The 57,031-nt window shown below is 36.8% G+C and overlaps 4 protein-coding genes and 1 pseudogene across 6 annotated transcripts; 1 reads left to right on the top strand and 4 right to left on the bottom strand.

Annotated features, from left to right (window-relative positions):
- The window catches only part of LOC149404413 (zinc finger BED domain-containing protein RICESLEEPER 2-like), a 2,204-nt pseudogene extending 233 nt beyond the window's left edge, over positions 1 to 1,971 (bottom strand).
- A 3,015-nt stretch (positions 1,972 to 4,986) lies between these two features.
- LOC149404412 (secreted RxLR effector protein 161-like) lies at positions 4,987 to 5,577 on the bottom strand. Its single transcript, XM_089607517.1, has one exon. It carries the CDS (start codon positions 5,575 to 5,577, stop codon positions 4,987 to 4,989), a length of 591 nt encoding a protein of 196 aa, XP_089463643.1.
- An 11,656-nt stretch (positions 5,578 to 17,233) lies between these two features.
- LOC149404411 (uncharacterized) lies at positions 17,234 to 18,064 on the bottom strand. 2 transcript variants are annotated; one of them, XM_089608060.1, is made up of 2 exons: positions 17,705 to 18,043; positions 17,234 to 17,607 (listed from the first exon to the last, which is right to left on the bottom strand). In XM_089608060.1, exons 1-2 carry the CDS (start codon positions 17,953 to 17,955, stop codon positions 17,469 to 17,471), a joined length of 390 nt encoding a protein of 129 aa, XP_089464186.1. In that variant the 5' UTR covers positions 17,956 to 18,043; the 3' UTR covers positions 17,234 to 17,468. The 2 variants fall into 2 exon arrangements, with proteins under 2 accessions (XP_089464186.1, XP_089464187.1); XM_089608061.1 differs by having other exon boundaries at positions 17,469 to 17,607; positions 17,742 to 18,064.
- Positions 18,065 to 25,605: 7,541 nt separating this feature from the next.
- LOC149404410 (putative E3 ubiquitin-protein ligase RHC2A) lies at positions 25,606 to 27,093 on the bottom strand. Of its 2 annotated transcripts, none has more exons than XM_089601331.1 (2): positions 26,978 to 27,093; positions 25,606 to 26,912 (listed from the first exon to the last, which is right to left on the bottom strand). In XM_089601331.1, exon 2 carries the CDS (start codon positions 26,812 to 26,814, stop codon positions 25,867 to 25,869), a length of 948 nt encoding a protein of 315 aa, XP_089457457.1. In that variant the 5' UTR covers positions 26,815 to 26,912; positions 26,978 to 27,093; the 3' UTR covers positions 25,606 to 25,866. The 2 variants fall into 2 exon arrangements, with proteins under 2 accessions (XP_089457457.1, XP_089457459.1); XM_089601333.1 differs by having other exon boundaries at positions 25,606 to 26,866.
- An 18,158-nt stretch (positions 27,094 to 45,251) lies between these two features.
- FES1C (Fes1C) lies at positions 45,252 to 47,944 on the top strand. Its single transcript, XM_089607116.1, has 6 exons — positions 45,252 to 45,520; positions 46,109 to 46,251; positions 46,334 to 46,384; positions 46,637 to 46,858; positions 46,968 to 47,070; positions 47,175 to 47,944. The coding sequence occupies exons 1-6, from the start codon at positions 45,432 to 45,434 to the stop codon at positions 47,731 to 47,733; spliced, it is 1,167 nt and encodes a 388-aa protein (XP_089463242.1). The 5' UTR covers positions 45,252 to 45,431; the 3' UTR covers positions 47,734 to 47,944.
- Positions 47,945 to 57,031: the final 9,087 nt, after the last annotated feature.

Raw genomic sequence — 57,031 nt, 5'->3', positions numbered from 1 at the left:
CTATAACTTACCAACTACATTCCATAAACTTATAATTATAAATAAAAAAAATTCACACGGTTAGAAAAAATACCTCTTTATCGCTAGTGTCTCCATCATCACAATAATACATGTAAACATCGTCGGACGCTTTCTCTTCTACGATAAAAAATAATAAAAGACAATGAGTAAGCTAACAGTGAGTTTGACAGTGAAATATTTAAAAATTGAAATGCGATTCAAAAAATAAAATTTACCTTGAATTTCATTTTTCAACCAATTTTGAGCACACATCAATGCTTCTAGAGTTGTCGGCAAAAGTCTACTTCGATGTGGATTGATAACTCTTCCACTTGTAGAGAATGCAGATTCGGAAGCAACGGTAGACATAGGAATAGCAAATATATCCCTAGCTATTTGAGGCAGTATCGGAAATTTTATTCTGTACGTTTTCCACCAATTCAGCACATTGAAGTCATCTTTCATAGGCGTGAGAGACTCTTCCAAATAAAAATCCAAATCGCTCTTGACATCCTCGACTACATCTTCACTTTGTAAAAATGTTTCAAACCTTGATTTTTTGGCTGGTGGACGAGGAGGAAGACTTTCATATATAGAACCGCTATTATTGTTTACACTCTCTTTATTCTTTGCCTTCAACTCATACTCATTCACCAATGATCTCAGATTAGCAAGAACGTTTGATATTTCAATTGTACTACGCTCATCTCCATATATCAAAGGAAAATAACATTTAAAGGACTTCATCTTGTATGGAGGATCTAACATAGTTGCTATAGAGAGTATGTCATGTATTTCATCCCAATACTTATCAAACTTGCCAATCATGATATATGACATAGCTTGTATCTCTACTATATCAGAGGAAAACCAATCATAAAGAGACAATTTTACCTCAGCAATCTCAGTAAAGAAAAGATTGGCAGTGGGATATTTGATACCTGAAAAAAAAAATCAATAAGTAAAAGAGAAAATTTTACACCGTTCTTAGTAAGTAAAATATTAGCGATGGGATATTTGATACCTGAAAAAATCTCAGTCACGTTGTAGAAGTTCTCGAGTCTACCACATTATTCAGAGGCAATTTTCCAGTCCAAGTCTGAAGGCAAACAAACATATTGAAGATCCCGTTGCTTCAAACGAGAGAAGACATCTTTATAATGCAAAGCAACTTTAAGCATCAAATACGTAGAGTTCCATCTTGTTTTACAATCCAAAACTAAACTCTTAGTATATGTGACTTTCAATTGATTTTCAGTTTCCTCAAACTTTTCACACCTTCTAGGAGATGAAGTCCAAAAGAGAACACTATCACGAACCTTTTGAATTCCTTCAGTGAATTTCTCGAGTCCATCTCTTACGATAAGATTCAAAATATGAGCTGCACATCTCATATGAAACAATTCTCCACCCAAAAGAAGTGTATTTTTTTTTATCAAGTTTGGCTTTTACCTTACTAATCACACTGTCATTTGTGCTACAATTATCCAGAGTGAACGTGGATAAGTTGCGATCAATATTCCAATCCATCAATGTCTCCAAAAGTTTATCACAAAGAACTTCAACAGTATTCGGAGCTGGCATGTAGATGAACCTATATTATCATATAAGAAATCATTAGAATGAGTAACAAATAATATTGAAATTTTTAAATAATATTGAGTAGTTAAATTGATACTTAATATGTAGTTTCGTAAAACTCAATCGTTGTCCACAAAATGTGATGTGACAACCATATAATGCTTGTGTTGATTGTTAGAAGTCCACATATCAGATGTTATAGCAATTCTTCCCTTATTTTTTTTTCAATAAATTCATTATTTTGCTCTTCTCAAACTTGTAAATCTTCAAAATGTCACTTTTTACCGTGTTTCTCGAGACCATCTTAAACAATGGTTGAAGCCCACTGCAAAACTTTCGAAATGCAACATGTTCAACAATCGAGAGTGGATAGTCATGCATGATGACCATAGTTGTGAGATATCTTCTTGAAAGTTCTAGGTCAAAAGCATGTAGAGCAAGTGCAGATTTTCCCTCAGCTGTCTTGACTTTGTTTAATGACATTTGTGATATTGATGTAGTAGTCCGGCGAGGACACTTTTGCCAATGCTTCATTAGATGAGATGTCCCATCTTTTGAGCCCCCGTTCAGTTTCTTCTTACAGTAAATGAACATTGCCTTCCATACGTCATTTTCTTTGGTTCTTTCAAAATGTTTTCAAACAACCGATCGACTTCAATGTTCGTTTTGTTTCCACCACCACTTTATTCTCGGGTGATACCTCCACGAGATTTGGACTTGATATCCCAACATCACCCATCATATTATTTGAATTAAATGACTGGTTGTCATCCGGAGGTGATTGATCTGGCTTCGATGAAACTCTTTCTCCAATAATCTCATCCTCCATGAATAAAACAACAGAAAAATAACAACCAATAGCAATAAAGAATACTATATTCACAACGTGGCTTATATATAAAAAGTAAAAAAAAAGACAAGCATATATGTGTATACTATATTCATCAGCGTGGCTAATATATAAAAAGTCAAATAAAGAATACTCCTCCATGGCTTATGTATGTGTATATTATTATCAAAAGTAAAAAAAAGACTCACGACAATGATTTTTGTGTAAAAGACAAGCGTATGAGATATTGTTAGAAGATTGGTTGGTCTGTTATTTATCTCTTAATTGTATATAAGGAAATCTTCTTTTCACTTAGTCAATGAAAGGGAATATTAGACCACTCCAAACACATCTCTCTCTGATCGTCCTCTAAAGTCTTTCCTCTGTATCCTCTGGTTTGTTATAGTGCAAGTGATGTACGATATTATGATAATTAGAAACAACAATATACGATATTCGAAATATCGTACGTCGAGACTATATTATTATCAAAACTCAGTAAAAGACTCACGAAAATGGCATATATATATCATCAAAGCTTAGTAAAACTCGCATATATATATATATATATATATATATATATATATAAATTCAATAAAACTCGAGAAGATGACGATGGTGAACAGCAGCAACATCGGATCAAATAGCGGTGACAAACAACGTTGGTGGCGATGGTGAACAGTAGCAGCGTCGTATCAAACAGCGGAGATAAACAACGTCAGTGAGTGAACGAGCGATCGCGGTAGTGACGGCTGAGAGATTCTCTGTACTGTGGATGATATGGAAAAAAAATAATGACGGCTAAAAAACTAGGGCATCATTAATGCTACTTTATTAAAATATATCATCGAATTATCTAATTAGGTAAACATATAAAAATTTATTATCTTTTTAAATATTTAAAAGTTAACGGGTTGGGTCCCGGGTAACCGGGTATTGGATGACTATTCTGTTACCCGTATCCGGACCCGTTAAAACCTTAATGGTTATTACCCGTTTACCCAAAAAGAACGGGTATTATCCGACCCGTTATTATTTTTACAAAAGTGGAAATTAGGCTTCTCATTACATAATAGGAAACCAACTATCAAACTGTCATGTTTGTAATAATCTTACATTTGCCTTCCAAGAGAGTTCAGAAGCAAAATAAAAAAATATATGACCTCCAAAAATTAAGAGAAAAAAAGTAAAAGAACTCTTCAAAAATTCATGTACTATATATTGTGAAACTCTTCAAAGTTGTAAACGTCTGAGCTTGAATAAGGCATGAGATGTGCTTTCCTTATAGTATCTCTTGCACCTCGAAAATGTCTTAAGATCACAAACCAGAATACTGCAGGATACGACAACATTGAATTCGGACTGCATCAAGATGCAGTGAAATCGGAACGTAAACAAGAATGATTTCTGAAAAAATGTGTAGATAGAGAGAGAGATGAAGGTTCGAAAACAAAATAACGAATTCCAAAAAGCCAGCGTAATTTATATAGGAAATTGTACCTATTCGCGAAAGGTAATGGCGAACGGTCGTACCTTTTCATTTGAACGAAAGTTATAGTCGCAAACGATACGACCGTTCGTTTCCAAAATGACTCAAATGTTCATTCAAACGGATAAAAACTAACCACCATGCCAGAGGATGCAACCGTTGGTAAGGCAACTGTCACGGGAAAAATCGTCGCGAGAGAGCCCAAGAACCGCGCCATTTCGTCGGATTCGCCATGAGCCTACGTGGCGTCGTGCTGAAGTGCTTAAGTATGCCTACAAAGTAACACTAACGCCTCTACGCCTGAGCCCAACGTCAATGCTACCGCCGACGTCGTGCTCACGCTTGCAACGCGTGCAAGAGAGTGACAAGTGGCACTCTTTATGCTCCATAACATTTAATAAGAATTATTAATTAGAATAAATATAAGTAGCTCAAATACTTAGTGTTTGTTCCATGTAAGACTCTTTCCCACATACACATTCTCTCACAACACACTATTTAGTCATTTAGTGTACAATCAAAGTAAAAACAAATAATTGTTAAATAACAATTGTTTTTCCAACAATCCCCTACTTGTTCAAAAGAACAAAATAGAATTTAGAAGAAAACAAAGAGTGTTAGTACATATAAGTATCTTTCGATTTGAACTTATCATTAGTAAGATCAACACAAAATTTTATCAGAATTTTGGGTAGCTAGGCTTTGAACCTATTATTCCTTGTGAAAAAATCGATGTTACCCTACACAGACCCTTTAGGGTTCTTTGCCTACACCACTCGCTTAGCACCGTAATGGTCATGTACTCATCATCTCTCGTGAATTTTTATGAGAGAAAACTCCAACTCTCAGTTCGGGATGACACCATCCCAAAATCATCATAGGTGAAGTTCTTAAAGTATCTCAATTATTTATAGATACTTTTCCTCGAGACTTAACTTCATTAAGAGTTAAGAAAACTCAACATCTAATTGTAACAGCCAACATTTTTATAAATGTTGCAAATATCTGAATCAATTACTTGTTCTTACCCATTGAACCAAATGTTAGTCATTTCCTAACGTTCGGTTGGGCTGTCATCATCGGATCACTACTCAATGAGTTTAAGACCCATTGCTCTCGAGATCGATATCACCAAATCTCTTGCAAGAGGTTTAGTGAAAGGATCTGTTATGTTATATCTTGAATGCACATGTGTGAGATAAATGATCTCATCTTTGATCAATTTCCTTACATAGTCATGTCTTAGACTAATGTTTCTAGACTTCCCATTATACACTTCACTATATGTTGCTAAAGTGGATTGACTATCACAATGTTTTGACACAGCAGATACATTGTCTTTAGCCAATGGAACTTCTAGAAGAAGATCCCTCAACCACTTAGCCTCTTGACCCGAGGAAGCCAGAGCCACGAACATTGATTTCATGATTGAATTAGTGATACACGTTTGTTTCTTGGATTTCCAAGAAATTGCACCTCCGGCAAGTGTAAACACCCATCTTGTCGTATATTTGTTATCTCCGACACTCGTTATCAAATTCGCGTCAATATATCCTTCTAATACGGTAGAGAACTGTCTATATTGGACGCCAAGAGTCTTGGTCTTCAAAAGAAATCCAATAATTCTCCCTATAACCTTCCAATGTTTTGCACTTGGATCGCTAGTAAATATACTCATTTTACTAACAACAAATGTTATGTTTGGTCGAGTACATTGCATCAAGTACATAAGAAAACCAACAGCACTAGCATATTCCAATTGAGCCACGTCTCATCCATCATTCTTTTCAAGCCTTGGGACAAAAAGGGTGTTCGCTTTCTTGAACTTTTAATGTTTGAATTTGTCAAGCAATTTCTCAACATAGTGAGATTGACTAAGTTCATAGCCCCCACTGCTTCTATGTACCTTGATACCAAAAATAGTATCAACTTATCCAAGATCTTACATTTTGAAAGTGGAACATAGAAACCTCTTCGTTTCTAATATTCATTTCATCTCGTTGCTAATGATCAACATATCATCAACATAGAGACATAGGAAAACCACAATGTTACCACGCACCTTTGTGTACAAACACTTGTCACAGACGTTAGGCAAAAATCCATTCAAAATATGACCTAGTCAAACTTTTGATGTTATTGTTTGGGTGCTTGTTTTAATTCGTATAAGAATTTGACAAGCTTGCAAACCTTTTGTTCATTACCCGGAAGCACAAAACCTTTCGGTTGTAATGCAGATCTCCTCATCGAGATCTCCACTTGAGAATGACGTTTTGACATCAATTTTATGAACATTTAGGTTGCAAAGAAGCTAGGGACAACACTCTGACTATGTGTCAAAATAATCAATTCCTTCTCGTTGTCGAAATCCTTTGGTTACCAACCTAGCCTTGTAAGTGTTAAGAGTACCATTAGTATGATACTTCTTTCGGAACACCCACTTACACCCAGATCGACAATCTCGCAGGTGTAATTTGACGTAATAGAATCCATTTTATCTTGGATAGCATCATTCCAAAATGCGAAGTCACGAGAAGCTACAGCTTCCATATAAGTCTTAGGATCGTCTTCAACGAGAACTATAGGAAGCTTTCGAGCCAAATTCTCTCTATTTCCCTCTACTAGGTAAAATGAAATAAGTTGAGGATCTATTTCATCTGGTCCTAGATCTTTAGTCTTACAAACTCTCTTGCTTATCCAAAGTTTGGGTTGTTCTACAACAACACTTGAAGAACTCTTCTCTCGAGATTCTCCGCTCATGGAATTTTGAGATTCCTTTTCTTTCGAGTTAAGGTTCACAACGAATTCCACATCTCGGGATTCTACTATGACATTAGACTTTAAATTTAGAAGTCTATATGCCTTGTTATTCGTAGCATAGCCAACAAAAGAACTTCGTATCCCTCGAGGATCCAACTTCGTGCTTTTAGGATCCATGTTTTTTTAGTAGGCCAGGCATCCCTACACTTTCAAATAGGCATATAACCCAAACCCGTCAACCCGAGAAAATCGATCGTCCAATCCGCTCCGCTGACCCGGCGAAGCCAATCCGCGATGACCTGACCAGTTTCGGGGTGCACCAAACCGAACTGTTGATTCTCGTCGGACGGTTTCGGTTCTCATCACTAAAACAGTGGGTCGCACCGACCCAACCCGCAAACAAGAAGCCCTAAAATATTTTGTTTCTCTTTCCGTTTCATCCATGTTGCTTTGCGTACAAAATATATCTCGTCTCATGACTTTGATCGTCAAAATCCATCAACATTGTGTTTCTCTTTGTTTTGGTAAGTTAATCATCTATATATTTTTTCCCCAGAGATTTGATGTTGAAAGTTGTCTTTCATGTTTGTAGATACGTCTTCTATAATCTCGGCCGGCCAAAATCCATCAACATATCTCTCTCATTGACTCTCTATAATTTGTGTGCGACTGTGAGTATGTGTGTGTGTGTGTGTATATATCCTTGAAGTGCTAATGTCTTCTAGCTCATGTAATGCTGATTTTTTATATGCAACTTTTTTCATTCTGATGAACTCATTCGTGTTCGCGTAGTTGTACTGGTATATGTGGATTATGTTTAAAACTCTAGTTAAGAGTCTGAGTAAAAAAAAAAACACTCTAGTTAAGAGAATAGCTCGCTCCTCGTTGATTTGCTTTATCTGTAGCTATGGTCCATCATCTTTTTTTTCTGTCTATGCCGTAGGACCAAATTAAGCATATTCCACAAGACTTGGATTTCCGATGATTCTATGTCGCGATTCTTGTAGAAAAATAATCGCTTTATCTTGAATGTTTGCTCAAAATTGTCTAGAGTGACAGACTTGCAAGAACAACATTTCTTTATTCGTATATAAATTTTTCCAATGGTTCTTCTGAAAATACTTTTGTTTTTCTTTAACACGTAAGCTGATTCTAAAACTAAATTTGTTACATAAAATGTGAATATTGCATTTTGTAAGAATTTCAATCTGCCACATGTGGTGCTTATTTTACAAATAGCAACCTTTTAAATTCTGACTAATTACTTGAAACCCTTTACTTAAGAATCATGGTCATCCCAAAGTGTCTTTTTTGCAATGAAAGATAAAGAAAAATTGCTCAAGGCTTACTAGACCTGGTATGATAACGTTAAGCTGGATGAAAGGCTTTTGGAGCCAAGCAGCGATGATCTTTCAAAATGTGTAGAAATTACACATGATAGTGTGTTTTTAAAACTTATCACATGAATAGATTGAGCATATTCCACAAGACTTGGATTTTCGACGACATGGATAGATTGAAAGTTTGATATCAGTTGAATTTACATACGTACAAGATAGTTTACACCAAGACCACTAATCATTGTTTATTGTTATTTTAAATTTCTTAATACAGGCCTTTGATTACAATGGATACTTTTTTGGAGCCAATTCCAATAAGAGATCACGAGGAAGATGATGAAACTACAAACAACACTCAAAGTAGTCAAACTACTTTGGGGAAGAGAAAGCCTAAAAGAAGATCCGAGGTATGGAACCATTTTGTCAAAACTTCAAATGGTTTGAGGGCTATTTGTAATTATTGTCAAAAAGACTTTGCTTGTCATGGAAAAAAGCATGGTACGAGCACTTTGAATTCTCATATGGGAAGGTGTAAAAAGTTCCCGGGAAGGCAAGAGAAGAAGATCCAAAGCAAACAGTTTTGATACACAAAAACGAGAGTGGTGACGTGGTTAGTAATTTGACGATCGCTAACTTCACTAAGGAAAAATGTAGAAGGGCTTGCATTGAGTACATAGTTGGTGCCGAGTTATCTTTCAAGCACATTGAGGATTGTTTTTTCAAACAATTTTGCTTCACCATTCAGCCTAGACTTTTTCTTGTTTCTCGAGTTAAGGTGGCTAGAGATGTGTATCAAACATATTGGAAGAAAAAAAAAGTATGAGGACAATCTTGTAAAAGTATAGAGTGTCTCTAACTACAGATACATTGAGGTCTATCCATAATCTAAACTATATGTGTGTCACCGCTCACTTTATAGAAGTTGCATAAGAGTATCATCAATTTTTTTCCTTGTTCCCAACCACAAAGGAGATACTATTGGAGAAATTTCATTTTGTAGACCTAAAAACTATCAAAATATCAAGATTAGACCCATTAGTTTAATAATATCTGAAATTGGACTTTTGGACACTTTTCGGACAAAAATGCCCTTGAAATTCAAATAACCCATATTTCTCTCTCATTTTCAAATCCTCTTCATCATAATTCTTGTTACCTTCGAATTGGTTGCGCTAGGATTAGAACTTTCGATGATCGAGCTCTTCATCACAATTCATGAATTAGCTTCGATTTTGAGGGTTTCGCATCGTTTTTGGAAAAAAATTCCATAGTTAGAATTTGAAAAAAAAAATCCGATGAAATCCGATGAATCTCATCAGAGATCATCGGATTCCGATGATTTCCGATGAATTCCGATGATCTCCGATGAGATTCATCGAATTTTTCCATAGTAAGAGTTTTTAAAAAAAACTTGGAAAAATCCGATGAATCTCATCGGAATTCATCGGAAATCCATGAATTCCGATGATCTCCGATGAGATTCATCGGATTTTTCCAAGTTCCTTCAACCCAAAACTTGTGTTCAAATTCTGATGAAATCCTCCAAAATCTGATGCTTTTTTTACATATATGGACTTGCAAGGGTATTTTTGTCCGAAAAGTGTCAAAAAGTCCAATTTCGGATATTATTAAACTAATGGGTCTAATCTTGATATTTTGATAGTTTTTAGGTCTAAAAATGAAATTTCTCTACTATTGGAAGGGAGCTCGAGACATGTATCCGCGAATGGGGAATTACAAAATTAGTTTCAGTCACAGTTGATAATGCTTCCTCAAATGATGCAGCGTTGACTTACCTGCAAAGAAGACTACAAGACATCCCCGGTTGTGTTCTTCTGGATGGTAAGTCTTTGCATATTCGTTGTTGTGCTAATATAGTGAATTTGATTGTGACTGAAGGTTTGAAGGAAATCGATGATTCTGTTGAGATGATCAGAAATGCAATGAAGTTTGTTCGGTCTTCTACAACAAGAGCAAATAAGTTTGATGAATGCGTCATTGAAGAAAAAATCGACTCTAAGGTTGGTTGTGCTTAGATGTTCCCACCCGATGGAACTCGACATATCTAATGCTAGAGACAACAATAAAATACCAAAAGGTATTTGATATGATGGTTGTTGACGGAAATTACGAGAACTATTTTAGAGAGAATGAAGATGGGAAACAACGGAAAGGGCCTCCAACTTATATCGATTGGGAGAAAGCAAAAGAGTACGTTACTTTCTTGAAGACATTCTACGAGGTAACATTGAAGTTCAGCGGGACACACTACACGACGGCAAATCTGTTCTTCTGTGAAATCTATGAAGTTCGGCAGTTGTTAACAACACTAAAGTCAGCACAACCAAGTATTTTAAGAAACATGGATTTCAACATGAAGGCTAAGTTTGACAAGTATTTGGGTGATGCAGACAAAATCAATTACATGTTGACTATTGCCGCCGTTCTTGACCCTCGGTACAAGATGAGACTTGTGAATGTTTGTATCGAAATGGCAACCGGTGAAACGATGGAGGCTGATATGGTGTGCTTTTGAATTAAAGAGAAGTTGGAAGAATTGTTGAAGTTTTAAAATGAGAACCATACATCTACCAAAGAAAAACAAGTGTCTCAATCGCAGCCAATTCCTCAAAGCAACAATTGTACTTCGGCCATCTTGAGTAGACTTATGGAAACTTGTGATTACAATCATGGTGCTAGGATATAAGTTGATGCATACTTGATGGAATCGCGCGAGCCGCTTGTTTTGTCTGCTAAGTTTGATATACTTTCTTGGTGGAAGTTGAATAGCTCAAAGTATCCAACTTTATCATCCATTGCTCGAGACATCTTAGCAGCTCAAGTTTCAACCGTTGCTTCGGAATCAGCATTCTCTACAGGTGGTAGAGTTCTTGATAAATTCCGAAGTTCTTTGCACCCAAGAATGGTAGAAGCTTTGATTTGTTTGAGGGATTGGTTGATTGGCGATGATGTGTCACTAATTGTAGAACTACTGAAAGAAGAAGTAGAAAATCTACAATCTTCAGAATCGATCGTGAAAACAGGTAATTTATAACCTCATCTTATAATTTATAACTACTTATGATTTATTGTCAATAACATTTTATTCCAATATTCGTGTGTACTTTTGTAATTGCAGAGATATTAGCAGGGACTCTTAATTTTGAATCAGGAGGGTCGTGCTCTTTTTCTGGCTCTGGGTGTTATTTTTAAAGAAAATATATTGTCATTTATCAAGGTAAAAAGAAAAAAATATATATGATTCATGATCTTGCTATGAGAATTCGAATTAATTCATTATTAGTTATTTGTTTTGTAGGTCTTTGTCGCCATGAACTTTAGCAAAGGGCAAATGCAACAGACTTGTGTTCCTTTTTATTTTTATTTTTTTGCATCAAGACTTGAGTTTTTCACGATCAAGAGAATAAAAAACTATTTATTTATTTTAGATTATGGCGATTTTCTAGTTTCTCTGATTTTTTTTTCTTTTGGAATTTTTTTTTATAAATTTGCTTTAAATATTTATATTGATTTTTGTTGAATGTCTTACACTTATTTACCTTACTAAATTACGATGAACCCGAACCGCCCCAAAAAAATAATCCAAACCAACCCGATCTGTTTTGGTTCGGGTTGGTTTGGTTCACATACCATAAGCGGTTTGGTTTGGGTTTTCAAAATGATAAACCGAATGCATTGGGTTGGGTCCGTCAAAAGTATAAAACCGAATAACCCAACCCGATGTACATGCCTACTTTCAAATACCCAATATTCAGCTTTCTCCCTTTTCATACCTCGTACAGAGATACTTGGATTTTCTCTAAAGGATTTGGGTTTAAAATAGGACATGCAGAAAGTATTTGTTTGAGGGATTGGTTGATTGGCGATGATGTGTCACTAATTGTAGAACTACTGAAAGAAGAAGTAGAAAATCTACAATCTTCAGAATCGATCGTGAAAACAGGTAATTTATAACCTCATCTTATAATTTATAACTACTTATGATTTATTGTCAATAACATTTTATTCCAATATTCGTGTGTACTTTTGTAATTGCAGAGATATTAGCAGGGACTCTTAATTTTGAATCAGGAGGGTCGTGCTCTTTTTCTGGCTCTGGGTGTTATTTTTAAAGAAAATATATTGTCATTTATCAAGGTAAAAAGAAAAAAATATATATGATTCATGATCTTGCTATGAGAATTCGAATTAATTCATTATTAGTTATTTGTTTTGTAGGTCTTTGTCGCCATGAACTTTAGCAAAGGGCAAATGCAACAGACTTGTGTTCCTTTTTATTTTTATTTTTTTGCATCAAGACTTGAGTTTTTCACGATCAAGAGAATAAAAAACTATTTATTTATTTTAGATTATGGCGATTTTCTAGTTTCTCTGATTTTTTTTTCTTTTGGAATTTTTTTTTATAAATTTGCTTTAAATATTTATATTGATTTTTGTTGAATGTCTTACACTTATTTACCTTACTAAATTACGATGAACCCGAACCGCCCCAAAAAAATAATCCAAACCAACCCGATCTTTTTTGGTTCGGGTTGGTTTGGTTCACATACCATAAGCGGTTTGGTTTGGGTTTTCAAAATGATAAACCGAATGCATTGGGTTGGGTCCGTCAAAAGTATAAAACCGAATAACCCAACCCGATGTACATGCCTACTTTCAAATACCCAATATTCAGCTTTCTCCCTTTTCATACCTCGTACGGAGATACTTGGATTTTCTCTAAAGGATTTGGGTTTAAAATAGGACATGCAGAAAGTATTTGTTTGAGGGATTGGTTGATTGGCGATGATGTGTCACTAATTGTAGAACTACTGAAAGAAGAAGTAGAAAATCTACAATCTTCAGAATCGATCGTGAAAACAGGTAATTTATAACCTCATCTTATAATTTATAACTACTTATGATTTATTGTCAATAACATTTTATTCCAATATTCGTGTGTACTTTTGTAATTGCAGAGATATTAGCAGGGACTCTTAATTTTGAATCAGGAGGGTCGTGCTCTTTTTCTGGCTCTGGGTGTTATTTTTAAAGAAAATATATTGTCATTTATCAAGGTAAAAAGAAAAAAATATATATGATTCATGATCTTGCTATGAGAATTCGAATTAATTCATTATTAGTTATTTGTTTTGTAGGTCTTTGTCGCCATGAACTTTAGCAAAGGGCAAATGCAACAGACTTGTGTTCCTTTTTATTTTTATTTTTTTGCATCAAGACTTGAGTTTTTCACGATCAAGAGAATAAAAAACTATTTATTTATTTTAGATTATGGCGATTTTCTAGTTTCTCTGATTTTTTTTTCTTTTGGAATTTTTTTTTATAAATTTGCTTTAAATATTTATATTGATTTTTGTTGAATGTCTTACACTTATTTACCTTACTAAATTACGATGAACCCGAACCGCCCCAAAAAAATAATCCAAACCAACCCGATCTTTTTTGGTTCGGGTTGGTTTGGTTCACATACCATAAGCGGTTTGGTTTGGGTTTTCAAAATGATAAACCGAATGCATTGGGTTGGGTCCGTCAAAAGTATAAAACCGAATAACCCAACCCGATGTACATGCCTACTTTCAAATACCCAATATTCAGCTTTCTCCCTTTTCATACCTCGTACGGAGATACTTGGATTTTCTCTAAAGGATTTGGGTTTAAAATAGGACATGCAGAAAGTATTTGTTTGAGGGATTGGTTGATTGGCGATGATGTGTCACTAATTGTAGAACTACTGAAAGAAGAAGTAGAAAATCTACAATCTTCAGAATCGATCGTGAAAACAGGTAATTTATAACCTCATCTTATAATTTATAACTACTTATGATTTATTGTCAATAACATTTTATTCCAATATTCGTGTGTACTTTTGTAATTGCAGAGATATTAGCAGGGACTCTTAATTTTGAATCAGGAGGGTCGTGCTCTTTTTCTGGCTCTGGGTGTTATTTTTAAAGAAAATATATTGTCATTTATCAAGGTAAAAAGAAAAAAATATATATGATTCATGATCTTGCTATGAGAATTCGAATTAATTCATTATTAGTTATTTGTTTTGTAGGTCTTTGTCGCCATGAACTTTAGCAAAGGGCAAATGCAACAGACTTGTGTTCCTTTTTATTTTTATTTTTTTGCATCAAGACTTGAGTTTTTCACGATCAAGAGAATAAAAAACTATTTATTTATTTTAGATTATGGCGATTTTCTAGTTTCTCTGATTTTTTTTTCTTTTGGAATTTTTTTTTATAAATTTGCTTTAAATATTTATATTGATTTTTGTTGAATGTCTTACACTTATTTACCTTACTAAATTACGATGAACCCGAACCGCCCCAAAAAAATAATCCAAACCAACCCGATCTTTTTTGGTTCGGGTTGGTTTGGTTCACATACCATAAGCGGTTTGGTTTGGGTTTTCAAAATGATAAACCGAATGCATTGGGTTGGGTCCGTCAAAAGTATAAAACCGAATAACCCAACCCGATGTACATGCCTACTTTCAAATACCCAATATTCAGCTTTCTCCCTTTTCATACCTCGTACGGAGATACTTGGATTTTCTCTAAAGGATTTGGGTTTAAAATAGGACATGCAGAAAGTAAAGCTCCACCCCACAAATTAAAAGGCAATTCAGAATGCATTAACTTAGCATTTATCATCTCTTGAAGTGTCCTCTTTTTACGTTCAGCTAAACCATTTTGTTGTGGTGTACGTTGTGCGAAACATTCATGAACAATACCATTTTCTTCAAAGGAAGCATTAAAATAACTAGGAAAATATTCTCCACCCCTATCATTCCTAAGGACTTTAATATTAATTCCTATATGATTTTCTACTTCTTCCTTAAACACTAAAAGATTAAAAACTTCATCTTCGTGTTTCAACAAATAAACATATGTAAATCTAGAGCAATCATCAATAAAGGTAATAAAGTACCTATATCTCCCACGGATAAACATGTCATTAAATTCGCATATTTCAGAGTGTATAAGATCTAGCAACTTAGAATTTCTCTCTACAGTATAATAAATTTTTTAAAATCATTTTAGATTTCACACAAATTTCACATTTATAATTCGCACGAAATTAAACCATATTTAATTAATCTTTTAATAATGTTAATTCCAATATGTGCTAGTCTATTATGCCATAAAGAAACGGAATCAAGCATATAAGCAGAAGAGCAAATTTCATTAATAATATTGTCAATGACACAAAGTTTGACCATTCCTTCACTGGAATAGCTCTTACCAATAAATACACTATTGCGGGTCAAGATAAGTTTGCCCGACTCATACACAAATTTCATCCCTAGTTTGCCTAAAATATCACCACTAACAAGGTTCCTACTTATTTCCGGGACATGGAGAACATTGGTCAAAGTGACCTTCTTCCCGGAGGGGAAGTTGAGATCCACATTTCCGATGTCAACGACCTTGGAGCGATGCTCGTTTTCCATCTAAACTTATTGTCCACCATTGACTTCAGAATAAGTGTTGAAGGCAGCCATATCGTAGGTAACGTGGACGGTAGTACTACCACCCTTGAACCTTGCCCTTGACCACCATGAGTTCACTCACCGTAGCGACTATGTCTCCATCGGCTATAGTGGCGTCCACATCTTTCTCAACCGTCTTGCGGTGTCGACAGTCTAGAGCATAATGATTAGGTTTGCCACACACGTAGCATCTCCCTTTGGCGCCCCCCTTGGACGCGGACTTGCCGGAATGCTTGAATTTCTTTGAGTCCTTTTTGGAACCCGGAGAACTTCCTTTGTCATCCAACTTCTTTTTGCCTTTCGCGCTCACCGTAATGGTCTTGGAAGTTCCGGCATCTGCCGTCTTCTCTCTCATCCTCGATTCCTCCTCGATTCCAATATGTTTTTGGATTTGCTCCAAAAATAAGTCCTCGATTCCTCCTCGATGTTGTGGCAGCTTCTCAATAATTGAGTCAACTTGGAAAGTCTTTGGAACATCTATCTTCACGGTCTTCAGTTTTTTTACAATAACTTGCAATTCATGCACTTGAGCAAGTAAGGCTTATCATCAAACATCTTGAAATCAAAATATTTCGAGATAAGGAATTTATTGGTACCTTCTTTGTCTGCTTTGAACTTGTACTCGAGCGCCTTCGAAATCTCCGTCGCCGATGGATTGTCGGTGTAGAGATAGTAGAGACGATCAGAGAGGGTGTTCAGGATGTGTCCACGGCACAACAACTCGTCTTCTTGATGCTTCTTCTAGTCCGCCTTGAGTTCTTCAGAATCCTTGTCCGTCGGCTCCGGGATGGGCTCCGACGTCAGGTCCAGTATGTAGAAGATCTTCATGTAAGTGAGGAAGAATCGCATCTTGTCTTGCTAGCGGGTGAAGTTGATTCTGTCGAAGCGGTATAACTTGACGAAGTCCTGGTTCATCACTTCCAGGCATGAAAGAGATGCCTCGATCGTCATCGCAGAAGCTACTATAAGATTGTTGTGAAATTCTTCGAAGTCGTAGACGTCTGGGGTTGAATCATGCATGAGATGTGCTTAGTATCTCACACCTCAAAAATGTCTTAAGGTCATAGACAATAATAACGCATGATACGACAAGCCTGAATTCGGACTGCACTAAGATGCAGTGAAATCCGAACATAGGCAAGAACGATTTTTTTGAAAAACGTCTTTAGAGAGAGAGATGAAGATTCGAAAACCAAGTGACGAATTCCAGAAACCCAGAGTGGTTTATATAGAAAATCGTACTTGTTCACGAAAGGTAACGACGAATAGTCTTACGTGTTCATTTGAATGACAGTTATAGTCGCAAAGGACACGACCGTTGGCCAAACAATCATTCGTTTCCAAAACGACGCAACTGCTCGTTCAAACAGACACTAAAAAATAACCACCATGCCAGAGGACGCGACCGTTAGTAAGGCAACCGCCACGGCGAGAATCACCACAAGAGAGCCCGCGGTACCGCGTCCAAGTGCCTTAAGTGCGCCTACACAGTGCCACTAATGCCTTCACGCTCGAGCCCGACGCAGACGATGTGCTCGCACTTGCTTGCGCAAACAACGGGCAGGAGAGAGTAACAAGTGCCACTCTCTTGCATTTAATAAGGGTTATAAATTAGAAGATATATAAGTAGCTCAAATTCTTAGCGATTGTTTCATGTGAGACTCTTTTCCACGCGCATTTTCTCGCAACACTATTTTGTTCTTTAGTGAACAATCAAATGAAAACAAATAATTGTTAAATAACAATTATTTTTCCAACACTATAGTCACGGAACTCTTCAATGATATGAATCCAAACACACAAGGAAATGCAATACGTTCCACCGCACATTGTGTTACAGAAGTTTATTACAAAGAGAGAGAATCCTTATAGAGCAGAGGAAAGAAGAGGTGATTGAAAATGGCGATAGAAAGAGAGAGAGACCGCAAGTGTGTGATGATTGATTGAGATATACTATTTGTCAACTTGATTGAGTTTGCCAAGTCCATTGCAGTTAGCACATACGATCTGAGCCTGATCTTTCCTCGCGGCATTCGCTCTCAGTGTCGCACTTTCCTTCCTCACAAATCCAGCCCCATCACACTCTGGACATCTGTGTGTATTTATACACATATACATACACACAGGGCATATTAGTACGGATATCTTCGAGCAATTAACAGGAGAAAAAGAAGAGAGAAAAACTTCACATGTCTTTCCGGGAGAAGAGAATAGGGAAGCCGGTACCGAGAAGAGCCACCACGGCGGCTCCGGCAATCAGGTAAGCCGTTCCGTCAGCCGAGACATCTCCAACCGCTGCGACCACCGTGGAATGCCTCTTCTTCTTCTTCTCGTCCGTGTTCCACGACAGACTGCAGAGAGAAGAAGGCTTGTTCGTTGGCGAGCACTGCTTCGCCGGATTGGGAGGGAAGATCGTCTGAAGAGAAGACATCGACGCCATAGCTCTGCGTTTTTTTTCTTTTCTTTTCTGGTTTAGATCTTCTTGAGGAACATAAAGGGATGATGAGGCAGGGTTTTGGTTGGTTTTAAAGAAAGACATGCTTTTTATTTTTATTTTGGATTACAATAGCAAATGGATAAGGCCACGTCAGATTGTCACGACCCTAGTGAGCTTACCTTGCATTGCAGATAAGCTGGGTCCCAAACAAGCTTGACTGGCTTATATGAATCCAACACCATAGCACCCAATAATCTATCTCCACCGGAATAAATAGGAACAAAGAAGTCAAAGAGGGTCAAGTAAAACACAGAGCTGTTACTACGTTTTTCCTCATTTCTACCACCACAGGACATTGAATCAAACAAACAAATGAAAATAGGATCCACTAACTCCAGAACCAGTATGTGCTTCACTGACCTCTTTTGTCACACGCCACATGGGAAGTAAAAAAATCTTCTCCATTGGGTTTTCAAACATACTTATGGTCAAACCAGAGAAACCAATAAACACAGTAAAGTTATGGTAAAGTACAAAAAGGAATCGCAGTCGATCCCCAGAATCTCCCCAAGTGTTTTGTTACAACCTGGATTCGATCTCGAAAATGGAGCATAGTCAATTTTTCATCGAACTTAAACTTCCTTCTTTCTTTCTTTCTTTCGAGAGAGACTAAATTTTTTGTGATTGATGATATCATCTGACGCATCAACTGATTTCAAAAAAACAGTCTTATCCGCCGAGTACACCATAACATTTATGATGCTTAAACGCGTAGGTCCCGTCCATCCGTCCGACATTATGGTGCAACCATATTCCTTCCACACTTCCCGTTGCTGATCGATATACTTCTTGACGGATGCAACCTCTGCTTTCAAGTACGTGTTATAAATCTCATACGGAGTCGGAAGCGGAATACCTGGACCTGTAAAGTTTGAAATGATAGTACAGTTGGACACCACAATACTTGTCAAATTAAAATCGGTAGTTCAAAAATTCAAATATACGAGACTTACCAACTGCCACAGCTTCATTGATCATGTGTCGAAAATGCGGCGACTTCACTTTGGCGGCTGGTATGTTCTCGTGGATGACGTAGCTGCTAACAGCTGTTCCTAGACGCCATTTCAATTTAGGATTCGTGATTTCCGGGATCGTAGGTTGTCGTCCACTATCTGGCCGAAAATGAGGTGGTGGTGAAATCCCTGAACCCCCACCAGGGCCGGATCTACAAGCATCCGGCTATGTCTCTTGACGGCCTCTTTTAAGAGCTTGCATCATATCACGTTCGTATTGTTGGTCGGGGTCAAGCTCTACGTGAGTCGGACCGAAGCGTCCGGCCACGTGGTCGTCTACGGTTTCTTGAAGGACGCCCTTGTTTTTCTTCTTTTGGAATGTCGCCTCTTGTAACGCTAACATCTCCGTGCGTACTCCTGAAGGAACACTCGTACATGCCTTCATGTTTTTCTTCGGATCGTTTCCACTTAAGTGTAACTTCATCCGTGTGATTCCCCCTCCCCTGGTAACGTGCCCACAATAATTGCACGTGAAGTGGTTCGGGTTTGTTGCACCTGGGGTGCAATGCTTACGAACTCCTTCCTCGCTCATCTTCGATATACCTGCATATTCAATTCAACATTTCAATCAAATTTCAACTTGTCAAAAAATTCTAATCAAACCAAGGAATTCAATATGTCAACAAATTTATTTCACCATGACATTAAATTCAATTCAACTAATTTCAATTCAATATGTCAACAAATTTCAAGATATAAATTGAATTCACAATACTTTCTTTCAATTCAAAACGTAATAACTTCATTTCATAATCTAATGTCAACATGTCAACAAATTTATTTCAATATATCAATAAATTCATACACTTAAGTCGTAAATAATTTCATTTCTAGCATATACAAGATAAAAATTAAACACAAAACCTTACTTAAAAACATAAATAAAACTTGAATTTCGGTTTTTTCAGTCGCCGGAAAAACTCAAGATTCGCCGGAAAAAATGGTGTTTTGCCGGAAAATTTCAAGGTTCGCCGGAATTTCACCAAAAAATATGGAAAAAATATATATGATAGATCGTCACATTACAAACAACTTTCATGAAGATGATTATATGAAAAAAAATCAAATTACTCAAGAAATTGAAGGTGCAAGTTTCAGAATCTAGGGTTTCCAAAACGACTTGGAAATTCCTTCAAATCGGCGGAAATTCGTCGACATATTGTTGATTTATACCTTCAGCGTGACGAAAATGATGGAAAGTCGCCGATAGACGTGGAATTCCTCCGACACCCGAGTTGTCTCCTCCACAGCCGCGAGTCGTTTTTTTTTTTCTTTTCCTTCGAATTTCTTCGACTTTCCTGGATAAGAAGATGGTTTTATACAAAGCTTGGAACGACAACTACCGGCATAAAACGACAGAAACAAAATGTCGTTTCGTGGAAATTCCAGCGACATCAAAGATGGAAACGACAACTTCCTCTTCCGCTCGCCGTTGACCCATGGAAATGGAATTTCCAGCCGAAATTCCTGGAAATCCGGCGGCATTTGATTCCTTGGATTGATTATTGATTGTGTTTTTCATAAACTTAGGGTCTTTCAAATAGACCAAGAATTACAACCTAATGAGCCGGGCCCAAAATCATAACCTAGTTACATAGATAAACCCTAATTATGTAATCTAAATTCGAAATAATAAAAAGACATAATTTAAAAACTCAACTGCATAATTAAAAACTCTAATTTCATAATTGAAAACCTCTAATTTCTCTAGATAATAACCCTATATAACTAAATACTCTAAATATATAACATGTTTGTCAAGTGGCTTTCAGTTGAGTCAACTCAGTTCTGAAAGAATCCTGGAAACCCGAGACGAAAAAATAATGATCAGGCTAATCACTAATCACCGTCTTTCATAACAGCCCTGATCCAATAGTAGTGAAGAGTTGTCAGACAACGACATTACGACAAACACACAAGTAAATAACCACCCAATGAGAAATGACTCTCTTTAAACCAAGGATTAAAATCTCGCATCTCGCGGTCGTACCGCACTTTTAATTTTGAGGGTATCTCATCTCGTGCTGTGGTATCTCCTCTCGTGCTATTTGATGACAGTTCGGGGTATCTCGTACCATATGGTATACCACATTCCGTGGGATATACCGCAAAAAAAAAAAAATATTACGCGGGGTATTTGAACAACTTTTTAATTAGGATTTTGTATAAATTTAGTTTACACAAAAAATAAATTTTAAAATAAAGTTTTCAACATTCCACACATAAAATTCTAAATAGAGTACCAATCAATACACATGTAATAGAGAGTTCACAATCATTGTCGCTACTCGTTGGTAGAGTGTCGGGGGCCCTGAAATGTATGATGTTGTTGATCTTGCATCAGGCAATACTCGTACCAAGTCATCATGTGAGCATATGTGGTCAGATAAGTCTCCACGTGACGATCGTAGTTATACTGATCTAATGCAACATAAATGGAGTATTTTGAAAACCTGGTCGGTAATGAATACGAGGTTGGACCTCATCTGAATAGTAAAAATTCCTTAAGATGGGGGGAGAGACGGGCATGACGGGGACATGTACAGGCACAGGGACTATCATCGAATACTCAGGATAAGTGTAAGACCCGCCATGCGGCTCTACTGGATACGAGAATTATGAGTCCTCCAGTGTCATCGAGAACCCACCGAAAAACTGTGACAATTGATCAACGTCTTTGCTAGTAGAAGAGAATGACATTGCATCAGAAAAACCCCGTAAGTGTTGCCTCCATATCTTGACTAAAAAAAGGCTAGATTCATGCGGTCGTATTCATCGTCCGTTTGTGGTACGCTATATCCACCACCATCGCCGAATTGAGGATCGTATCCACCACCACTGTTGTATTGCCCGCCACGTTCTTCACCATGTCCATTACCACCAACACCACCACCACCTATGATTATAATAAAAACGGAATTAGAAAATAAAAAACTTGTTTGATTAAATTATGAGAGCAATCTTACCTGCGTTATCATCTGAGGCATGACCAGTATCATCTGAAGAACTTGAAACGTCTTGAGTCTCTCGATGGGAGGGAGAGGGGGGGCGGACGTTTTCGTTCAAAACTTGGTTGACATCAACTCCAAGATTTGCAGCCTCTTCAGCAATGTGCATATCCGGGTTCTTATTTTCTTCATCTAGGTGAACGGGATCAATCCAGTGAAGCATCTCATCATCTCCTTCATTTTGGGCTCCCGAACTTTCAAAAGCCCGTTCGATAATGTCCAAAGGATCTAAAGGCACCACTGAATTATCGAAACTTGTACTTCATGTCTCTCATGTTCAGCTTCATGTTGTAACTGCAAAATACAAGTTTCTCCAACCTCTTGTATGCTAGGCGGTTCCTCTACTTTGTATGCACTAATGCAAACGTGCTCCAATTCCTTTCACATGCTAATGAAGATGCAGTTTGGGAAAGGATTCACATAACTAATTTTTGCAATATCGGAGTAGCATTTCCATAAAGCTCCCACCAATTTGCTAAAATACATACACATTATCAACATTAAAAGTCGAACTATAAACCATCTTAAATCATTACTTGAAATTATTACCAGCTGCTAGAGTACCCCTCACTGATATCGCATTTTTTGGACAAAAGTCTCCTTTAGCGTTTCGAAATACTAACAACTGTATATTTGAAAATATAAATTATTAGAAATTAATATCAAAGATGTGTGCATAAATACCAAGAATATAAATACCTCGTGTGCATAAATACGAAGAATATAAATACCTCGTGTCCCAGCCTAGATGAATCATCGTGTGGGTGCAAAACGTCAAAGACCTTTGTCACCGATGTCATGTGTGTACTATCCATATGAACCTCTCTGTTGTACTGTAACTTTGGATTAAGGAAGTAAGCTACATTAAAAAAACGGATAATTGTTAATAACTATAACGTCTAAAGTAGTTAACCTCATTAAAAATGTTAAACGTAACGATTACCTGCTTCATGTAATGGATGAAAAAATTGGCTGGCCTACCTGTTCTCGACAATATCAACAACCCATTTTTTTCCCGTGAAGTCCCTCTAATCTTTTTTTCATCTCATGGAATACGTAGTATAATAACCCCATGGTTGGATGCACTTCGGTGTCAAAATCATTGAGACAAAACGTTCTCCGAAACAGATCTACTTGTCTGCATACGAGCTAGCTTGTGATCGTCCCACCATTGACTCGTAAACATTTGTTTCAGCGCAGCTCTTTTTTCGCGAAGACTTCTAAGAGCCAAATAGTTCGTAGCGAACCTTGTTGTCCCAGGACGCACAATTTCACCTGGAGAAATGTCTCTTAGATTGGATAATAGTTGACCATGATTGCCTTAACGATGGCTTCAACGTTCCATCTCTTCCCGATATCTTCAAACATCAAGTCCATGCAATGAGCGGCACATGGAGTCTAATACACATTGAACCTATAAAACCCAGTACTTAATCAATATGATAAATTTGAAATTAAAATAACAAATTTCAAATACAAGTTGTACCTCTTCATCAACTTTTGCCCAGCCTTTTTGTAGTTAGATCCGTTATCCGTCACGATTTGTCTAACATTGTGCTTCCCAACTTCATTCATGGCATCTTTGAGGATGCCATGAATGTAGTCTCCGCTCTTGATGTTGTTGGACGCGTCAATCGACTTCAAGAACACCGTCGTTCCAGCACAATACACCATTATATTTATGATGCTTAGCCTGGTGGGGCCCGTCCAACCATCAGACAAGATCGTACATCCAAACTTCTCTTAGTTCGACCTTTGGTCATCGACATATTTTTGCATATCCGCAACCTCGGCATCAAAATACTTGTTGTGGATATCACACGTCTTCCTTTCTATCTTCCTCTTTTAAAAAAAAAAAAAAAAAAACTCTATCTTCCTCATTACATTTTTTTACCAGATCTGTAAACTTTTTCTCTTTCTCATATTACCAAAAAGAAAGTTTCCATCTTTTAGACATTTTGAGCAAGCCATACACATGGAAAGGAAACAAGACCTAGATTACATAAAAAAATAATAAAATAATAAAAAAAATTCAAAACCCAGATTTGTAAAGTTACCATGCGGGATAGAGGGAATTGCGCGAGATTTGGGCAAAGTTGGACAGCTAAGCGACGGAAAACGAAAGTCCCGCACGAGAAGATGAGAGATTTGAGCAGATCTTGCGATGGAAGAGGCGAGATTTGCAGAGTTTTTTTCTCGTCCGAAGCTTATGATAAGCTGCGATTTTGGGTGGGTTTTTTTTCCTTCATTTTTTAACTTCAGTTGAACGAGAAATTGGGGCAAGTCAAAACGCGAGAAACATTGCGAGATATCGCGAGAAACGGATAACTTTGCGAGTTATTAACATCTCGCTCTCGCACCTAGGCGAGAAACGAGAACTCGCGCGAGATACCCCCATCTCGCGCGAGATTTCAATCCGTGCTTTAAACAACGATTACATCCCATAAAGAATAAATTTAAAATGAGCGCCAGAATGTATAGTTGCGTGGGCTACATGAAGGCCTGTAGAATTCAAATGAAGAATTTCCAGCTAGAACTCAAATGAAACACTGAAGTATAATGAAGAACTCAAATGAAGAATTTCCAGCTAGAATTCATCGACCAAAAAAGTATAATGATTCTGGTTAAGATACCAAACTGCAAGCACACAGCTTATCAAAGCTATTAGAGTCAAGAAATGCAAACCATTAACGACCTGAAATAAAGAAGTTCCAGGTCCACATGCCAGAATTCATGGACCAGAGAAGTATAATGATTCTCATTAAAATTCCAATTTGCAAGCAATCAAAGCTTTAATCTTCATTCATAGTGGTCGCTGTGTGGACTCAGCATTGATACGTCAGAAAGAAATCAGCTTGCTCGACTGCTAGTTTATCATTGAAATCCTGATTCATTGTCTGACCACATTTCTTTTTCCTACTTGCTTTATGCTCAAAAAGTAATACCGCAAGATAAGATACTGCACTTAAAAGTTAAATGTACAACAAAAAAATACATTCACGGTTGTAACTTACCCAGATGCTCGTGGAACTTCTTCAGTCTCAGTTAGATATAAGCTTGATCGCGTTCTGCTTGTCGTGTCAAGGAGTAAGCTTGAACTAGAGTCTATCATAAACAAACCGAGCTTGAACTCTCAGATGTTCATATGTGCCCGTTAACAGTCTCGCGTGTCATTAATGACCTCGGTTACATTTAAACTTTAAAACAAACTTTTTGTGATCTACTGTCGGTGAAAAGAAATTACAAATGAAGTATTGAGGTCAAGCCCTGGAATAGTTCATTCTTTATCTCGAAGCGATTTTATTTGAACTTGCACTCTAAAATTATCTCTAAACTCCCTTCTAAGTTCATGCTCGAACTTTATAGCTTGAAAAAAGTTCGAACCTACTTGTTAAGAGAGCCAAAACTTGAGCTTGAATTCTAAAGGAATAGGGTTGGAAGCTTGAGCTCAAACCCGGTATATCTGTTATATACATAGCTTAAACATTCAAATATTCGGCTAGACTCGTCAACAGAGGTAAATACATTATAAGGGGAGAGTGAGACAGAAAAAAAAGTTAGGCAAACAACTCTTTCAAGCAAGAACAAAATGAAATGGTTTAATTTTCTTAATATCATCAGAAAACAAAATCCCTCTCTCCACGGAAGTCAAATAGGAGGGAGTGATAATTGAATCCATGGCCATGTATACTATATACAACCAGCAAAAAAAGAAAAACATTATACAAAAATATATAAATATAACTACAGGCTGCAATACAACCACCACATTAGTGTACGAAGAAAGTAAAGACCTAGAAGTAAGCTTAAACAAAAATGTACCCATTTCTTCCTCAGTTACTATCCAAAGTCCAATGGCGACTCTCCGGTCGCCTAGACGAGCCACCGCGGAATAAGCTTCTTCGTGTCGACCTCGACTGGGAGGCCGAAACCCTCAGCCTTCCGAAGAAGGAGGCGAAACGGCGAAAGGCGCGGCCGACGCCGCCTCTCTCCTCGGCACGACCACCGACGGAGATCCTCGTCGCGGGGACGGCGGCGGAGGTGTTGAAGCCGCCGTCCATCTCGGTGAAGACGACGGGATCGGCGGCGGCCCTCCTGCCTCCGGTGAACCTCCCGACGGCGAAGCCGCCTCCGGGAAGGCGCCAAATGGTGAGCCCCTGGTCTTGGGCGGAGTGCGGGGGGAGTGCGGGGAGCTGGTGGCGGCAGACGGGGCAGGAGTTGCGGAGGGAGAGCCAGGGGAGGATGCAGTCGGCGTGGTATATGTGGCGGCAGGGCATCTGGCGGGCCTCGGAGTGGAGGCGGAAGGGCTCCTTGCAGACGGCGCAGTGGGACTCCGTCGACACGTGGCCGGTGCCAATGGTGACCACCGGCATAGACTCGATGGCGGCTTTCGAGGCCGGCGGGTGGTCGGGCCCGCTGATCTCCAGCTGAAGCAGCTGGTCCAACAGGCGGTCGAACCCGGACCCCATCAGGAACTCCGACATGCTCGCCGGGAGTGGGCGCAGACCCGACCCCGCCCCGTCGTCGTAGTAGAGCTCGAAGTCCCCGCCGACCACGTCGCGGAGGACTATGACGGGGTTGAAAGGGCTCCTCTCGCGGCTGCTCCGCCGGTACGTGGCAGCGGCAGGGAAGCGGTGGACGGGAGATCCCGACGGCGTCTGCATTTCTTCCACGAATCCGCCGCCGCAATCGGGGCAGCTCACGGCGTCTTGCGGCCGGACTCCCACTCTGATGTAACGGCTGCATCCGTAGCACCAGTACGACGGCCGAACCGAATCCATCTCAAACCGGCTGCATCCCAAAGACCCTTGCTTTTTTTTTTCCCCCAAAGACCTAGAAATGAGCAACCCGAAGATCAATATCGATCCCTCTTTCTCTCCTGCACTTTCAAACCCTAATAAAGTCCTTCGCTTTTGTCGATAATTGACAGAGACCTCGAATTACCTTCTAGAGTTGGTTTCTTTCGCTTTCAAATGCACGAACTACAATTGTCGACTTGAAGGCGACGATGAAGAACAAGAAAAATCCAAGTCCAAATCAAGTATTTCAAGGGATAGATGAGAGAGAAGAAGAGAGATCATTTTGGAAATAAAAAGCGTAGGACGGTCAATATGCCGTTGTGTCTATTACGTGGCGATCTGTAATTTGCTGGAGGTTTTAACGACGTTAGAGTTGGACGTTAACAACTGACAGAAGCCCACGCTCTCTGTAGACGACGACCACCGTTCTTGACGTTCTTTCAACGGCAAGGGTTGATCAAAAACTCAAATGTTGACTTCAAAGAAGAACTTGTCGTTTGGTTTCCAGGAGACGGAATAATTTAGAAAAGAATATTCCTTTTAAGTTTCTGAATCTCAAATCACTGAGCAACGCCAAAATGTTTGAAATTTCACGGAACCGAACGAGAATCCAAGTTTTGGAGAATCTATCTACCAATTCGTACAAAATCGTGTCTTTCTCTAGGAATCGCGGTAACTTTGGCGAAAATGGTCCGGTTCTCAATTAGTGAAATCCGTTTTGGTTCAATTGGTTTTTTTTCCAAAAAATCATGGTATAAAAACGAAACTCGGGACCAAAATCATAAACAAGTCGGAATACTAGGATTTTTTATCGGCGCGGATGTGAGCAAATTAGACTGTTTACCATCAAATCCCGTGGAAACTTTGAGCTTTATGGACATTCTGACATCGAATCATCACTGCGTTCCGGCGGAAAATTTGCGTTAGGATTGGTAAGCATATAGATTCCGACATCTTATAGGGTTTGATGAAAAATTGTGTTTATGGGTTTTTTTTTGTTGGTTTTTGATGTTTAAGTTCAATTTCTTAGTTTGGAGCATCATTATTGCCATTAATCTGAGTTTGAATATATATATATATATATATATATATATATATATATATATATATATATATATATATATTTGTTAGATCCAAATTTTTTGAAGTGATGAATAGAGGTTCCTATGGTGATGGAAGTGGTCGAGGTGGAGTTGGATACATACCACCATCGGATGAGGACTGTGTGTAACAACCCGATTTTTTTTTAGTCGTTATCCAATCATAAAAGTTTGAAATTTATTTTTATACTTGTTAATCATTTTTTTAAACACTATAACTGAAACAAATATTTATTCTCAACTAAATACTTTAACTCTAAAGTATCATAATATAAATAAATGCAAAAATATTCCTTCATCGCTAGAATAATTATTTATCTTCAAGAGGTTCTAAATATAAAGAAACATACTTAACACATTTATAATAATAACTTGGCAGCGGAAAACATTTTATTTTGCGTAGCGGTATCCATCCCCCACCCTTTACTCTTGTCGCCACAACGATTCCAACACAAAGTCATTTACCTTGCACATGTCCTACAATGCGAACGAAGAAAAACATATACAAACATGTGAGCTAAAGCTCAGTGAAGTTCATGTAAAACTCACAAAACATTTTTCTACATATTAAGAAATAAACATTATAAAGTTTTATTAAGTCTTATTATCAACGTGATACATATCTTGTTACTTGATTCATGATTTTCGGGAACCCCTAGTGATCGTATCGTATCGTGCGCACTGAGGCTTATGGAAACAATGCGGCCAAACATTGTTTCCGCCCTCCCTGAACATGCACGACTCACCTTATCGAGACATAAACGTCTACGAGGTGGGTCGCAAGAACCTACTCTGGCGTAGGCCGATACGTCACCTACTTAAAGTTTTCACTTGCATACTTATTAAATTATTTACATGGTAGAATTCATGAAATAAAAATTGGTCTAAAACTTGCTTGATAATTCTTAGAGAAAAGTGACAAAAATTAAACGTACTTTCCTACATAATAAATCATAATTTCAAAAATGTCATAAGATAACTTAAGAAGACATAGACATACGTAAATATCATACAGACACTCGGTTTCAAGATATTTAGCACTCGAGCTAGTAATCCGACTCTTTCTCGAACCTATAGGAAATCAACTTATGAGCTTCTATAATCTATCCTTACAAATCCAAGCTTAAGAGATAAAAGACCTATAAGAATATTAAAGCTCTAAGAACGATCTAAGGCTCGGAAAAACATGATGCATATCGAAAATATAATTTGAAAGTTTGTAAAAACGTTGCTGGAAAAATTACTTTCAGAATGACATATGGTCACACTTTTGTTAATTACAGATAGCTCGTGACTCGGAATTCAGTGATTCTTTTTGCAAAACAACAATAACATATGTACCTTTAAAATGACATATTAAACTTAATTTTAAAAGAAAAATTATACGAACTAGGCCACTTGAAACGTTGAAATTGTAATCTACCCAACGTTTCATCTATGTTTCAAACATAGCCAATTAATCCTACGTGGCCATTATAATATGATAGAAATTTACATTATTAACCTTTTAAAAAAAATCTGTCATGCGATACCCACTACGGTTAAGCACACAATTGTTTCCAATTTAAAACAAATATTTAAATATGTGGTACCACTATTTTCGCTCTCTCTTATTTATTATCTAACATTTATTATCACGATTGAATTGTGAAAATTTTTGTCTTCATAGAGAGAGGGAAGTCTTCATACAGAGAGGGAATATTCCATATTTATGGGTTTAGCAGACACAAAATGTTAATTTCTTTGTCTCTGAGATACAACAAGATTTAAAATCGCTTGATTGATTCAACAAATGGCTCCAGCGATTGAATCTATCTAACCGCGGTTGGCTCGGTGATTTTGTTGCGTATTTCTGAGTCTGATTCTATTACTTCGATGGAGCTCAGAATCCAGGTCTCAAAGGGCTTCTTAGTGAGAAACTTCTAGATATGGATTGGAAAAAAAAATCGCCATCTGCGAATTGGTGGATCACGATCGAAGGTCATCATCTTCGTCTTTTTCTGTTTTTTTGTTAAATCTCGAATATCTTTTTTTGTTGGATATGGGATTTTTTTTTAAAACTTTGTTAGCTGTTTATTTCAGTTAATTTGACACGTATTAATTGGTGGTCACTATAATTAACCATTATTTACTGAAATTAACTTTCATTTCGATTATACTTCTTCAACCTTCAAACATTTTTTTGTATCCGGATCATCCATGGTGTTCTACACATCAAAAGTCTTTGTGGAATATTCTTCGTTGTTACTAAAATTAACCATTTTTTACTAAAATTAACTCTTATTTCGATTTTTCTTCTTCGCCCTTCAAGCAATTTCTGGTCTGGTCGTCAATGGTATTTTTTCGCGTCGAAGATCTTTGCGGGGTATTCTTCGTTGGGTCTGAGAAGCAAAGAAGGGTTTTGATTTTTTTTCTAGGTTCGATGTTGATGGTGGAGTTTCGAGAAGAAAATATCTTTGGACAGTGATAGGAAATGGGGGTTATTTTCAAATATTTTGTATTAAAGTCTTCTTCCAGCTTTATGCGTTTGTCAGTGTATTTTATCTTATGGGATTCGATTACAATTTTATATTCTTTTATTCTATATCGATTATTAAATAATCAGTTTGCTGTTTGAATTTGAAATTTAAATCACACAAGGGTATATTAGGTATTTCATAGTCGTAAAATTCAGTAAATGGTTATATTACAAAATTTACCAAACGTGGACTAGAAACTAAAAACCACGTTTCAAAATGGCTACGTTGCTAGTTTGCCCATTTTAAAATCTATAAAACGTTCCCAGTAATATTTTGAAGTTCATTTAACAAATCTGTCCGGATGAGAAAACATTTTCGGCACACAAACTTGAAAGTACTCGTTAGAACTCTTTAAAACTTCTTTTATGAAATTTCTTTTTGGAACATTTAAAAGACATAATAGATATACAAAAATATTTTTAAATTAAAACTATTACAACAACTTGTTTAAAAATATACTCTGTAGCATGACATCACTTCTCGGGTCCTAAGGATATCTCCCGAGCAGTGTGCATTTAGAGGATTTTATGAAAAAAATGAAAACACATAAAATACTTATAAAAACATAGTATAAAAGAAGAATACATATGTAGCTACGTTTTTGTATACCCCATTAACAATTTGAGTATTCAGAAGTGATAAAAGCTAATTACCAAAGTTACATATAACAAAAGGCAGATTTGAAAAAAAAAAAAAACATTTCATGCATGCATTGTAAGGTCCTAGTTTCTAGAGTTTGATAGGAACACTGAAATAATACTAGAACAAGAACATACTAAGGAACTATAATCATAAAGAATTAAGACGGGAAATTGCTAACCTCTTGGACTTGAAGAAAGGGCAAGAATTATACTTCACTTTGATCTCTAGAAGGAATTCTAATGAACTCTATGGGCATGTTTGGTTCAAAAGTAAAATTTGAATGGTAATAGGAATGGTAATGGGAATAAGAATGTAATGGAATAAAAAACTTATTATCTTATTTGGTTTGATTTTTTTATTTATTTAGAAATGGAATGGAATAAAATAAACTTGACCAAAATAGCCTTTATTCTCTCAAAGAACGTCATCTTCCCCAAATTATTTTTATTCTCTGCAACTGTTTTTTCAAGTTTTAAAATGTTGAGGTCCACCACATTTCATAAAGAAATGTCTCAGACTATGATGATGACGATGAACTAGTAATAGCGCCGCTCGCCAACGGTCCAGTTCCGATTTCCTTTTCTCCAACTACCCATCGCTTCCCCCCTCCGTCGCCGACGATGTCAACTCCGACGACTCGGACTCACTCTCCGACGCTTTCTCGCGCGACCACTTCCGTGTGTTCGAGTTAAAGGTCCGGCGCCGCTCAGCCGCCGCGACCCCCGCCACCATCACAACTCCGGCACCGCCAGCCCCAACTTCCTCGATTGTTGTCTTCCTCGATTGTTGTCTCAGATTGATTTGGTGGTGGTGATTTGAAGCTTCAATAGTGTATCTAACGTTTAAACAAATAAATTAGTTGTGTGATTTTTTTTTTGGGACAATCGTGATTCGTGACCGTTTTTTATATCGAAGGAAGATTCTGATACACATTTTTTTTTTTTTAGTTTATTAGAAAAAAGGTTAGTTTGGTAAAAATTATTCATTCAATGATGGAATGGATCATTCAACTGCCTATGCTAAGTAATCAAATTAATTGAATGACCATTCAAAATAATCATGATTACAATCTTTAAAACTAAACCAAACATAGTAATGAGGAGTTTTAGGAATAGATTCCATTCCATTCCTTTAAAATGTTGCCAACCAAACGTGCCCTATATTCTTTGAATTGTTTCTCTCCACTCTAACTCACTTTGTTCTCTCTATAGACTTAAGAAATTTTGTGATGAAGCTAGTTGGCTTGGAGAAACCGTGCATGTCTACCTCTCTCACTCTTCTATTTTTTAATTTTATTTCCTTATTGAAACACAATCAAAATCTTACACATCCATAGATGTTCTATTCTAGGGCTTTGCATAGTAGTGCATGTGATAAGGTTGTTCTTATCTAGCCATTGGAGATGACAAAACTATGACACACCCAAAAAGCTATCATACACAAAGTAACTTTCAAGACAACAATTTTTGTCTTACTATGACAACCTTACACCACACCAAGAGAAACAAGTCAAAGTTTGACTTTTCATGCCACAAGATTGTTGGAAAGGTGTCTCATTGCTAGAAGTTGTAAATGTGTCACAATATAAAAATGTGTCACATTCTTGATTAAAATCAATAATAAATAATTTAAAAGCAATTAAATTGAATTGATTCATGAAACATGAAATTAAATATCGCATGACATGAGGTGCTATCAAAAATTGAATCTTGACTTTTTTATCTTGAGTCAATTTTCTTAAAATAGAAAGTTTGACTTGAAACGAGACTTTTCTAGAATAAAAACTGATTCCAAGAGTTTCTAAAAAGAATTTTGAGTATGATGGACCTCAAAAAATTTCATTGATATACGAAAATTTCAAATACAACATATTACTAAAGCTGGAAACATAGTAAGGAAACCCGAATTATGAAGGAAAAATTCGAAATGTCACACTATGAGCGTATTTACCCTGCTTTTTTGTTAATCACAGGTTATGGGCGCGGCCACAGCGGGGGTATGAATGATGTCATGTCATTTGCGTCTAGCAATGACATTGATGAGTTGTCTAATAACTTCGGATCGGTGATATTTACTCCTGAAGGCGCGGAGTGCTCGTACCCATATTATGAAGGATCTTCCGTTTACATCAAGTACTATCCGGTCATCAGTGGAAGCATCATCTCCATAGTCCAACAACAACCAGGTTATCGCCCGTATTCTATTTCTGTTGGTGGAACTCAATGGAACTACGACTATCATTTGAACAGTTACTTGACTACATATGCTCATTACATGAGTTTCTATGATTATTGTATGTCTGTTACCCCGGGGGTTTACTCAGAGTAGTCATTTTATTGGTTGTCATTTTTGTTGAACTATGTTAGTTGGTAGATTGTGTTGAACTTTTTCATTTTGGTTTTTACTTTATATTGAACTATTTTATTTTATTTGTATTGTGTTTGTGTTTTAACTATTTCATATGGTTGATGTTGAACTATTTGAATTCTGGTTTGTAATGTAATGAAGATATTGTACACTTTTTTTTATCTTATTTTATGCATAAATTTTTATAAATATTTGTTTACTGCATACCTCTCGGTAAGTTCGGTAATTAATGATTTACCACGATGGTAACGGTAAGTTCAACTATACAGTTTACCATTTTTTTTACTATATACAACGGTAAATCATTGGATTACCATGGTATACCAGTAAAATCTGATTCCCGGTATGGCAACGGTAATGATATTTCGATCCTTGCATAGATGTATGATGGAGTAATATGAGTCGGAATCTAACATTTCCCTTCCCATGAATTAGTTTTTTCCTTCTGTTTTTAAAGAAACTGCTAACTTTCAAAAACAGGCTAGGTCGGCCAAAATACTATCTTAATAAAGGTCGTGATTCATTTTAAAGAGGAAAAACCCGAATCAAAAGAAGGTAAAGCTCATTTACAAACTCAGTGAGCAGACGTATTCATTGTTTTGGGAATCCACTCAAAGAGACACAAAAAGAAAATTTGACACAAGAGCTAAAACTAAATCAATCAAAAGGATCAAAGACCAATTCAGAATATCTTTTCGTCGGACCAGACTGTCAAGAATGTTCTTTTCATCCCCTTCAATACACAATTCTTGCATATTTTGGAACTTGGCTAAAAGCAGCGCCAAGTACGCATCATGCAACTCTGCCTCCATCAAATTGAGTAGCACCTCAAAAGACCCTGTTATTGCATCAATTGCAAACTGCCTTAAGCATAATCCAAGCTCTTGTCAAGAACTCACCCTTCTGGCCTCCCAAGTTTTTTAGGTCAGCGTTGCACATAAAGATATTGTTAATGTGGAAACTACCGACATCAACAATCATAGATATTACCTGAATAATATCTGATTAGTTACTTTGAGCTGGGCTAAATCTTCCTAATTGGGAATGTGAACTTTGTGTTTCGATCAATTGAACAAAAGTTTCTAGAAAAAGTTTCGTAAAAGGAAAGAATAGATAATTTCGTTGTATTGATTATTGCCGAGAATCATCTGTGTCTATTTTGGACTTTTTCTTTCACACTTATATGAAAAATACCAACTTACCTCTCATTTAATAAATTCATACACTAATATTCTTATACTTATTACCTAATACATATCGTATTTCATTTATTACATCAGTTACAATACTTAAAATTGAACACTCCTTATATTTGGGTTAATCTTCCAGCTGGCATCACATCGCAACTTTCTTCTTTATCGAGCTCTTTGAGCTATTTCTTATTGATTGGCTAATGAGCTGGGCTCGGGCTCCTTTTGTCTTTCTCCTAATCATATAAACTTCTTGGGCCCAAAGCAATGGGCTTTCGTTGTAGACGAAGTCCAGTACCAACATATATCCTCAAGCAACACCACCCCAATAGCATCCATATAACAAGACCAATGTTTCTCCATCATTCTCAAGAACCATAGTCTAGCTGTTGCGTCAAAGAAAAGGAATAAATGTGCAATGGTGTATGTAGCCATATCGCATCACTGACACAGGGCATATGCCTGACTATTGAATGCCATCATTTTTTCTCTCTCGTGAACCTTAGCCTTCCATACCTTATTCCATAACGCATATCTTGGATCGAATGGAGCTCGATAAAGGAGCTTTGTGGTGGACTCAACATAGAACACACCTTACATGTCGACATCAATACATCATCTCTCAATTCCTAGAGAGAGTACGACCCGACTCTATATTTTATTTGACTTTTGCCCCTTTATGTCAATTCAATCCGATTGGAATTCCATCTCCGAGGCCCACCCTCAACGAATTCATAAGCATGTTGGTGATTATAGCATCATGATAATCGCATTAAGTGCGGAAAAGAATTAATCACACTAACAAGAGCTGATTAACATTATGGTTATCTAACAAAATCTAGATTTACTTATTAATTATTCACGAAAGCAATGTCAAGCAACCAATAAGAGCTAGGTTCAAAGATTCAATAATACTTACATGTTTTGGATCAGCTACTGAATCTTCAAGCTTTGACTCCTGCGTCTTCAGTTTTCAAAGACTATCTTCAAGCTTTTAGCTCATTCTTCAAGCTTTAGTTCCTCGCTGCTCTGAACTCGTCTGTGATGACACCGTAATCTATTCTCCGAGACGAATAAGAAAGATGAGTGGGCACAATCTTTATCTCACTACGATCTACAACGAGGTGTTTAGATCGCACCGTGTTTATGGGAATGGAATCACGGAGTACCAAGAGGGGGAGAGGGAGAGTCGGCCGAGAGAGAGAGAGAGAGAGAGAGAGAGAGAGAGAGAGAAAGAGGCTCTCTAGGTCGAAAATTTCTATGGCACAAAAGTGTGTTTTTCTCTTCTCATGAACCCCTATTTATAGTAGCGGAAATGATATATTCTTGGTAGTTTCCAAAATATATTTTTTCATCGTATTATGTTCACATTAGTGAATTTAAGCTTGGCCATTGGATCTTATCTCATGAATCCTACTCTCTCTCTTAGCCATCAGATCAATATCTATGAGATTTTATTCCCTGTTTAAATAGAGAATATTTATTAATGAGAGAATAAATGAAATATCTTATTTCCTTTTAAATATTATTCTCTCATGAAAGAGAATAAAGGACAATATTTTATTTCCTTTAAATATTATTCTCATTAATATTCATAAGAGAGAATAAAAGACAATATCTTATTTCCTTTTAAATATTATTCTATTAATATTCATGAGAGAGAATAAGGACAATATCTTATTTCCTTTTAAATATGTTTCTCTCCCATTTATTTAAACAACGAAAGATAAAATATTGGTAAGTACCAATAATGGCATGGACGAATTTCTACCTCTCGGCCAAGGAGGATTTGTGCAAATCATGTGCCAAAATCTCCAAAAATTCGTGCACCTCATTTTTTGCAAGGTCCAATTGCTTTAAACCCAATTAATTATTTATTTACTTGGTCCAACAATAAACAAATAAGTAATTGATTAATTATTTACTTGATCACACAATAAATAATTAATACTACCATAAATAATTATTTAATTTTGCAAATACCCATATTTCCGAATTGATGTTGTCAATCACAATTACAGCTAGTGAGATTATTATTCGAAAGTTCGTATCCGTCTTTATCAGAGCCGAATCGAAGACTATGGACCTAGTATTAGAAGCATAACAAATCCGATGAAAAGACGAAAAAGTCATTTCTCTTTTCTACATCGATTTGTCTAATCTTGGTTAGACTCCACCTTGCAAGGCAAGACTGAATCCTCCTTGGTATTAGAATTATATTTACTCACCGTGACGAGTGTCCACTGATATAGTCAGATCGTGATCAAAATCCTCCAGGTTCAACTCGTGTCGAGAAAGTCAATTATTATGTTATACTTTTCTTGACACCTATAAGCCATAAGCATTGTTGCTTCCCTAGCGAAAGATTCTTCCAAATGTACAAACTTCGGAGGTGCACGCAATCTACCAGTTCTGGAATCAACCCTTAGGTGAGAGAACATTTATCTTCTTTTAGGAAGGCTGGATTCCATATCTGTAAATCACTTCCCACTCGAACCATGTTCTGCAATGATCCCAAGACATAAGTTGTGATTAGCATGATAGTGGCCTTTTAGCGAATGAGTCAAAGAGTGCGGTAACATAATCCAGTGTCCATGATCACTTCGGGATTTAGATCAAGTCTCACTGTGACCATCGTTTGTGATCTCGGTTAGTGTGTCGTAACGGTCATTAAACGACACATTTACAAGCAAGATCTGTCCGGGTCGTACATTTACCACAAATGTAGAATGCTCCCACTAAGTGATCAAACTTCACTTGTGTTTCACATATATGGTTTCAGATTCAGCTACCCATGCATGAACCAATCATCGACTAGTTTTAGTTCACCGTCCGAGCTCAGATGTCGTGCATGTGACTCAGTTTGATACGGAGACTAATGTTTGATAAATCTTAATATATAAGAAATAACACTTTCGATTCAAATAACTTATAAATGTCAAAACTTTATTTTATTAATATTTCAGCGAGAGAATTTACAAAAGTATCTTTTCGTGGGCAAGAATTCCTAACAAAGCACTCATATGAACAAAAACTCCAGGTTCGAAAAATGTTATATCCTTGAATAGCCAATGATCCTCGAAGACGCGAACTGAATTTCCACTGCCAGCCAAGTAGTTTGAATGTTGTTAGATGAAGTCCCAAAGGGCGATAATGTTCCTCCAACCCATAAGCACAATTTTGGAACCCTTGCCCTAGAAATCACTCCCGAACAATATTTGTGTGTGAAGACCTGGACCCAAAACAGGTCTGGTTGATGACCACATGCTAGGCCAGTTTTTCCAGTGTCCATGATATTTAGGCATGTATGTTTTATCTCAACTAACAAACGCCATAAAATTTTGGGTTAAGTGTCAAAAAGTAGATGTAGTTGATGTATTTACTTAGATGTAATAAATATTTTCAAAGGCCACTTGATGTGAAGCTGAATCAAATCAATAAAATGAAAAATTCATTCTATTTAAGCATGTGTTATGATTTATTAGTTTTTGTCTCTATACAACTCATAACATGTGGATAGTCCAATTCAATTTGCATAACTGTTAATATGTGTTTCTGTACAACATTTACAACGTGCACATCGTGGATGAGTTCAACTGCACATGCAGTAAGATATAGATCACCTTCCTTCGGTTCCAAAGCAATTAGAGCTATCAAGGGGTAAAACTCGCGAGTTATCAATTTCCAAGGTTCTCCTGGAAGGTCGATCATGGTGAAAGAGATCAATTTCTTTGGTCACGAAGAGATCAAGGCGGATGGGGACGAACCCGACAGGCCAAGACCTCCAAGTAGCCTTAGAAGAATGATTATAGGTGGCAACAAACCTCCGAGTGGCTTCCTTAGTGGGATTGAATAGCTTGACTCCTTCTTGATCCTTTTCCCTAAAGCAAGTGATACAATAGGAAAATAATAGGATGTTCCTCTTTATAAAATAAGGATCTTGAGAATATAGTTTCAGCAAGTCCGTAAACACCTTTAGAGTGTTGATAATATGGCATCTTGTAGAGCCTATGGTTGTATATGAATGAATATGTGAGAAAATGGTGTTGAGAATGATTTTCTTCCAATTCTAGAGATGAAGGAAGGAAAATACAAATCTTCTTTGTGATTCTTTGGGAGAAATGTGGTAAAAAGATGGAGTTTTTTGTGGTGATTAGAGTGAGGTGTAGAGAAATATGGTAAAGGGTGAGATATGTGGATTTTGGGTGAGGGGAACTGAGATGAGAAGTTCTTGATATGATGGAAAATGGAGGTATGGCGTTCTTGAGGTGACGAGAAACGAAATAGATGATGTGATGCTCATGAAAATTGTAATTTTTTTATAGAGAAATGGATAAGAAGGAATTTGTGTATAGTTTTGGTGTAAAAATAGTGGTATCTCTTTGTAAGTGAAAGAAATGGGTTTTTATAGAGTTTTTGGAGTGTTTAAGTGTGTTTGGATGAGTTGTGAGATCCATTACTGGGAATTGTGGCTTGGTTTGGGGCATGGTTGGCATTTTACAATAGTTATTTTGTACTGTTGTGAAATATGGGGGCTTTTATAATGGTTATTTTGTCCCGTTGTAAAAAAATGGACAATCTGTCTTGTACAACGGTACAATGTGTTGGGTTAAAAAAAAGTTTAACGCTTCGAGCAAGCGGCGAAATTGAAAAAATTTCTTTAAAACAAGTAAAACGATTTTACTAACCTAGACAAAGAGCAAGTACATATAAATTAAAACTATGAATGAGCGTCATATGTTTACTAACCTTTGAGAAGCTTGAACGTTGAGAAGCCTTCGGAAGGTTGAAACGTTCGTCTCCCCTCGCAGCACGTCTCTCTTCTTTCCTCGGGAACTCGAGCAACCACGAAAGTTTCTATCACTAAAATCACTCGAGAAAACAAGGAATTAGTGTGTGTGCACTTTTAAACACGACGACTCGAGAACAAGTCTCAAAGTCGAAGAGATAAAAAAACTAGGTCAAATGTGGACCTAGGTGCCAAAACGAAAACGAAAAGAAAACTAGAGAGAGAGAGAGAGGGAAAGGGGCGGTCAAGCTAGAGAGAGAAGCTCTCAATCTCTAAAACTTGGGATGAATGAAATGTGAAGAATGAGAGCTCTATTTATAGGAGAGGCTTTACCTTCAATAAGGTAGTTTCCTCTTCTATAGAATATCACATATTCATGAGCAATATTCCCCTTATTTCTTTAGAGGCACACGGCCAAGAGAGTCTTCATGACTCCTTGGATTTGTTTCCTCTTTTGTTTGTTTCTCCCTTGACCCATTTGGCCGAAATCCCCTATGCATATAGATGCAAATTTTTTTTTTCTCTTTTTCTTTTGGCAAGTATCTTCATACATTAATACACAAAATAATCTCCATTTTCTTTCTTTGGGTTGGGCGGCCAAGACTCTCTAGAAGGAGCTTCTATAAACTTCTTCATTTGTTCATGACAACATGAGAAAGGCCCATTAAGAATTTTCAAGTAAAATTCTATGAAATGAAATTAATCCACAAGGCCCAATGAACTTATCATGGCCGAGTATCAATATGTCATCATATGACATTGTCAAAAAAATTATAGACATTCATTTCATCTTATGTCTAAAAAGAGAAAAATACATTTTTGACAATTTTCGTAAAACTTGTCTCCTTCTTGTTTTGACTTAGCTTCTAGTTTAATTATTCCTACTCGATATGATTTGTGATAGTGACCTCATGGATCCAAATGAACAAAGCTTGAGCTAAAATACTTGGACTCAAAAGTTCACAAACCTTTTCCAAGTTTAGCTTAATATCAACTGACTCCACTAAAGAGTTGACACTGAGAATCTCTCGGTTCAAATGAATTTATTTTCTACTCAAGAATTCAACTAATTGTGATGAGTGGATCCACTGAATATTATCTATGTTTACCCTTAATGAATATCATCAGCTAGTCGAGATTTACAAAATTATCATTTTACCATTCTAGCTGTTATTTCCTCAACTCATTTATCGCTTGTGAATAAGTTAGAAACAATGTATTGACGGGGAGCTAACAAGTCACATTGTTTCATCCAAAAGAGTCAAGAATCAATTTGGACATTGGCCAGTTCATTTATTCACATTCCAAGGAACAAAGCATGAAGCGATATACATTGCATTTCAGCAATCTTGTACATGAATTCCATATCTATGAGAACTTCACAAAGTTACTCATGACATCTTCACAACTTAGTACTTCACCAATAGGTCCTGTTCGGAATCACATAGTGAGTCCGAACTCTGACTTTCTCAAATGAGAATACATAAGCTGTGAAATGGCATGTCTCATTTCAGGATTAAGGAGCATGATGCAATTCATATGTAGTGACTTCGAGACATAAGAGGTGAAATGGTTTGTTCTTATTTTGTCTCTAGAAGTGCACTGATCAATTCAGTACCTTCAGAAGATACCTAGAAGAACTATAGAGTCTTCAACTCTCAATGTCCCATAACCAGACATCAAAGATTCTCCTAACAATCGTACTGAGGTCAATAGTCCTTTGACCCTTAGATTGCGAATATATCGTTTTAAGCAAACTACGAAGAGTTTGTTCATGCAAATCTACGTTTGTCTCTTCGTAAGTTGTTTAGTTTGTTTATGGACTAAAGACTAATGTTTTATCACAAAGCTTCAGACAAGGAAGATTGAATGAACGTTTCAATTTTTTATTAATGAATAATCAATTACAAGCAAGAGTCTTCGTGAGACTTTATTACATCAAATGTACAAAAGTAAAGACTACAACTCTTCTTGTGGGCACCATTGATAACACAATGTACCGTTGAACAATCTCATCGCGGCGATACGTACTTCTCGCCGCGGCTAGATAAAATCAAGACCTTGAACAACGGTACAGTGTATTGTTGCACAATCTCACCGCGGTGATGCGTACTTCTCGCCGCGACGAGCTAAAATCAGGACCTTATACACCGGTACAGTGTACCGTTGTACAATCTCGGCGCGGCGATGAGTACTTCTCGCCGTGTCGAGATAGTTATCAAAATAAATTATCAATCTCGACGCAGCATGAAGTATACCTCGTCGCAGCGGGAACCTTCTATAACGGATAAGAATCGTTGTGAAAGTTTCTGGAAAAATCTCGCCGCAGCGAAGTGATTTATCGCCGAGGCAAAAACTCGATAAAAAATAGGGATCGAGTATAACCCGAGGAATTTCTCTTGCATCTTCACTTTCTCGCTGCAATGACGTGTAATTATCTCCGCGGCAAAGTCTTCTACAACGGAACAAATATCTGTTGTAGAAGATTTTGCCGCGGCGAACAATACTCGTCGCTGCGACGAGTAATTCCTCTTGCCTCTTCATTTCCTGTTCGCGGAAAAGTCTTCTACAACGGAACATATATCCGTTGTAGAAGATCTCGCTGCGGCGAACAGTACTCGTCGCCGAGGCGAGGAATTCTTCTTGCCTCTTTACTTCCTCACTGCGACGACGTTAATGGAACAAATATATCCGTTGTAGAAGATCTCGCCGTGGTGAACAAGACACGTCGCCGCGACGAGGACGTCACAAAACCCACGATTTTTACAACCGTTCAGGACCCGTTATACAAGCTTCTACAACTCTTAGCTTACCTTTGTAAAATCTCCGAAATTACACAATGGTTATTCAAGTATTGTAAAATCTCTAAGATTACACAACAATTATTTAAGTGTTGTAGAAGCTTTCTACAACACTGGATTACACAACAGTACATAAATGTCGTAGAATCATTGACAAAAGTTTTTAAGTGCTGTAAAATCCAAAATTTGTAGTAGTGCGTTGAAATCTTGTTTAACCTGGAAATCATATTTCCAACTACATTTTTCACGATCATGGTTCATGTGACTTTGCATTTATCCGAGAATCCTCTTGAAGGTGGTCCGGTGCATATGAGGTAGATGTACCCATTCGAGAGATACTTGGGAATGTGACAAATTTTTGTGAAAAATAGAGCTAAACTAGAGGGCTCCATTGTCGAAGCTTACGTTGTAGACGAAACTTTAACGTTTGTTGCAAGGTATTTCGAAGAACGACCCGAAGATGCCTCGAATGAAGTCGTTCAAACCTATGAGCTCTCTATTTTTCAGTAGGAGAAGTGTGTGCCTTATGGAAAGATGAATCCTACCTGATTGGACGACAAGTCGAGGAAGGAGGCAGAGTGGTACGTCTTCACCAATCGTGCCAAAATCGATCCTTATAGGACACACATTTATTTTTGTTTACTTGATATTTACTTGTTCATTTTCTCAATAATGATTAACATTATAAAAAACAATGAACATTGAGATCTTATGGATGTGGAAAGTCGGTACGATGTTGAGGAAGCACATATGAAAGAATTCAGAGTCTAGTTTGCGAAAAAGGTAATTATAAATATAATATTTCTATCTGAATAACTCAGTCAAATTTATATATGTACTGATCATTATATACGCATCTCAAACAAATATATGATCTTAAAGTCGGTGGATCTAATGTGTCTAAAAATCTATACGCTTTGTCTGTCGGTCCATTTCAGAACGTTCACGTGTATTTGAGTTGTGTAATCAACGGTGTCAAATTTATCACTTTCTCGTCATAATGATATGCGTACCACTCAAACCAACGCCTTGTGCATACCTCTAAGTGACTACGCTTTCTACGGAAGGATGGTCACGTCGTAGTGCTGAATTATCAACATGATTAGGGTTGAAACTTGTTCGGCTCAATTTTGGCCCATTTTACGAATCGAAACCGAATTTTTGATTCTTAAAATTTTTGACCAATAACCAGACTAAATTGGTCCAAAACCAAAATTTGGTTACCCGAATCATGAAAAATCGATATCCAATTTTAAAATTGAATTTGAAAAATTATCCAGTTCTGAAATCGGTTATCCAAAAAATCGGTTATCCGGTTCAAATCAAATTATTTTCCTACAATTTTGTACTCATTTTGAAATAAAAAATAAAAATTGGATTAATAATTTTCAAAGTTGGTTATCTGATTTAAATCGGTTATTCGGTTTATAATTGGTTATCCGGTTCAAATCGGTTATTTGGTTTCAAAACTGATTGTCCGTTTTATATATAAAAAAAGTCAGTTAAATAACCGTAAACCAAATTTTTGGATATTCAAAACTGATAACCAATCCAGTTTCATATACCAGATCGGTTGACCGATCCAAATTTTTAGTTTGATGACGTGGCACTGAATTTTGGTTTCGAACGGTTCGGTTATCGGTTTAACCAATTTTCGGTTAATTTTGCTCACCCCTAGACATGATTGATGAGTCGTGTTATTCCGATGTCGTTAGTATGGTGACACAACCGATGCACGGAAAAGAGTACGCACAAATAAATTTGTTGAACAACAAGTGTATATGTGGCAATTGAATTGTTTGCGGACGAACTATTTATACTTGCTACTCAAGAAAACCAAGTCTTCTACGGTGGACGACCCTTAGAATGCTGGGAATAAAATATTATCGAAGATTTCAATCATCGATTTGTGTGGGATCTTCCTGACATAGGCGTCTCGTCTTCTTCTATAATTCCATTGCAGTACAACAAACTTACTTCCATCTTCTGTCTCATTGTCACGAAAACGCTGAAGCGGACCTTGTGAGTGACGATAATGAAGAAGACAAAGAACTAGCTAATTTTATAGACAACGAAGAAGCAAATGCCGTTATAGATCATTTTGTTGGAGACGGTGTTGATGATGATATCGATTTAGATGAGACTGATATTTTATGTAATGATCTGAACGATTGAGTAATGTTTTAATTAGTTTTCATTTATTTTCAACTAAATTACTGATACTTACACTTTCCAACATTAACTCTTTTTTTTTTGGTTAAATGCAGTATGTCCAATGTGGTAAGCAGTGGAGACAGTGATCTCGCGGAGACACCTTTATCTGCAATACGAGGCAATATGACAGGTGCCGCTTCTTAGAGGGCCAGAAAGGGTAAAATAGTGGTCATTGTCTTTGACCCGCTGCTAGAGGTGTTTTTGATGCCCAAGAAGGAGGGCTATAAGATTTTCTCGTTGGGAAATAGTTTGGGGAAGGCTAGCCCGCACGCACATTCCTCATCACATTCCTTCGTGGAGTGAAGTCACGCCGCAACAACGGGATGCGATTTTGACGGGTATACACAACAATATCCCTAACAAAAAGGGCAATTAGGTCATTAGCCTGATAACCCACCATACTTTTAAAAAATAGTCGAAGTTTCATTTTATTAGAGAAATAGCTCACCATGCCGAAGTTATTTGAATTAACTGTTCAATTAATTTAATTAACTGAATAATTAATTTAATTAACTTCGACTGAGTGAATTATTTTCTTAATAAATTTAAAACTTGAACTATATCTAAAAAAAAAAAGTAGAAGATTGACTAATCGCAACGATACTTGCAAAAACAATACATAAAAAAGCTGCAATTTAAAAAAAAAAACAAAAAAAAAAGAGAATAATACGCTCTTTTACCATCACAATTGCTTTTCTTTTCAGGTCCAAATCCATAGCTTAGCCTTCCAAAGCCCAATCACAAGTGGCAAGGCCAAGCCCAAAAGAACTCCTCTTGATCGAACGGGCTATCGAAAGAGCAAACAAAGCGTCCGACGAACTCCCACTCCGACATTCCAGAGCTTGCGAGATCATTCCAGAACTCTCTCGCTCTCAATACAAATATTCATATATAGAACGTTGCTCCTCTAAAGCTTGAATCTTCGTAACTCTCCGGTTTTCGAGCAGCAAAGAAGAAGAAGAAGAAGCAGAAGAAGAATGGCAAACGATGGTGGACCTAACTGGGACGGACTTCTCAAATGGAGTATAGCTCATTCCGATGGAACTCATCCCCCTCGCAACTTGAGGTATTCGAGCTCTTTCCTTGTTCAACAAATGTTGTTGGTTGGCATAATTATCAAGCTTTGTCTTCTTTATATGCGTTTTGAATTCTGGAATTATAGAATCACGCTCATAATGGTGTCTAGTAAAACACGGAATCTAACCCTAAGGGTGATTCTTGAACCTTGTTCGTCTCAAGTTTGATTTTTCTGGACACGATAATTGAGGCCGCCGTGGTTTAATTTTTGTCATTCAATAGGAACCCGTACTTTACTATTAGAAAATGAAAATTTGAAGAAAAATGTGGAAAGTTTGAATGAGATGAGGGAGAGAATGAGAAGAGAGACATCCGTACTGTACTACTGCAAATTTGATTGAATCATCATTTTCCAATCGTTTTTCTCTGGGAAATGAAATCGTTAATATAGCTGCACATTTTCCCTCAAATTAACACAAGAAAAATACAAACAGCACAATAAATGTATAGAAGGATTCTCAATTTTCTCCCTCAGATTTTCAAGGTTTCAAACATACCCCAAGTAGGATATGGTAAGTTTTCGATAGGCTAGATTATTCCATATGTGATTGATTTATATAATTATTGTTGGAAATAGCGAGGAGGATCGAAGGTGGTTCATGGAAGCAATGCAATCACAGAGCGTGGATGTTGTAAAGAGAATGAAAGAGATTACGCTTGTTATGCAAACTCCTCAGCAAGTTTTGGAAGCTCAAGGTGTCACAGTTTCTGATCTTGAAGGTGATTTTCTTGTTCTTCAAATGTCAGTTCTTGGATTTGGTTCAAAATTTCTGTGACTGATATTTGAAATCGGTTTCTGCAGATATGTTGGATGAGTTACAAGAACATGTTGAATCCATTGATATGGCTAATGGTAAATTCTGCAATTCATTTACTCCTTTCTTAGTGGTTTTCACTGCTCATTTTGATACTGCATTTGACTAGAAAAATCTCCCCACATCATTTTTTTAACTTTGTGGATTCTTTGCACGAGTTTTTGGTTGCTTCTTGAGTTAACCTGCTACTACTTTCGCTTTACACATTGGTGAAGTTAGCAAATATCTGTGCTATTTTGATGAATGAAACATTCATGTCAACTGGTTTATCTGTTTTCATTTTGTCACAGATCTTCATTCCATTGGTGGTCTTGTTCCGCTTATTGGTTACCTTAAAAACTCTCACCCCAGCGTTAGAGCAAAAGCAGCCGATGTTGTGACGACTATTGTTCAGAACAATCCCAAAAGCCAACAGCTGGTTATGGAAGCAAATGGCTTCGAGCCTCTCCTTTCCAATTTCACGTCCGACTTGGATGTGACCGTCCGGACCAAAGCTCTTGGCGCTATATCCTGTAAGTTTAAATTCTCTTTTTTGCATCCACTATATTATAATGCTTTCTTTGATTTGGAAAATGATATTGTCTTTATTGATTTAATTATGTAATTATATTGAATTTCCAGCGCTAATCCGTCATAATAAACCGGGTATTGCTGCGTTTCGTCTTGGCAACGGTTATGCTGCATTGAGAGATGCATTAAGTTCTGAAAGCGTTAGGTTTCAGAGGTATTGCTTGAAATATTAGAATTTATTTTTTAACAAAATTCTACTCTTTGATGCTATATTAAAAAGGAAAGTAAAGTACTAAAAAGCATGTTCTTTGCTTTCAGGAAAGCGTTGAACTTGGTCCATTACCTACTGAACGAGAACAGTTCAGACAGTAATATAGTGCACGAACTTGGGTTTCCTCGCATAATGTTACACCTTGTCTCCAGTAGTGACTCGGAGGTACGCGAAGCCGCGCTACGAGGCCTTCTTGAGCTCGCCCAAGAAAGACGCGGTGACGGAGCGAGCGGCCATTTAGTCGGGGATGACAGGGAGAAACTGAAACAGATTCTTCAAGAGCGTATCGATGGCATCAGTGTGATGTCACCGGAGGATCTTGGAGCCGCGAGAGAGGAGAGACACCTCGTGGATTCGCTGTGGAAGGCTTGCTATGGTGAACCGTCTTCGCTGAACGAGAAGGGTCTTCTAGTCCTCCCCGGCGAAGACGCTGTTGCACCGAATGTTGTCAGCAAGAGCCTCGAGCATCCTATTCAGCCCGGTGCTGAAAAGCCCACGGAAACCGAAAAGAAAGCGGCTCCGTTGCTGCTGGGTCCAGGCCCGGCGCCATCAGTACCTGAAGCCGCTCTAGGCAGTTCGAACGATACCTCGGACAGGAATCAATAGTGTCAACATTTTGTGGCTTCTATCATCAGATCAGCTCGCATGTTGTTTCTTGTTGTATCAATATCATTACGTCTTGTAACTGCTGTGTCGTTTAGTTTAATTATATTTTATCGACATTTGCTTGATCATATTCCACATGACAAAGTTGGATTCAATTCTCATCTTCGGCCAAGTAATTACAACGGAGTGCAAAAATATATTTTCTTTTTTACTTGGTGTTTTTTTTATGTGCTCTATGATCGTACTTGAAATTGTTTGTTGAAAATCACATATGTAGGGTTTAGAAAAAAAAAAAAAAAGTTTATCGTAATTAGTTATGGCGGAACAAAAATATTTTTTCTTATTTAACAAAAACCGGTTTTTAGTAAAACATACGTATGATGCATATTAGCTTAAGAAAAAGATCTACTTTTTTTAAATCTCAATTTTCACTTGATGGTCCTTCACACATCTCCTCTAAATATGCTGGATTCAAACAATTGAATGATAAATTTAAATATTATATATTCACTCTTAACGTCAATTGATTCCACTAAAGAATTTGTTAGGGAATTTGTTAGGGTTTATTGCTTACATGAGAATGATGTAATCATTGTTTCCGAAATTAATAACAGAACTAGGCATTTTTATCATATATATGGGTCGTGTACATACCTTATGTTAGCTCTCTCTCTCTCTCTCTCTCTCTATATATATATATATATATATATATATATGTATATATATATATAGAGAGAGAGAGAGAGAGAGAGAGAGAGAGAGAGCTAACATAAGGTATGTACACGACCCATACAGATGATGGTCACCAAACACGCCAGGGTCACAAATGATGATCACGGTGGGGATTGATCTAAATCTTGAAGAGGTTCTAGAGTTCAAGGCCATATTTCCAGGCTATTTGATTCATTCGTTCATACCTAGAAATAATGGTTAAAAAGGGGCATTGAGAGAAGAGACATTATCAACTATGCCCTAGCAAAAAAAGGTCAAACTCTCTCTCTCTCTCTCTCTCTCTCTCTTGATAATTTCAAAAATTACCTTATCCCAGAAACGAGTGTTTTACTGCTCCTTGTTTGTTCGGAAAACGACTTGGAAGACATGGTGTTGATAGTCAAAGTTTCAGAAGTCAAAGATTCATAATCCATTGGAGTTCTGAAGAGCTAAGAATTCAAAGTAGTGATTCAGAATCTAAGAGGAAATTTTCATCGGATTCAGACAACAGCTCGAGGAATAAAAAGAGTAGTGAGTTTTCTTAATCTCGATTTTAGTGATTATCGTTTTCCAAGCCATCGACTAATATTAATTATAAAATCTAGATTGTTTACATGCTTTAGTTAGTATTTCATATGTAATTATTTTCTGCTTAAGCATGCTAATTCCAACAAAATTGACATTCAAAATCTCTTGTCTCATATGTTTTAGTTTTCTACTCTATGTGTTACAACATAATACAATGTGATCCATTGAATAGGTTACATGTTTAACGTTCATGAATGTCATTAACTAGATGAAAATTACAAATTTTCCATTTCACCCATCTACTTATTGTTTCTATCAACTCATTTGCTGATTATGAATAAGTACAAGCATTCTTAGTGAGATAAAAGCTTGATTCAACGAGTAATCTCGATTTTATACTAGGCTCAATTTAATTCATTCACACTATCATCAACAAAGCATGACGTGATATAAATTGCATTTAAATAATTTTGTACATGAATTCCATATCTATAAGGAACATAATCCCACAATGACTAAGTCACTTCACTAACTACCTAATCGGAGGATATAATGGAAGTACATTGATCATTGGTTTACTAAATGAAGATGACTAATCATAAGTAAGTGGCCTCGAGTCCGGAAATGATCAAATTTTGAGAGTTCGGGGAAGTCCTGTCCCTTTTGAGGAAATATGATTTTGGCGGGTTTTGAATTTTAATGTATTGATATGGGCTTAAAAAATAATACAAACTTGTTCTCTTCAGAAACCAAATCCCCACGCGGAAACATAATAAAGGTTTTATGACTTCTATGGTTCATCGGTTTTTTGAAACCGCTATCCCTTTGTTATCTGGTTTGTTTGTTTTGAGAGTGGATTGCATCGCCTTTTTTATTTACTTAAGAAACTCACGCTTTTTTAATCTAAAAATATCTAGGAAATATCATGAATGTTACCTCTTTTTTTATATAGAAATATCTAGTTGTGCTTTAAGCAATATTGTGGGAAAGGTTTCCCGCAGTAATGTAGAAGCTTTAGAAGTGACATGCGCTTTTAAAATACCGCTTCTAGAGTCGCGTCTAAGATGCTTTTTGTAGTGACTTTTAGGTCCTTAGAAACGACTTTTGTCGCTTCTAAGCGTTGTTTTTCTCCTAGTGAGGAGAATCAATGTTTGAGACCCTAGTTCAAAATTGGTTAATTTAATTCTCTTCGTATTTGATCTTAGGTATCAATCACTTAGTTCATAAGAGTGCCAAATATTATATGGTTCAACAAGTGAGTTAATTAAACCCAGCTTTTCCCTTCCCTAAGAGAAGACTCGTAAACTTCCGTTCAGTCTCTCCTTTGTATTTTCTTTTCTCCGTATTCGGACATCTTAAACATGGAAAAGGGAGACTGGTGAGTTTATCGGCCGTTGTTGCATGCTCTTTGGGTTGCTCAAAACACGTCGTGAGACGAAGTCGTCAAACGATTTTTTTGTCCTGCCATGTTCTCTATGCTCTTGAACTAGAATAAATCGAGCACTTGAGATACATGTACCATGTTAGTTGTTTAGTTATCTAGAGTTATTAGTTAGAGATATTAGGGGTTCTCAATTATGGAATTAGAGTTTTAAATTATGCATTAGGCTCTTACTTTATTCATTTTTATTTTCGAATTTGTATTAACTAAATAGGTTTACTTATGTAACTAGGTTTTTGGTTTGGCGCCCGGTCCATTTGGTTGTATTCTTTAGTCTACTTAAGAGACCCTACCTTTGTGAGAAAAATATCCAATAATAAATCACCAAAGTTTAGTCTCTCTCAAAGGAGGGAAGACTAAGCTTGGTGAAAGATTGAAAAAACTCTATTTTCAAGATCGAATCCTGGGTCATAATAATTTTTGTAAAGCAGCTCATCATAAGGGAACTAAAAAACTTGAGAAAAAATTGGAAGTGTTTATGGCAATGACAACATCGTTATTGAATCATTATCATGGTTTGATCATCGCTCTACAAGGGAAGCTAACAATCACGGAGGCATGCATTCAGGCGTTTTTGTTGGGAATAAATAACAGTAAGATCCTTAAAGAGGCGGCATAGCAGCAAAGGGAAGACGACTACGAAGTAGGGGTGCGCACGGTCCCGTCCGGTCTAAAATCGATCAAAAAATCAAACCGAACCGGTTTAAACAGTTTAAAAAAAATTAAACCGAACCGGTTTAAACAGTTTAAAAAAATTTAAACCGGACCGGACCAAATAAGAAAAAAAACCGGACCGGACCGGACCAAACCGGTTAAAACGGTCCGGTCCGGTTTAAACTGTTTTAGACTGGACCGTTTTAGACCGTTAGACTGTTTTAAACCGGACCGTTTTATTTTAACCTATTTTTTATTTATACTTTCTTAAATAATATTCGGTCCAGTTCTCTTTTAGACTGTTTTAGACGGTTCTAGACCAGACCGTCTTAGACCGGACCGATTTAGACATATTTTTTTAATAATTTTTTTTTAAATACTAACCTGTCCGGTCTGGTCTAAACCGCGGTTTTAAATATTTAGACCAGACCGGACCGTTTAAAAGATCAAACCGGACCGGTGAAATTTTAAACCGTTTAAAACCGGACCAACGGTCTAAAAACCATCGGTCCGATCCGATTTACGGTTTTACCGATTTTTTTGCGCCGCCCTACTACGAAGTGTTGCTGAAAACTTCAGATCTGTATTTGAAAGGCAGCATCAAAGAACAAAAACTAAATATCGGAGTACAAGTCCCCGTTAGTGCAGATGGGTGGTAGTGTATGGTAGTGAGCGACAAACAACCGGAGTCTTTGTAGAAATAACCTTATAATGGATTTTCTTTCCATCATTAGCCTCTTAGGTAAACAATTTGCAAGGCTAACTCTCCCCTTTAATGAAATAAATCAAATGCCTATCATACCATTTTCTTAAAAAAAATGTAAAATAAAAATAACAATAAGATCTCTTTATTATAATATATTTATATTTTAAAAAAAAATAATTTGACCTAAAAAAATATTTTTTTTCATAAGCATTTCATCCTCTCTAATGGAAACTACTCACCATAGTCTAATTCAACTTTTTTATTTTCATGAGTCTTTCATCTTCTTTTATGGAAATCTCATCTTAATCATCCTTTCCAACTTCAAAATTCGTGAGAAAGAACTCAAGGTTTCCATTGTTGAGCTCAACAAGTTGAAGAAATCAAACACTTATAAGTTTATTTCAAATTTCTTACTTTAAATCTCTTATTTATGGAATATATATATATATATATATATATATATATATATATATATATTACTATGTAACTATTTAGTAGTTGAGAGTTTAAGAGTACAAAAAATGTATCAAGTGTGTGATTTATAATTTTTTTGGACTGAAAATTTCGGAAATTTTTTAGGAAAAGCGAAGATGTACGACCAGGTCAACTATTATGGAAAATTTCGCAGTTGGCTTGGTCGACTTGGTTGAACCGGTTGATTTGGTCGATCTAGTCGACCAAGAACTCATATTGTGTATTTTTTATATTTTATTTGTAAGATCCATAATGTTACATTCTCTTGTTTTGTTGAAAAAATACGTGAAAGGTTTCTTGTGAACACATCAAAAAGGTTGAAGTTGAGCTATATATATTTGATCTCAAAACCTCCGAGATCTAAGTATATTTTGGATGATATTGACGTCAAGTTTTATCTTTTAGACCGTTGTGGCGTATCTCATTGTCAAAGTGTGTTGTATGTCAAGCTTATTGAAGAGAGCGAACGTAACGAGGATGAAGCAAATGATGTTGTCAATGGTGCCTACAAGAAGCGTAGTAGTTTTTACTTATGTACATTTGATGTAATAAAGCCTCACGAAGCGTAGAAGTTTTTACTTATGTACATTCTTCCTTGTCTGTTTGAAGCTTTATGATAAACTGTAGTCTTTATTCCTTAAACAAATCTAACAACAAATGAAGAGTCAAATATAAATTTGCATGAACAAACTCTTCATGGTTTGCTTAAAACAGTATATTCACAATATAAGGGTCAAAGAGCTATTGATCTCAGTATGATTGTTAGGAGAATCAATGATGTCTAGTTATGAGGCATAGAGAGTTGGAGACTCTATAGTTCATCTTAGGTATCTTCCGAAGGTACTAAATTGACCAGTGCACTTCTAGAGACATTGTAAGAACAAACCATTTAACATTTTCTGTCTCGGAGTCACTATGTATGAATTGCATCATGCTTACCTCAATCCTGAAATGAGACATGTCATTTCATAGCTTACGTATTCTCATTTGAGAAAGTCAGAGTTTTAGATTGATTATGTGATATAGACAAGACCTATTGGTGAAATACTAAGTTATGAAGACGTCATGAAAAACTTTGTGAAGATCTCATAGGTATGGAATTCATGTACAAGATTGTTGAAATGCAATGTATATCACCTCATGCTTTGTTCCTTGGAATGTGAATAAATGAATTGGCCAGTGTCCAACTTTTGGATGAATCAATGTTACTTGTTAGCTCCTCGTCAATACAGTATTTCTAACTTATTCACAAGCGACAAATGAGTTGAGGAAATAACAACTAGAAGGGTAAAATGGTAATTTTGTAAATCCCATCTAGTTGATGATATTCATGAAGGGTAAACATAGATCATATTCAATGGATCCACTCATTAAAATTAAGTAGAATTCTTGAGTAGAAAATATATTCATTTGAACCGAGAGATTTCAGTGTCAACTTTTTAGTGGAGTTAGTTGACATTAAGCTAGAACTTGGAAAAGGTTTGTGAACTTTTGAGTCCAAGTTTGTTAGCTCAAGCTTTGTTCATTTGGATTCATGAGGTCACTACCACAAGTCATTAGAGTAGGATCAGTTAAACAAGAAAGCTGAGTCAAAACAAGTTCAAATGTTGAACTAGACAAGTTTTACGAAAATTGTCTAAATGGTAATTTTGTCCTTTTGGACATAGGATGGTATGAATGTCAATATATAAGTTTTTGAAATTGTCATATGACGACAATGAATTCATGTCACATGGCCAACTTGAGAATTTGGGCCTTGAGGATTGAATTTCATTTCCTGAAATTTTATGTGAAAATTCTAAATGGGCTTTTCTTATGTTGTCATGAACAAATAAAGAAACATCTAGAAGCATGTTGTTGAAGCACCAAAAACCGTCCAACATCGCAAGAGAAAGAGAGTTTATTTTGTGCATTAATGTATGAAGATACTTGCCAAAAGAAAAAGAGGAAACAAATTCCTTCTAGAAGCAATACACATGGGTGGCCAATGAGAGAGCAAGCAAATGAGGAAACAAATCCAAGTGCCTTAAAGGCTTGTGTTGGACGTGCAAGGTAAGGAAGAGGAAACCAAGGATTTGCTCATGAATATGTGATATTCAATAGAAAAGAGGAAACTACCTTTTCAAGGCAAACCTCATCCTATAAATACTACACCTCATTCACAATTCACAACACACAATTTTGAGATTTAGATCTTCTATCTCTAGATTGTAGCCACCCACCCTATCTCTCTCTCTCTCTCTCTCTCTCTCTCTCTCTCTATCTCTTCTTGTCCTTTTGTTTTAGCACCTAGGTCCTCATTAGACCTAGCGTTTTGTTTTAGCTCTTTGGCTCATAGACTAGTTCTTGAGTCATAGTGTTTAAAAGTGCCCACACACTAAATCTTAACCATACTCAAAGACTCTAGTGGTAGAAACTTTCGTGGTTACTCACAGGTTCAAAAAGACTAGTGGAAGAGGCGAGCTGCGTAGGGAGACGAGCGTTTCAACCTTTCTAAGGCTTCTCAATGTTCAAGCTCCATTCATGGTTGGTACAGAGTAAAAATGAAATGTAGTTTTAAAATTTTAAATTATATGTTCATGCACTTTGTCTAGGTTGTAAAAACGTTTTACGAGTTTTTAAAGAAATTTTTTATATTTCGCCGATTGCTAGAAGCGATAAATCTTTCTTAATCCTAGATCTATTCCAACAAATGAAATGCACGAGAAGGAAATAGAAGAAGAAATTCGAGATGATTATTTTGATGTTTACATTGAGGCTCTGATATTGTCCGATGTTCCTTTTACACCCATCCAGAAAGGTAATCTTGAAAGTGAGCCTACTTTTAGCTCACATCCGATCGAGATGATATGAACATATGTTCAAATATAGGTATTGAAATAGATCATTGTGATATATTAGAAATTAATGATTGTTGTACGGAATACAACGATGAAGATGGTCTAAATGCTTTCGTTGGAGAAGAATTCAAGAGCAAAGAAGACGTTAAGAATTTGGTCATCGATGCCTCGCTAAAAGCTTGTTTTGATTTCAAAATTATAAAGTCGACGAAGACATTATTTGTGGTGAAGTTTGTAGTTGAGGATTACGAATGGAAGTTACGAGCGACGGTTGTCCCAAACTCTGGTAATTTCTCTATCCGAACATACAATAATCTACATTCATGTTCTTCTAATGCCATGGATAAGAGAAACCGGAAAGCGAGTGCAAGTTTAGTAGCCGACATGTTGAGAAAATAATACCCGGGCCAACTTGATACACCGGTTCCGAAGACGATCATGAATACTATGAAGAATCGCGGGGCGAAAATATCGTACCACAAAGCTTGGAAGGCTAAACAAATGGTAGCAAATAGTATTAGAGGTGCACCAGACATGAGCTTTACGTTACTTGCACATGTTGAAAAAATTAAACCCCGGAACGGTCACACATTTGGTTGTAGACGGTAATCAAGTGTTCAATTATTTTTTTCATGGCGTTGGGGGGCATGCATTGAGGGTTTCAAGGCAATGAGGAAGGTGATTGCCGTGGATTGTACTTTTTTGAAGACTAAGTACATAGGTACACTGATTGTTGCCACGACTCAAGATGGTAACTACCACCAATATCCTTTCACATTCGCGGTTGTTGACTCGGAGAATAATGATTCATGGAGGTGGTTTATGACAAAACTATAAGAGATAATACCTGATGATGATGAGTTGGTCTTCGTCTCAGATCGACATCAAAGTATACTCAAAGCAGTGGCCAAGGTCTAACAAAAAGTCAACACATAGATTCTGCGCATGGCATCTTTCTCAAAATATCAAGACACGGGTTAAGAGTAAAGCACGTGACGACCCTGAAGTTGATATGGAAAAAATAAAAAGGTAAGACATATCGTTTTGTAGCAACTAAGTTCATGGATACTGATGAATTATACACAATATCAGAATTCAACCAACTCTACGGTGACTATAAAAGTAGGTATCCAAAAGCAACGGAATACCTTGAAAACAGTGTTAACGTTGGAAAATGGGCTGATGTTATTTTTTCGGCCTCTCATTACTATATCTTAACTACAAATGGCGCCGAGTGCATCAATGGGGTGTTGAAGAAAGCAAGAGCGTATCCTTTGATACCTTTGGACGATACAATTGTGGAAAAAATTTCTGAATGGTTTAATAGGCATCGAAAGGAGTCATGTTTAGGATCTTCCTCCCAACTCTTAACTCCAGCGATTGAGAAGGAATTACATACAAGATACAAGAGTCGACATTCTATTAAGTTCGAGAGTTGAACATGAGTACCCTTGAGTTCCACGTAACATGAGAAGATGGTAGTTTTCTAGTTAATTTGGAGAAGAAGACTTGTACTTGTAATGTTTTTGATATTGACAAAATTCCATGTGCACATGCCCTAGCTGCTTTCCCCGGTGGTCCAAACAACATGTATATACTATGCTCGAAGTATTACTTGAAAGAGTTATGGTCATTGGCTTATATTCAGACAATCTACCCTATTCCAGAATTGTCAGAGTGGATAGTCCTAGATGATGTGCAAGACGTAAGAGTCTACGCTCCAGAGTGGAAGACCCCAACAAACGAGATTTCCTTTAGTAGGAGAATACCGAAAGCATAAGATTAGAAGTTTTCGCCAATCTAGTTGAAATTTGACATGATATTGCGTATTTCTTAATGTTATGTTATTTATACTATTTTGTTTTATTTGAAAGTTGAACTTAATTAACTATTTTCATGATATTATATTTTCTACTTATTTACTTATTGTTTAGTCTTTAGTTT

Source organism: Urtica dioica, chromosome 2 (genome assembly GCF_054948205.1).
Source record: "Urtica dioica subsp. dioica isolate 48M chromosome 2, U.dioica_male_clone48M_v1_H2, whole genome shotgun sequence".
Taxonomy (NCBI): Eukaryota; Viridiplantae; Streptophyta; class Magnoliopsida; order Rosales; family Urticaceae; genus Urtica; species Urtica dioica.
The sequence above is the reverse complement of the archived record's forward strand: the minus strand, read 5'-3'. Positions and strand labels throughout refer to the sequence as shown.

What these genes read in the sequence shown, in the direction of transcription:
- LOC149404411 (XM_089608060.1), bottom strand. Translation starts at nt 17,955, where the DNA reads ATGGCGTCGATGTCTTCTCTTCAGACGATCTTCCCTCCCAATCCGGCG. An exon ending in CTCTTCTCCCGGAAAGACAT is followed by an intron (nt 17,608 to 17,704) that starts GTGAAGTTTTTC and finishes AAATACACACAG; the next exon opens with ATGTCCAGAGTGTGATGGGG.
- LOC149404412 (XM_089607517.1), bottom strand. Translation starts at nt 5,577, where the DNA reads ATGAGTATATTTACTAGCGATCCAAGTGCAAAACATTGGAAGGTTATA.
- LOC149404410 (XM_089601331.1), bottom strand. Translation starts at nt 26,814, where the DNA reads ATGGATTCGGTTCGGCCGTCGTACTGGTGCTACGGATGCAGCCGTTAC.
- FES1C (XM_089607116.1), top strand. Translation starts at nt 45,432, where the DNA reads ATGGCAAACGATGGTGGACCTAACTGGGACGGACTTCTCAAATGGAGT. An exon ending in CACAGTTTCTGATCTTGAAG is followed by an intron (nt 46,252 to 46,333) that starts GTGATTTTCTTG and finishes CGGTTTCTGCAG; the next exon opens with ATATGTTGGATGAGTTACAA. An exon ending in GAAAGCGTTAGGTTTCAGAG is followed by an intron (nt 47,071 to 47,174) that starts GTATTGCTTGAA and finishes CTTTGCTTTCAG; the next exon opens with GAAAGCGTTGAACTTGGTCC.